Raw genomic sequence first — 60,948 nt, forward strand, 5'->3', positions numbered from 1 at the left:
AAAGATGTCAGACCGTTCTGATGAAATTAAGTAGTTACTTAAGCAATGTCAATCTATGAAATACATAGTCCAAATAGAGACAAACTATTCATCTGATCATATGCTTACCTCACATACCCCCTCCCAGTGCATGTCCCAGATGCGCACCCACACCTTCCCCCATCCCCATGATCCTACATACCTGACTGACAGCACCTGTCCTTGGATTTGACATGTTCTGTCCTCCCCACACTTGACTACTCCCACCTTATGAGCCTTGAAGAAACCTAGCCCACAATCCCACCACAGCCAACCTGAACCGACACATACTCCTCTCCCACCCTGGCTGAACTTGACTCATCATCCCCATCCTTTGCTGGTCACTCTGACCTGACACTCTCCTTCTTGTTCGCTGGTGAACCCCAGATCTGACCCAACCTGACCACTCCCCCCACTGAATCTGAGACTGATTCCTTTGCACCTTGCCCTCACACCAGTACTACCACTGCTAGACAAACAGACCCAACACCCTGTCTCCCATATGCCCACTCAGACCTATATTAAACTCCGAATCATCTATCTTGCTACTTCTACCCTGGTATCTAACTCATTTAGTATTCTACCCCCTTCTTACCGGACATCCTACCCACCTAGCATGCTACTCTCTGCCCATTTGGTACCCTATCCAACAGCCACCCTAATTATCTGGCACCCTACTCCTCCCCAGCTGGCACCCTAGCCAGTTTGCAGTCTACTAACTAGCACCTTACCCAAACCTGGCACACTATCTCCTCTGGCTGGCACCACTCCCAGTTTGTATCCCAGTTACTTGGCATCCTATTACCCCTATCCATCTGGCCTCTACCCTCCCAACATCCCAACACCACACTCTATTTATTATGGTTTGTCAAGGTGGCTGTCAGGACCTTTACATTTCAGAATCCAGAAGCTGACCTCATGAAAAGAGGATACGGTTTGTTTTCCACTGATAGTTCTGTGTCACAAGAGAACTGTCAGAATGAGTGTGTGTTACTGATAGACCCCTGAGTGCAATCTTCTCTCAGAAGTGTGGAGCTGCCTTATTTTGTAAAAAAAAAACTCTTTGGAATATCTGATCCATTCTATCCCAGCACCTTTCTAACCAAAACACAAAACAGGATTGATCAAAATATTCATGTTTCAAACTAAAATCCTTGCAAATATTACTCACTTTTTGTTAATTATTGGGATCCAAATGCTGTATGCAACACAGTTATACAGATAATCCCATGCCCAGGATGTAAGACAAGGTGAATACTGGGTCACACCAACTGCTGGAAGATCTGCCTTGCTCATCTTCTGGCTGCAGAAAAGTCCGAAAGGAATTTCACTTCTCAGTCTTCAATGTTTCTCAACTTCACCTTTTTCTGTTGTCTTGACTCATGAGTCCATAACAAACTTTATTAATTCCTTTTGTACAAGACATTTTTGGATCACTCTGTTCGTGTAAATAAACTTTTCAAATCAACATTTTTACTGATTTTACGTTGAGCTAAGTGGCATCCTTGCATGAATGTAAAGCTATATATTTTCTTTTGTACATTTTATTATGTACAGAAGTGAGAAAGAAATGTTTTAAAAGCCAAGGAATGTTGAAGGATTGCTGCACTTTTTAAAAGCAAGTCACCTGATATATGTAAGTGCTGTTTACACAGCTGTTAGCTTAAGCAATGGGCAGAGATTGGTCACAAATGAACTGGAGTCAAGGGGTGTGTACGATGGAGATTTGGCCAGTAACAAATAGCTTATTGGTCTCTCAAATGGTGGCCAATTTTCAATGACAAAGGCTCCAGTCCACCATCAATAATGTGGTTGGTTCCCAGGCAGCTAAACAGCTGGGTGATGTGAATGTTCAGGTCGGAAGCCATTGGACCTCTGGAATAGAAGTTACTATTTCTACTCTGCAATGAAACACATCTCAGACCTGAAGTGATGAACTTAGAGCATGGATCAGTACCTGGTGCTATGATGTTGTGGCCATAACAGAGACATGGGTTTCTCATGGGCAGGAATGGTTGCTGGATGTTCCAGGGTTTAGAACATTTAAAAAGAATAGGGAGGGGGGAAAAAGAGGAGGGGGTGTAGCACTACTAATCAGAGAGAGTATCACAGCTACAGAAGCTTCCATTGTCGAGGAAGATCTGCCTACTGAGTCAGTATGGGTGGAAATTAGGAACAGCAAGGGAGTAGTCACCTCGTTAGGGGTTTACTACAGGCCCCCCAATAGCAGCAGGGAGATTGTAGAAAGCATAGGTCGACAGATTTTGGAAAAGTGTGGACGCAGTAGGGTTGTTGTAATGGGTGACTTTAACTTTCCTAATATTGATTGGAACCTCCTTCGAGCAGAAGATTTGAATGGAGCTGTTTTTGTAAGGTGTGTTCAGGAGGGTTTCCTAACGCAGTACGTTGACAGGCCGACGAGGGGAGAGGCCATTCTAGACTTGGTGCTCGGAAACGAGCCGGGGCAGGTATCAGATCTTGTGGTGGGAGAGCATTTTGGTGATAGTGACCATAACACTCTCTCATTCTACATAGCTATGGAGAAGGAGAGGATTAGGCAGAATGGGAGGATATTTAATTGGGGAAGAGGAAACTATGATGCGATTAGACACGAGTTAGGAAGCATGGACTGGGAGCAGTTGTTCCATGGTAAGGGAACTATAGACATGTGGAGATGGTTTAAGGAACAGTTGTTGGGAGTGATGAGTAAATATGTCCCTCTGAGACAGGCAAGAAGGGGTAAGATAAAGGAACCTTGGATGACGAGAGCGGTGGAGCTTCTAGTGAAAAGGAAGAAGGTAGCTTACATAAGGTGGAGGAAGCTAGGGTCAAGTTCAGCTAGAGAGGATTACATGCAGGCAAGGAAGGAGCTCAAAAATGGTCTGAGGAGAGCCAGGAGGGGGCACGAGAAAGGCTTGGCAGAAGGAATCCGGGAAAACACAAAGGCATTTTACACTTACGTGAGGAATAAGAGAATGGTCAAAGAAAGAGTAGGGCCGATCAGGGATAGCATAGGGAACTTGTGTGTGGAGCCTGAGGAGGTAGGGGAAGCCCTAAATGAGTTTTTTGCTTCTGTCTTTACGAAAGAATCGAACTGTGTAGTGAATGAAACCTTTGAAGAGCAGGTGTGCATGCTGGAATGGATAGAGATAGAGGAAGCTGATGTACTGAAAATTTTGTCAAACATTAAGATTGACAAGTCGCCAGGCCCGGATCAGATTTGTCCTCGGCTGCTTTGGGAAGCGAGAAATGCAATTGCTTCGCCACTTGCGAAGATCTTTGCATCCTCGCTCTCCACTGGAGTCGTACCTGAGGACTGGAGAGAGGCAAATGTAATTCCTCTCTTCAAGAAAGGAAATAGGGAAATCCCCGGCAATTATAGACCGGTAAGTCTCACGTCTGTCGTCTGCAAGGTGTTAGAAAGGATTCTGAGGGATAAGATTTATGACCATCTGGAAGAGCATGGCTTGATCAAATACAGTCAACACGGCTTTGTGAGGGGTAGGTCATGCCTTACAAACCTTATCGAGTTTTTTGAGGATGTGACTAGTAAGGTTGATGAGGGTCGAGCTGTGGATGTGGTGTATATGGACTTCAGTAAGGCATTTGATAAGGTTCCCCATGGAAGGCTCATTCAGAAGGTCAGGAGGAATGGGATACAGGGGAACTTAGCTGCTTGGATACAGAATTGGCTGGCCAACAGAAGACAGCGTGTGGTAGTAGAAGGAAAATATTCTGCCTGGAAGTCAGTGGTGAGTGGGGTTCCACAGGGCTCTGTCCTTGGGCCTCTACTGTTTGTAATTTTTATTAATGACTTGGATGAGGGAATTGAAGGATGGGTCAGCAAGTTTGCAGACGACACAAAGGTCGGAGGTGTCGTTGACAGTGTAGAGGGCTGTTGTAGGCTGCAGCGGGACATTGACAGGATGCAGAGATGGGCTGAGAGGTGGCAGATGGAGTTCAACCTGGATAAATGCGAGGTGATGCATTTTGGAAGGTCGAATTTGAAAGCTGAGTACAGGATTAAGGATAGGATTCTTGGCAGCGTGGAGGAACAGAGGGATCTTGGTGTGCAGATACATAGATCCCTTAAAATGGCCACCCAAGTGGACAGGGTTGTTAAGAAAGCATATGGTGTTTTGGCTTTCATTAACAGGGGGATTGAGTTTAAGAGTCGTGAGATCTTGTTGCAGCTCTATAAAACTTTGGTTAGACCGCACTTGGAATACTGCGTCCAGTTCTGGGCGCCCTATTATAGGAAAGATGTGGATGCTTTGGAGAGGGTTCAGAGGAGGTTTACCAGGATGCTGCCTGGACTGGAGGGCTTATCTTATGAAGAGAGGTTGACTGAGCTCGGTCTCTTTTCATTGGAGAAAAGGAGGAGGAGAGGGGACCTAATTGAGGTATACAAGATAATGAGAGGCATAGATAGAGTCGATAGCCAGAGACTATTTCCCAGGGCAGAAATGGCTAGCACGAGGGGTCATAGTTTTAAGCTGGTTGGTGGAAAGTATAGAGGGGATGTCAGAGGCAGGTTCTTTACGCAGAGAGTTGTGAGAGCATGGAATGCGTTGCCAGCAGCAGTTGTGGAAGCAAGGTCATTGGGGTCATTTAAGAGACTGCTGGACATGCATATGGTCACAGAAATTTGAGGGTGCATCCATGAGGATCAATGGTCGGCACAACATTGTGGGCTGAAGGGCCTGTTCTGTGCTGTACTGTTCTATGTTCTAAAGCCAATTTACTCCCCATCATTGGTCACTCTAATAAGCCAGAGACCTTTATAAGTATGAGTCGGTCACCCTGTCCCTCCTGCAAACAAATGAAAGTGTCTGGAGAAGGAAGATTGAGAAGCAACATTCTGATCAGGAAAAAGGATTATCACAGCAAACTCTGTTAGCTGGAACCAGGGAACTGCCTTCCCTGTCTAACATCATTCCCTTGTTCAAAAAAGGGAATAGGGTTAACCCTGGAAATCAGAGGCCAGTTAGTCTTAAATCAGTGGTGGGCAAATTATTGGAAAGGGTTCTAAGAGGTAGCATTTATGATCATTTGGAAAGGCTCAGTTTGATTCATGATAGTCATATGGATTTATGAGGAGTAGATCATGCCTCACAAACCCTACTGAATTCTTGGAAGAGGTGTCCAAACACGTGGATGAAGGTAGAGCAGTGGATGTGGTATATATGAATTTAAGTAAGGCATTTGATAAGGTTCTCCATGGCAGGCTCATGCAGAAGGTAAGAAGGCATGGGATAGGGGGAAATGTGGCAGATTGGATTCGGAATTGGCTGACCCTTAGAAGACAAAGGGTGATAATGGATGGAAAATATTCAACATGGTGCTCAGTTACAAGTGGTGTAACACAAGGATCTGTTCTGGGTCCTCTTCCGTTTGTGATTTTTGTAAATGATTTGGATGAAGGAGTGGAAGGGTGGATTAGTAAGTTCGCAGATGCTACGAAGGTGGGTCATGCTGTGGACAGTGTGGAGGGCTGTTCTAGGTTACAAAGGGACATTAAAGTTCTAAGTTCCTTGAGTTCTGAGGAAGGGTCACCGGACCCGAAACATTAACTATGTTTTCTCCTCCACAAATGCTGCCAGGCCTGCTGAGCTTTTCCAGCAACTTTGTTTTTGTACCAAGGGACATTGATAGGATACAGAGCTGGGATCAGGAGTGGCAGATGGAATTTAACTCTGAAAAGTATGAGGTGATTCATTTTGGAAGGAAAAACTTGAAAGCAGAATACGGGGTTAATGGAAAGATTCTTGGCAGTGTGGATGAGCAGAGGGATCTTGGGGTTCATGTCCACAGTTCCATGAAAGCTGCCACCCAGGTGGATAGAGTTGTTAAGAAGGCATATGGTGTGTTAGCTTTCATTAATAGAGGGATTGAGTTCAAGAGCCGTGTAGTTATGCTCCAGCTATGCAAAAGCCTGGTTCGACCACATCTGGAGTATTGTGTCTAGTTCTGTTCACTTCATTACAGGAAAGATGTGGAAGCGTTGGAAAAGGTACAGAGGAGATTTACCAGGATGTTGCCTGGAATGGAGGGAAGGTCGTACCAGGAAATGTTGAGAGAGCTGTGGCTTTTCTGTTTAGAACGACAAAGGATGAGAGGTGACTTTTTAGAGGTGTACAAAATGATCAGAGGTATAGACTGAGTAGACCACCAGAGACTTTTTCCTAGGCTGGAGGTAACTATTACAAGGGGGCATAGTTTTAAAGTGAGTGGAGACAGATATTGGGGAGATGTCAGAGGCAGGTTCTTTACTCAGAGTGTAAGGGGTGTGAAATGCATTGCCGGAGAGGGTAGTGGAGTCAACCTCATTAGGGGCATTTAAGTGGCTATTTGATAGGCATTTGGATGATTGTATATGGTAGGGGTGGAGGTCAGATAGACCTTAGGATGCGGGTAAATGTTTGGCACAACATCATGGGCCAAAGGGCCTGTCCTATGTTCTACGTTCTATCCCTCCAAACATTGCATGCACTTTTTTTGTGCCATGTATATGTGTATGTAAAGGGAGAGTTTATAAAGGGTTTAGAGTTAAATTAGGGTTATATGTTAACCGTTCATAATTGTTTTTGCATAGCGATTCTGCTTATTTGTAATAAGTAGTGATTTGTGCTAAATACAGAAACCAGGTCGATACTTTCTGTCAGGTTGGGTTTAAAAGACAGAATTAATTGCTTCTTCAATGACCTTCCCTCCATTATAAGATCATATTTGCTGATGATTATGCAATGTTCAGCACCATTTGCAATTCCTCAGATATTGAAGGAGTCTATGTTCAAATGCAACAGGATCTGGACAATATCCAGGCTTAGGCTGACAAGTCGCAAGTGATAACCTTCAGGTATTGACCATCTCCAATAACAGATTATTGAACTATTGCGCCTTGACATTTAAATGGTATTACCATCATTGAATCTCCCATATGCACAAGCATCCACTCGCTCCACCATGGATGCTCAGTAGCAGAAACGTGAACTATCTACAAGATACACTGTAGAAATTCACGAAAGACCCTTAGACAGCACCTTTCAAACCTACAATCACTTCAATTGAGAAGGACAAAGGCAGCAGATGGAACACCGCGATCTCTATCCAAGTCACTCACCATCTTGACTTGGAAATATATTGCAATTTCTTCACTATGGCTGAGTAAAAATCCTGGAATTTCCTCCCTGAGGGCATTGTGAGTCTACCTACAGTATGCAGACTGCAACAGTTTAAGAAGGCAAGCTCACCACCACCTTCTCAAGAGCGATGAGATACGGGCAATAAATCCTGGCAGCATGTGGTGCCCATGTCCCAAAAATGTACAAAAAAGGCAGGTTGTCAGAATGATGGAGGACATTAAATACAGCACTGAAAGTGTAACAAACAGCTAAATACAGTTTGTTTACTGCTGGTCACAAAATAAGGCCAATGTGTGTCCAGTAGCTTGCTTTCTGAGTAATTCCTTTGGTTTAGTTTTCATCATGTGTGTACCTTTATCAGTCATACTTCAGCATTTTCTTTCAGTAGCAACACTGTCCTGTCTCATGCTCAGTCTGTTATGATGGACCTGAACCTATTGATACTGAGGCCAATTGAGAGATGGTGTGCATCTGTTAATGTGGGCGTGGCATTGCTACCCATGTTGCGATTAAGATACAGTAAATTACCCAGTTGAGATGACTTCACACTGCCTGCTATAACAGTGCTCCTTCTGCTACACTCTACCAGTGGTATTGTGTTTACATATTATTATCAGCTCTAGATACATCGTCTTCATTAAATGCAGGAGACCGCTCCCTGCTATGTTTCAGTAGGTCTCCAGACACTCATGTGTGTTCCTATTGAAGAACTAAATCCAGCTGCTTCCTGTTGCTTTTGTTTACTTTCTTAATGGCATTCTCAATATTTTTAGTTTCATTTAATTGCCTACTCATTGCTCCTGTTTCAGGCATTTCTCTTGGAGTTTGAACGTTGGACTGTCCAACAAATTTCTAATTTTCCTCACATATACATTTCATGTTAATAAGCCTTTTGGTTCAGTCCTTTAGCAGGGGAGCTGCTTCTGTTGTGGGAATAACAGACAACTGAGGCAGTGACACATTGTAAACTGGAAGTTAACTTGATTCCCAATGCTTTTATCTGTGCTGTCAGGGTCAAAATCTTTACTCTGTTATTTGGAATCTCAGATAAATTAGGCAGCACAAAAATGAATGCACAAGTAATTGGCAATCTGAAAACATTTGCAAGAATGTCTCAAGCAGCAAAATGTTAACTGAATCATTAACCAAACGCTTGTTACCACAAGTTGTGGGCTGTTGCTTTCTTCGTTAGCCCCCCAAAGATTTCAGTCTCCTCAAGGACTGCGTGGTGGTAACTCTTAACTGATACTGACTTGAACAGATGCTGTTATGGCGAGAAAATTGGTGAGATGGGCTCAAATATATTCTCCCCACCACCTCTTGTTACTTCCTTCACCACTTGCTGCAAACCCAGACCAGCAGTCATATCCTTTAGGATTGAACCAACTTAGTAATATTGCTGCTGAGCCATTCTTCATGATAGACATTGAAGCCCCCTATCTACAGCCCTTGCCACACCCTCTTCTTTGAAGTGGTGTTCAACATGGAGGAGTACTGATTCATCAGAAGAGGAGAGAATCTTAGGGGAGGGAGCAGTATGCTTCCTTTACTGTGCTTGATTCCCCATAAGACTTCATTAGGCCTGGAGTCAATGTTGAGGACTCTCAGAAAATATCCCTATTGACTGTCAGTGGGACCAGACATTCCTGGGATGGGTGATGGTGGTGCCTGGGACATCGCCTGTAAGATATGATTCTGTGAGGATGATGATGTCAGGCTGTTGTTTGATTAGTCTGTGAGTCAGCTCTCCCAATTTTGGCATGAGCCACTGAGATATTGGTGTCAAAGATTTAGCGGGGTTGACAGAGCTGTTCTGTCAATGTCTTTTCTAGTTCCCAACTTCTGCCAATTTTCACTCACTCATCACTTCTGTGTCCATACTGGGTCTCAGTCCACAATGGCTTAATTTTAAAACTCCTATCTCCATGCTAAGATTCTGCATGTCCTCAGTCTTCCTTATCTTCCATACACCCCTCTCCTAAACACACACTTCTCACATCCAAACGTCACATCCTCCTGGAACTCTGTAATCCTCTAATTCAGGCCTTGTAGATGCCCCAGTTTCTTTGACCAACAGTGGCAGCTGAACCTTTAGCCCATATGGACAATAAGCTCTGGAATTCACTCAGTAAAGAATTCTAACTTTCTATGTTTCACCTCGTTCAAATTTACTGCTTTAATTAAGCTTTAGTCATAAATTTTAATGTCTTCTTTGGTACAATGCCAATTTTAACTGTTTATACTCTTGCAAAATGCTTTGTACTGGTTTTTCTAAGTTAAAGGCACTTGATAAATTACAACAGTTGTTGTGAAATGAAATTCAGCAATCATAACTTGAGCCCATTATGAATATTGTTAAATGATTCTTCTGGTGGAAAAGGGTAATAAATCAACAGGTTGAGGGTGATGCAGGCACAGGTAATTATTATTCTGGTTGTAAATGCTAAATAAAATGCCAGATAGTTCAACAAAAGCAAACTTCCAACGGACTGCTGACTTGTAAAGTTTGCCATATGCTGCACCTCATTGGGGTAGTGTACTCCAAATCAAGCTATTCCCACAGTTGCTGGAAGAGTTGAAGTTGTTAAAAGTGTGCCCCATTTAGCGCAGTGATAATGCCACACAGTATGATTTGGGATATTCTCAATGTGAAGGCAGGACATCGTCTCCACAAGCATTTTGCTGCAGTCATTCTTACGGTCATGGACAGGTGCATTTGCAGTCAGTGGATCGGTAAAGGTAATGTCAAGTATGTTTTTCAGTCTTGTTCATTTCCTCACCATCTGCCTCTTGTTACATTGAACCTGGAATGAGTGGATTGTTAGGTGAGGATGGGCTGGTCAGGCTGAGCTTGTTTCTATTGGGCTATAGAAAAGTGAAGGGTGGCATGATTGTGGGTAGGTCCAGAAAGAGTAGAATTGGGAGTTGCAGTTTTAGGACAGAGATTAGGAGAATATTTTATTCTCACAGAGGTTGTGCAACTTTGAAACACTGCATCAGAAGACATGTGGATGAGAATTCATTGAGTATTTTTCAAGTAGAGGTAGATGGATCTAAGGTTTTAGCAATGATTTATAGCTCAGGTTGTGGGTGAGGTTGTTGATTTGCTCACTGAGCTGGCTTGTTTTCATTCAGACCTTCCAACAGCATGCTTGGTGACATCATCAGTGAGGCCTCTGATGAAACAATGTTGTTTGACTCTGTTTAGAATTGATACTGTCCAGCCCGTTATGGTGAGTACTGTCATTTCAAGTTTTTTATCTGTATGGGTTTGTATATGGGGTCCAGTTCTGTATGTTTGTTGATTGCATTATTGGTGGAGAACCATGCCTCTTGGAATTCCCATGCATGTCTGTGTTTAGCTTGGGCTACCAGAGTTATGTTTTCCCAGTTAAACTGATGACCTTCATTGTTCGGGTGTATTGTGATTAAGGACAGTTCGTTGTATCATTTTGTTGCTTCCTGATGTTCATGTATTCTAATGGTTAGTTTTTTTCCTGTCTGTCTGATGTAACGCTTGTGGCTATCTTTGCATTGTATTTTGTAAACTATGTTGGTTCTGCATTTTGTGGGAATGGGGTCTTTAATGCTTGTGAGTGTTTGTCGTAGATTATGCTACCATAATTCCATTAAGTGATCTTAGGAGTCTCGTTGTCAGTTCTGATATGTTCTTGATGTAGGACAGTGTGACCAGTATGTTAGGGTGACTGTGTCCTCTTGTTGTCTACTTAGAAGGCATCTGCGGGATGAATTTGCCGAGATATACAGAGTTGAGTGTATGACTAACGGGGAGTTCCAAACCTCAGTATACAGAAAGCAACCTACACTGACCAAATCCTCAACTTCCACTGCAACCACCCCAACATCCACAAACAAAGCTGTATTAGAATACTATTTATAAAGGCCAATTTTGATGGTATTAGGCAAGAACTTTCAAAAGTTGATTGGGAGCAGATATTTGCAAGGACAGCTGGAAAATGGGAAGCCTTCAAAAGTGAGATAACGTGAGTCACGAGACAGTATATTCCTATTAGGTTGAAGGGCAAGGCTGGTAGGTGTAGGGAAAGGTGGATGACTAGAGATATTGAAGTTTTGGTCAAGAAAAGGAAGGAAGCATATGTCAGATATAGACAGCAAAGTTTACGTGAATCCCAAGAAATGTACAAAGGCAGTAGGACTATACTTTAGAGGGTGATCAGGAGGGCAAAAAGGGGACATTAGACAGCTTTGGCAAATAGGGTTAAAGAGAATCCAAAGGGATTGTACAAACACATTAGAGTCAAAAGGGTAACCTGGGAGAGAATAGGGCGCCTTAAAGATCAAGGCCACCTATGCGTGGAACCACAGGAGATGGGGGAGATACTAAATGAGTATTTTGCATCAATGTATACTGTGGAGCAGGCTATGGAATTATATAGGACATGGGGAAATAATTAGCGACATCTTTAAAAATGTCCACATTACAGAGGAAGGGGTGCTGGATGGCTTAACACGCATAAAAGTGGATAAATTCCCGGGACCTGATTGGGTGTACACTAGAAATCTGTGGGAATCTAGGCAAGTAATTGCTGGACTCCTTGCTGAGATATTTGTATCATTAGTTGCCACTGGTGAGGTGGCGGAAGACTGCAGGTGTGGAGCTGGAGAAACACAGTCAGGTCAGGCAGCATCAGAAGAGCAGGAAAGTCGACATTTGGATTTAACCTCATCATCAGGCCTGTGTTCCTCCACTCCACACTGTTTTAACTCAGACTGCAGCATCTACAATACTTGCTGTCTCCGAGTGGAGTCCTGATGAAGGATGTAAACCTGAAACATTGACATTCCTGCTCCTCTGATGCTACCTTACCTGTTGTGCTCCTCCAGCTCCACATGTATTGACTCTGACTCCAGCAACTGCAGTTCTTGCTATTTCCAAGTCCAAATCAATGTTTGAAAATTTAAAAGCACCCTATTATTCTTAAAGATAACTGAGATCTCCTGACAAATTTGTTTCTCTATTTCCCACTAACTATTGCGGGTTCTATAGTACAATTGCAATAAGGTGATCACCCCTTTTGTATTTCTCAGTTCCACTCAAATAATGTACCTGGACGTTTTCCCAGGAATATCCTCCCTGAGTACAGCCATAGTGTTATCTCTCGTCAAAAATGCCACTCTCCCTCCTCTCTTGGCCTCCTTTCTATCCTTCCTACAACATCCATACCCTGGAAGCTGACAGTCCTGTCCATCCCTGAGTCACATCTCTATAATTGAAATGACATCCCAGTCCCATGTCCCCAACCATGCCCTGAGTTCATCTGCCTTACATGTTGGGCTTCTTGCATTGAAATAAATGCAGTTTAATTTATCAGTCCTACCTCATTTTCTGCTTTGTTCCTGCTCGAACTGACTGTTGGACTTGCTTCTTTTCCAACTGCACCATTCTCAGACTGACCCTCTTTCCTCACTATTTCACTGAGTCCCACACTCCACCCTTACTAGTTTAAATTATTCTGAGTATCTCTAGCAAATGTCCTTGCCAGTATATTAGGCCCCTCCCAATTTAGGTGCAATCAGTCCTTCTCATAGAAGTCACTTCTACCTTAGAAGAGATTCCAATGATCCAAAAATGTGAATCCTTCTCCCATGCACCAGCTCCTCTGCCACACATTCATCTGCTCTATCCTTCTATTCTTACCCTCACTAGCTTGTGGCACCAGGAATAATCCAGATATTACTACCCTTAAGGGCATACTTTTTACATTCCTGCCTAACTTACTATATTCTCTTCTCAGTCTCATTCTTTTGTTTTCCTATGTCATTAGTCCTAATGTGTGTAATGACCTCCTGCTGGCCACTCTTCCCTTTAAGAATATTCTGCGCCCTCTCTGAGATATTTTTGATCATGGCACCATTCTGATGTCTCGCTGTTGGCTACAGAAATGTCTGTCTGTGCCTCTGACTAGAGAGTTCCCTATCACAATTGATCGCCTGGAACTTGACATGCCCCTTGTTACATTAGAGACAGTCTCGATGCCAGAAACCTGGCTGTCAGTGCTACATTCCCCTGAAAGTCCATCACACCCTACATTTTCCAAAACAGCATACTTGTTTAAGAGGAGAATCACCACAGGAGGATCCTGCATGACCTGCCTTCCTCTCCTACCTTTCCTTGAGGGAACCCACCCATGTGACTGTATCTTCCCTGCCTACAACTGCCATCCATCACATCCCCAGTTCCTGGAAATGATCGCCTCGAACTGCCAGTCCAACCGATCCATGAAGTCCTATTGGATTCGCAACCAAGCACGCTTCCTGCAGACATAAATGTTAGTAACATGGAAACTCTTCCTAATCCCCCACATTTGACAGTTTTTATCGGGATCAAAGGGAGTATGGAACTCGGAACACAAACAGATCAACTATAATTTTGTTGAATGGCAGAACACACTTGAGGGGTTGAATGGTCTACTTCTGCTACTAGCACTTATGTTTGTTTGAAAGAAGGCTCTGCCTGTCCTGCTCCTCACCAGACAGCATCCACACCTCAAAAGGGGCCAGGCATTCTCCTCACGGGCTGTACTGATTGGATCTCTCAATGCCGAAACTGGTTGTAATGGGATGAAGGTCCCTGGAGGTGACTTTTTATCAGTCTGCCAAGGCAATCATTTCTGTTGTCCTGCCATGGCCACGCCTGCATGGAAATTCTTCCTCTTATCGGGAAAGCAACTTAGGCCGGAAGTTCACCCCATAGTTCCACAATAGTCCCTCCTTGCTCCCAGAATGCTGTGCTGTGTTGACCCCCATCATGTCAGTTGTTTGTGGTGAAATGGCAAAGGTTTGATCCCGGCAATGATGCTGTTTGAAATTCATACATGTGTATTGCTGAAAGAATGAAGGAAAATGTGATCTAAAATGTATATTGGAGTGTTGAGGTTACAGCAGTTTCTAAAACCTTACTAGTGAAGCAGATTGAAAAATTGGTAATGAATTAAAGAGTTGATATCTACAAGAGCCACACATGCGGAGCATCTATGGGCTTGCTACATGTTAGAGCAGTGCCCTTTTTGTCTACTCTTCCACACCTTGTCACTGGCACGCAGAATGATCTTTTCAATGGCTACAATTACAGTGTTTTACCAATGTGCGGATGAGTTTTAGCAGGCATTTGGCCTCCTTCCTAAGTGGTGTAACATTTTCTAAAACTGTAATTCAAAGATCACGCAAGCAGAAACATGAGCAGCAATTGTATCGAATGCTGTCAGCATCGGGCTAAACCTCATCTATGATGAAAGAAAACTAACAAGATAAGGGACATAAGTTCACAGTCACATCCTTGTTCCTGAAACCAGGAACTAGTGTCCCAAACAACAAAAAAACAAAGTAATCCATATGCAAAACATCTTATGTAAAAAAAGAATTTCCCTATTGTCCTTACAGTGCAAATTTTAATTACAAAGAGAAGTTATCTGAGTAAACAATGAAGCAATAGTGGAAGAGATAATGGGAACTGCAGATGCTGGAGAATCTGAGATAACAAAGTGTGGAGCTGGATGAACACAGCAGGCCAAGCAGCATCTTAGGAGCATAAAAGCTGATGTTTCGGGTCTAGATCCTTCTAGGCCCGAAACGTCAGCTTTTGTGCTCCTAAGATGCTGCCTGGCCTGCTGTGTTCATCCAGCTCCACACTTTGTTATCTATAATGGTGGAAGAGGTTGGTCAACAGACTGCTCTTAATTTTTTACCGTAGCATTGCTATTTCTCTCTGTCCCATTCTTTGAAAACAATGCCAATTGAAAGCTTTGAAATTACTTACAAAAATCAGAGGAATCCATTCACCTCATGAGAATCTAAATGTCACAGGCATATAAGCACGTGAGCTCCTCCATTGGAAGAGTGGACAACTTCATGCAATGCCAGATCTAGTGGTTTGCTAAATAGATGAAGGAGCAGGGAACGGGAATGAAGGAGTTCAATGATGCATTCTGCATGATTGTCTGGTCCATTGCATTGAAACCACTTGGACACCTGCAAGCCCAGTCAACAGCAAAGGTTCATTTCCTGCGAGTGGTAATGCAGACTTGCAGAAAGAGCATGAAAACACAGAAGCAAGCATGGTACCACCACCCAAGAGATCCCATCTTCTGAAACCAAATGCCCCAACCAAGACATATGACAAAGCTTGTGTTCCACGGCCAAGACTGTATCTGCACAAGTACAGCTGGCACAGCCTGTTGTGGTGCCACGCAAGCAGAGAAGTCCAAGGAAGAACATCAAGAGCAGCTCACCCTCTCTCATTATCAGCTCCAGCCATACGGGGAACATAACTTGCAAGCAAACTTGAAAGAAGCATGTAATGCATACACAAACCATATGAAGCTGTACACACAAACATGTTCGTGAGTAGAAGCTCTGCCTTTGATGAATGCCTTGACTTTAATAGTCATATAGTCACAGTAGATCGTACTTTAGACCCATGGGAATCTGGCCAATGAGAAAAGTCCTGACTGGCCACAATTACTCAGAAGGTGATGATGCCAGATGCCCTCGGGAAAAGTAAATCTGTTATCTGAGAAACATAGCTAGGATGTGTTGATTGCAAGGTCCAACAATGTAGTCACCATCTACATAAATAAGTGAAGATGTCAGTCATGCTCCTGTTCCAAGATACTCAGGAAACTGATCCCTTGGTTCTGATATGCTGGATTCTGAGAGTATTGTCTTCTGGCCCCTCCAGTTCCATGGTCAGCACTATCTGACTGCCCCAATGACTGGGGCTGCTGCTACTCCCAACTTCTTCTGTCCCAATTCTAAATAATTGGGTCTCTTTATTAGAGGCAGGCCTTTTTCCTATTGTGACAAAGTTTTGAGTATTAACAATTATCACGGTCCCTTATTAAAAACTAGAAGATTATGGTTTTGGCAGTGGGTTTGGTGAGTTGGAAAAGAGGAACATGTAATGGTGTTCAAAGGCAACCCACTACATTCCCTCTAATTTGGAGTCTGGAGTTTGATGTAGGCCAGACCAGGTAAGAATGGCAGATTTCCTTCCATAAAGGACTTCAGCAAATCAGATGGGTCCTGATGATTTAGATTGCTCATATTCCTTTTAGAATATGTTAAATGAATCGTTTTACTATATCTTCTTAACATGGGTCAGATGCCAAAGCATAGTGTGTCTAAGGAATATCCTTTTGTGTTTTGCCTTGCAAAGACAGAGGAACCAGCGTAACAGCTGGTTTTAATTTACCTCAATCCTGTATTATCGTTGAATGCTCCGGTTTCTTCCCACTGTCCAAAGATGTGCAGGCTAGGTTGATTGGCCGTGCTAAATTGCCTGTTGTGTTCAGGGATGTGTAGATTAGGCGGGTTATAGGGGATGTGTGGACTTGTTGGGCCGAAGGCTCTATTTCCACACTGTAGGAATTCTATGATTCTATGAATTGGTAAGAGTTGTCATGGTCACTATTACTGCAACTAGCTTTATATTGAAGATTTATCAACTAAATTTAAATCCCATAAGAAATAAAAATAAAAGCTGGAGGCAATATGGATGGCTGAATTTGACCAGAAATTAATTTTGAGGCATCAGTTTTGACGAGCTTTGTGGTGAGTTTCTCTCCACAAGGCCAAGAAGTTTTATCACACTATCTCCCTAAACTTGACTCATAACCTATGCATCACAGCCCAGAGGTGCCTGCTTATCGTATCTCTCTCTCACCACTGGCAGAACCACTGGTCATTGCTGGGACATTCCAGGATTCCTGGTGTGTGTATGTGTGTGTGTGTGTGTGTGTGTGTGTGTGTGTGTGTGTGTGTGTGTGTGTGTGTGCGCGCGCACACATGCGCACATGAGAGAGAGAAAGAGAGAGAAAATGGTAACTGAGGTGAAGGGAACAAGCCGTGAGCTGGTCATCAGGTGACAGCACTGACTTTCATGTCAACAATGGTCTCTGATTAGTTTCTATCCAGTGGTGGGAGAGTAGACATTGTGACGAGGCATGATTAACTAATAATGAAATCTTAATGCATGCAAATAGATAAATACAATCATATTTTTCTCTTGAACACTTAATTGCAAAATGGGACTTTTTGCTGTCGATGTTTGGAAACTGTTTACTGCTGATCTCACATGATTCTATCAACTTTCGTACCAATGCTCATGTCATTTAGTGGCTCAGAAAATTCAGCCCAAACCTTTCAACTTCTTAAATGTTCAGTTGGAGGAAACTTTAATTCTTCCATAATGGATGTGTTGAAGGAGAAGATGGAGATAAAAAGTTTTCATTTAGATTGCTAAGAATATTTGCTATGCAGCAGTAATGTTTTGGAACTGTGAAAAGTTGATAGAATCATGTGAGATCAGCAGTAAACAGATTTCAAATATTGAGAGCTGGTGGAGGAGAGTTCAATGCTCAATAGCATCAATTGCTGGGGAAAGGTCAAAGAGGGAGAATGTATCACATACACTTTGATCTGGCCAACACAGTCTTAGCAGAATAGTCAGCAACTGGGCAGAAGAAATCAAAAAAAGTTTCAGGGGAATAGGCACGGGTCAGCCAATAAAAGCTGAAAGAACTGCAGATGCTGTAAATCAGGAACAAAAACACAAGTTACTGGAAAAGCTCAGCAGGTCTGGCAGCATCTGTGAAAAAAGATCCTATGCTTTACTCCCTATGCCATCTGCCCTACCCCGCCCTTATTTTCTGCATGTAAACCGACACTTCCCCAGCTATCACCAGTTCTGAGGAAGGGTCACTGGATCCGATATGTTAACTCTGATTTTTTTCTTCACAGATGCTGCCAGACTTGCTGGGCTTTTCCAGCAACTTCTGTTTTTGTACAGGCCAGCTTATGATGATGTTTACCATCTTGTAATATCAAACCAGAGGTCAAGCTATTGCAAAACTACTTACCAAATTTAAACCAAATATGTATGATGACAGAATTGGTGACACATAGGCATGATTGTTAAAAATAGAATAGTTTATTCAGAACATTTAAGGAGCCCCCATGAAACCTATAGGATTAATTGCTACTACAGATGTTATGGCACCAGTTAGGTAGAATTTCCTGAGTGGACTGCTGCTTTGTTCCAGTAACTGAAGCTGCATAAAAAGTTTCTGAAAAATTACCAGCAGACGTTTGGAATTTTGGTGTGACATTGTTTTGATCGCATGTGAGACTTGAATTCAGCTAGAGCACCAGCAATGTAAGAAGCTGACATTGCCTTGTACCCTGGGGAGGGAAAGCAGCCGGAAAAACAATGGCTTGGCAAACAAATTAAAGCAGAATGTTAGGTTTAGAACAGTTCTAGGTCTTGGAGATGCAAGAGACACTCCCCTATATCCAATCACATCAAAATCTGTTTCATCTATGTAGGGAAAATAAGCTTAAAGTTTATTTGTCATTATGAAGAAGAGATTAATCCTTGCATTTCATTTCACTAATTCCTCTGTTAGTGTTCCCTTTACTTTCAAACATTGTTACAGCCTGCATTTGTACTGATATGTGGAAATGCTGACAAAGACATAAAACACAGCGAAATTCTTTAATTACCTTGTAAAGCAGAATAGAAACATTCTATTTGTAAATTCGTAGTCATTTCAAAGGCTGCTAAATTCTTAGAATATGCCCCTGGAAATAACAGCATATCATATTATGAAGAATGGAATCTTGGCAGTATAATTCCAATTGAGCAGTTGTACCATGCAATCGTATGGGGCAGAAATTCCACCTGCCACTTTATCCATCACATGTTCCAGTGACCAATGTTCGCCGCAAATGAGCACAGCCAGTGTTTTCAATCTGCAGTACCTTCTCCTTCCCTTTGCATCACTGTGCACACAAAATATTTGACACAGAGTAAGAAATGCCTGGTACCTTCCAGACTGCTGTACAAACGTACACATACACATAGCTTAGTGGGAACATTGTCCGTGAATGATCCATATCAGAAAGCCAGAGGCGTCCAATGTAACCTTAGGAGTATCAGAGCACATCATATTGCTGTAAAAGGGAAAGCAGCAACTAATTAGGCTGAAGGTATAAGAAATTCATAGGTAAAAGCAGACAAAAAGCAAAATTTAAAGCAAAAATACTGCCGATGAGGAAAACCTGAAAGTTAGAGGTTCTCCTCCATCTGCCAGATATTTATAGGTCCTGAACTAATTTTCAAAGTGCAGACAATGGACAACACCTTTATGTAAGTGCGATGGAGTCTCTTTTTCTGGCTTAATTGGCATATGGAAAGTTGCTTCATATCCATTCACCCAACCTATCCTCCAACTTACAAAAGGAAGTGATCAGCTGAACTGGATACGAATTTAACCTTGCTTTGGGAATTCTACAGAAACCCAGCTGATTTGGTCCAAGCCTGAAAATTTGGTACCAGCATCAAAATTTGCATCTGAATTCGGCCTTATTCAAATAGCTGAGTATTTGGCCTCATCTTCATTTTTGAGGAAAATATGGGAAAAGTATCGAACTATAGTAGAGAAAGTATAGCTTCTTCTATGTGCTAGGAGTATTAATTTTTGGTGCATAGGTCTTCACTGTCCGCTAAGGTAGCATTTATGCCAATGATGGCAAGATGGGGGGAAAGGAATTGCATGGATAGATACAAATGGAACCAAAGAGAGAAAGAGAGAGCGAGAGAGAGAGACTAAACAAGATTGGCAGATATAGGGATTATTGATGGTGAGCCAAGGAAGTAGAGAAGCTAGGTAAGTGAGAATGGGAGCTATAAGTAGTTTAAAATGGGTTGGCTGTGCTGAAAACAAGCCATTTCACGACAGGACAGGGCTGTGGGAACAGATAATAGACATGGATGGAGGAGCTCTTGCTCTGAAATTGTTAAATTTAATGTTGAATCCTGAAGGTTGTGAGGCACATAAGCAGAGAATAAGGTGGTATTCCTCCAGCTTACGTTGAGCTTCACTGGAACAATGCAGGACACCCGAGACAGAAATGTTGGCATAGGAACACAGTGGTATGTTGAAATGGAACTGGAAGCTTAGGGTCATTTTTATAGAAAGAACGTGGTTGTTTCCCCAAAGATGTCAGCCAGACTGTCTTTCATCTCCCGACTATGGAGGAAATGGTATTATGGGCAGGGAATTCAGTAAATGTAGATTGAAGGAAGTGCGGGTAAGCTGCTGCTTCACCTGGCCTTGGATATTGAGGATGGTGGAGGTAAACAGGCAGGTGACATCTTCTGTGATTATGTGGGGAGATTCAGTCAGAGTGTTCAGAGCAGAGGGCGAGTGGACTAGTAAACCGAGGAGGGAACAATCCCTGTTGAACGGTGACAAAGGAAGAGGGGTGCCTGCTGGTGGCATCCCATTGGAGATGGCAGCCCACATTCAGAAGATCTTGAGACTGGTAGAGGGTAAAGTGTGGACAGGGGTCACTACCATTGTGGTGGGATGGAAGTGAAGTGGTGAGGATGCTGATGAGCTGCCTTCTTTAACCGCTGCAATAATTTGGTTTAAGTAGAATGTCTTTCAGGAAGAAGTTCAAGTATCTTGAGTTAATGACAGTGAAGGAACAACTTCACTGTTATTTATTTCCAAATCAGGATGTTGAGGGACTTGGAGATGATCAGCTACATCACTCTCAGTAGTCATCTTCAAGAGGAAAGCTAGAAATAGGGATTATTGGGTTGGTGGCATGGGGATGATAGTGAATGCCAAATTCCTGTCAGATAAATTCCAAAACAGAGATGCTGGGAAGCTGAACAATGCTCTTTTTTTGTGTTAGTTTTTTTCTTGCTCTACAGGAACCAAGCCTGTTTGTGTTGCAGTTTCACTCTGACATATTTACCTTCTCATATTTTGCTTTGTTAGCTCTTCTGTTTTGTGTGAAAGTTTTCCTCTTGGGTGGATGAATTCTCACCCAACCATTTCACACATTTTATGGCACACCTCTGAGGCAGATAGGGCTTGAACTCAGATGTAGGGATACTACCAGTGTGCAACCCTAAAGACCACTAAATTATTTAATGACCGAACACAGCAGAGAGCTGGAAATGAATCTGGAACCTGTTTAATAATGAGAAGTGCATTAATTTCCCCACTGAGCCATCAGACCCCTTAAAATTAATTTTAATTGACCTCTTCAGACATGTTGTGACCTCCATGGAAAGTTGTGCTTGAACCCCATGCTTCTGCACCAGAGGTGGAATCACTATCATATTATGCCAAAATTTCCCTTTAGAAAGGGGTGTTGGCTGTGACAATTTGCACAGAAGCAATAAATCCCTATTCCCTGACAAGGGATTGAACCCAGGCTATGATGATAAGATTACCAAAGCCTAACCACTAGGTCACCAGGGAGGCTAGGATGCAAGTAGTAAAAGTTTGTATTGATGGAGAATATTCTGTGTAGCTTGTAATTGGCCCTAATTGGACACAAACTCAAGAAATACTCATTGCCAATGAGGCAGTACAAATCAATGATTCTTGACTGAACAGGGAAGCAGTGTTTGCTGTTAAGCATCATTTGTTGGGTTCTATATTCCAGTGTATTTGTAACAGTGATTGAGATTTTCAGATATTGAGATACATTTTCCTTCTACTTTAAAGAAGTCATATTTGACTCAAAGCATTAACTCTGTTTGTCTCTTCACCAATGCTCCCGACCATGATTTTTGTAATATCTAAACATCTAATATGTATCTTGCATTTTATTTTGGTAAAGTATAAGGTGGGCTGGTAGATACAACCAGAATAGTCCCACTTTGACAAATGTAGGGAGATTACGTATGAGAGGCTTCCTTGTGCTTCCGGTTACTTACCAGATGAAAACAACATAATTCTTTATGCTCAGCTACCATTTCACCCTCTTCAGGAACTGCTGCAACAGCAGAACTTGTTTTCCCTTGGAGGCCATTGGTGTTCACTACCTCCTGGTAAGATTGCTGCAGGAAACCTTTCATGAATATCCATTGATTCAGACCTTTTCAGACCTGCATTAGGAAAATTAAGATCAACCAATTCAGGAACATTTTTATACAAATTTAAATCCAAGAAATGATCTAATTATCTGAGATTAGTTAGCCTCAATGTTTGTCATCCCCTCAGAATTTCACAGGATCAACTGTGCTTTAGAAGTTTAGAAGAATGAAATTTCTTCTCATTACTATAATTAGAAAGACACACTTGTTGAGAATGGTAAAAGCAATGGCCATAATTGATGAGGAGTCAGCAGTGGAAGCACATGTCTTGTGTAGGGTGATGTTCTACAGTTCAGCAACGTATATGCTTTTTCCTCATTAATGTGGCTGTTACTTTATTTAAAAGGGAGCTATCTTAGAGCCCAACCAGAAAAACATCTGTTTGTTTAATTTATCGCTCACCCAGTATCTAATGCTTCTTTTTGTACAGCTGAGTCTGCTTTAAGAAGCTAAATGTTCTTTCTTGAAGTTTAACTAGAACGTGAAGAAACTATTTACCTGACCTTGTACTGATCATGGTAACTGTTGCAAAGATGCATACGCACAATGGGATTGATAAAAGTGACCTTCGTCATTGTGATGAAAAGGATGTAGAAATTAGACTCCATCTAAATCAAGGCGCAATATAGTGCTGTGTATACCATACAATCTAAAGACGCAGACATGGTTGTTCTTCCTTGTTTACTGCCAGTCACCGGCAGTCCTAACAGAAGGTCCCTGCTTGTGACGGGACTGGAAGTTAGGTACCTGTGACACCAAAGACCCAAAGCGTGTCAGGGAGAGGAGGAACCAACGAGAGAAATGGCATTAGCTAGTAAGAGACATATTTGCAACTCCTCTTGATTCTGTAATCAGGTAAGCATCTCTTTTAAAAACTTACCATGTTACAGGGGTCTTTAATGAGTTTGTTTGACCGTATGTGACTCTGCTAACCCTGAGTGCATTTTGGTGTCAGCCAATTTTACAACGTATATCCTGAAAGAGGCATTTTGGCAAATTCTTGGGATCTAGTTTTAGATATCTGGCCTCTAAGGTATAACATGTTATCATGATGAATGTTGGAAAAGATCTATTCAATGGTTCATTCCAGTATGTAATTTATGCTCAACATTACTGAACAATTTAAGAAAATAATGATTTAAAGAAGAATATTTAATGGGAACCAGACTTTTTTTTTCTTTATTCTTTCATGTCTTCTCTGATAAGTCTCATGTTTTCTTCCCATCCCTAATTTTTGATGACAGGTCACTGAACTGAAATATGAAATTTGTTTTTCTGAATATGCTGAATATTTTAAATATTTTCTATTTTTATTCCAGATACACAGCATGTACATACAGTTCCGAAATAAATAGGGAGAGAGGGGGAGGCGGAGCGAAGATGGAAGAGGAGAAGATAGGTGGAGAGGAGAATATAGGTGGGGAGGTAGGGAGGGGATAGGTCAGTCCGGGAAGGACCGTCAGGTCAAGGAGCCGGGATGAGGTTAGTAGGTGGGAAATGGAGGTGCGGCTTGAGGTGGGAGGAGGGTATAGGTGAGAGGAAGAACAGGTTAGGGAGGTGGGGACAAGCTGGGCTGGTTTGGTGATGCAGTGGGTGGAGGGGACAAGCTGGGCTGGTTTTGGGATGCAGTGGGGGAGGGGGAGATTTTAAAGCTTGTGAAATCCACATTGATACCATTGGGCTGCAGCGTTCCCAAGCGGAATATGAGTTGCTGTTCCTGCAACCTTCGGGTGGCATCATTGTGGCACTGCAGGAGGCCTATGATGGACATGTCGTCTAAGGAATGGGAGGGGGAGTTAAAATGGTTCGCGACTGGGAGGTGCAGTTGTTTATTGCCAACCGATCGGAGGTGGCTACCTCTACATTGGGGAAACCAAGCGGAGGCTTGGGGACCGCTTTGGAGAACACCTCCGCTCGGTTCGCAATAAACAACTGCACCTCCCAGTCGCGAACCATTTTAACTCCTCCTCTCATTCCTTAGATGACATGTCCATCATGGGCCTCCTGCAGTGCCACAATGATGCCACCAGAAGGTTGCAGGAACAGCAACTCATATTTTGCATGGGAACGCTGCAGCCCAATGGTATCTATGTGGACTTCACAAGCTTTAAAATCTCCCCATCCCCCACTGAACCCCAAAACCAGCCCAGCTCGTCCCCTCCCCACACTGCATCACCAAACCGGCGCAGCTCGTCCCCGCCTCCCTAACCTGTTCTTCCTCTCACCTATCCCCTCCTCCCACCTCAAGCCGCACCTCCATTTCCCACCTACCAACCTCATCCCGCCTCCTTGACTTGTCCGTCCTCCCCGGACTGACCTATTCCCTCCCCACCTCCCCACCTATACTCTCCTCTCCACCTATCTTCTCCTCTATCCATCTTCAGTCCACCTCCCCCTCTCTCCCTATTTATTTCAGTTCCCTCTCCCCATCCCCCTCTCTGATGAAGGGTCTAGGCCCGAAACATCAGCTTTTGTGCTCCTAAGATGCTGCTTAGCCTGCTGTGTTCATCCAACTACACACTTTGTTATCTTGGATTCTCCAGCATCTGCAGTTCCCATTATCTCTGATGTACATACAGTGTTGTGTTTCTGCGATAAAACTTGCTTCTTTGAAAAGTGTGCAATATATCTGGCCTCTAAGGTATAACATGTTATCATGATGAATGTTGGAAAAGATCTACTCAATGGTTCATTCCGGTATGTAATTTATGCTCAACATTACCGAACAATTTAATAAAATAATGATTTAAAGAAGAATATTTAATGGGAACCAGACTTTTTTTTTCTTTATTCTTTCATGTCTTTTCTGATAAGTCTCATATTTTCTTCCCATCCCTAATTTTGCTTGAACTGAATGGAATACTACACCACTTCAGCAGGCAGTTAAGAGTCAGCTACATTGGTATAAACATAGAAACATAGGAGAAAGGAGCAGGAGGAGGCCATTCAGACCTTTGCATCTGCTCCACCATTCTTCACAATCATGGCTAATCATTCAACTCAACAGCCTAATCCTGCTTTCTCCCCATAACCTTTGATCCTATTCGTTCCATGCACTATAACCAGTTGCCTCTTGAATACATTCAATGTTTTGGCATCAACTACTTTCTGTGCAAATAGTTTCTGCAAAATTGCACAAAATATTCCAGGTATGGTCTCACCAAGGTCCTGTCCAACTGCAACAACACATCCCTGTTCCTGTACTCAAAACCTCTGGCAATGCAACCCAATATACCATTTGGCTGCTTTACTACTTGCTGCTCCTGCACGCTTACCTTTAGTGACTGGTGCACAAGGACACCCAGGTCCCACTGCACACTCCCCTCTCCCAATTTACTGCCATTCAGTTAGTAATCTACTTCTTGTTTTTGCTTCCGAAGTGAATAATCTCACATTTACCCAAATCACACTGCATCTGCCATTGATTTATTCACTCACCCAACCTGTTAAGATCATGCTAAAGGATCTCTGTACCCTCGTCACAGTTCACCCTCCTTCTCCGCATGGTATCATCTGCAAATTTGGAGATGTTACATTTTGTTCCATCATCCAAATCATTAATATATATTGCGAATAGCTGGTGTCCTAGCACAGATGCCTGTGGCACCCCACTAGTTACAGCCTGCCAATTTGAAAATAACCCGTTTGTTCGTTATTCTTTATTTCCTCTCTGCCAACCATTTTCCTATCCATCTTAATGCACTGCCCCCAATCCCATGCACTTTAAACTTACACATTAATGTTTCATGTGCGACTTTGTCAAACACTTTCTGGCTCCCCTTGTCAACGTTACGAGTTACATCTTCATAGAATTTCAACAGATTTGTCAAGCATGATTTCTACTTCATAAATCCATACCGGGATGGGTCTGAAGTCACAAAAAGAACCAGACCAAGTAAGAACAGTAGATTTCCTTCTCAGTGAGGGATCAATGAATGAGATGAGTTTTTACAAGATTGATGATAGTTTCATGGTCACTATTTCTGATACCAGCTTTCAATTCCAGATTATTTGAATTTAAATTCCAACCACTGATAATGTGGATTTTAACCTATATATCTCCAAAATATTAACTGAGACTGCTGGTTGACTAGTCCAATAACAGTATCACTGCATCACTATCTCCATGTATGCAATTACGGTTGTGCTACCGGGAACCAGAACTCAGGAATGTCAATGTTGTGTGTTGTTTAACCTTGGAATTGTTACTGTTGTGTACTATCTGAATGTGGAAGTATCAGTTCTGTACTATGTATTATTTGATTTTGCATTATCTGAGCTAAGAACTATTCGTGCAGAGCATTCTCTTTACTTGAACATAGACAGGTTTCTCCAGGATTGTCTATGTTTGTTTTAGGACAACAGATTGCCTTCTTCAAAGAACATTAATGAGCCAGATTGAACTCATGTCTCCAGACTTTATGAAGGAGGTGCTTTTTTTCAGGATGCTCTGAAAAGAGTAGGGGTAAAGACTTAAAGTTTAACAAAGAGGATTAACATGGCAGCCATGGAGGCACAGTATAAGGAGATGGTAGATCCTGTTGGATAGTTTCCTGAGCAGAAATTGGCAGAATGCCTCTTTGTCAGAATTTAGAAACAAGCGTTGAGAACACAGCTTGAATGGTGGTGATAAAGACCTTACTTGCCAGATCTTTCCTACATGCTCAGGGTCTCATCACCTCCATACTTTGGCCTCAAGGTGGCTGTGTTAGGTAAAATACTAATGTCCATCTGCCGAGCTAAATGTGCCTTTGCATTTATAATCAGACTGAGTAGAACATGATCTATTAGGACAGGTTGAAGTTTCTTACAAAATCTGGAATATTCAAGTAAAATATTTTGCCATTTACAAATTTTATGAATAAAGATTTTTAGAAGAAAACATGTCTAAAGACTGTAGAATAAAGGTTTATATTGTAAATCTATACATTTGAATTTGTGTGTACAAATGCATTAGCGCACTAATGACTAATGTTGTAAATTAGTAGACTTGCATTAATGATCTAGTGACATGAGTCCAAATCCCACCAAAGAATTAACAGCTTGGATTGTGAATAGTGAATTTTTGAAATTACCAGATTGTTGTAAAAATTGATCTGGCTCATTCATACTCTTTAAAGTGGGCAATCTGTTGTTCTAAAACAAACAGAGAATCCTCGAGAAATTCAGAAGTCTGGCAGCATCGCTGGAGAAAGAAACAGAGTTAACATTTTAAGACGGTATGACTACTTCTGACTGGACTCAATGTTAACTCTGTTTCACTCTCTACAGATGCTGCTAGACCTGCTGAGTTCCACCAATGTTCTCTCTGTTGGTCTTGGATTTCTATCATCCACAGTATTTTGCTTTTAATCTGTTGTTTTAATCTGGACTAATATGTAAGTGGGTCCAGATCCATAGCAATATGTTTGGTTTTTAATGATTCTCTGAAATAGCCCAGCAAGTTATTCATTACATTCAAAATGGTGGCACACAACCATCTTCTCAAAGTCAATTAGGAATGTCTAATGATGGCTAGCCTACCTTATTACATCCAAATGTCATGAATAAATTAATAAAAAATATTCACTAATAATATTGTGAACTTCTGTGATACCATCATCAGTTCGCTCTAAAAGTACGAATATAGGAACCAAAAGTTAACTTTAATGTCAGGAGGTCATGAGATAACATCTTTACTCTTGAAAGAAAATTAAAGGGAATTCATTTTACTGAAGTGTCAAAGAATTTAAATGATGTTCAGTAAACCTGGAGCATTTCTTCAGTATATATCTTGATGATAGGGACTGGGAACATAAGTGTAAAATAATGAAAATGAATATAAGACTACTGGCTTTCTATCTCAAGGACCAGAATACAAGGGGGTAAGTTTTATTTCAGAGATAGAAATGCATATTTTAAATGATACCCGGAATCTCTCTGACAGTCACCTACCTCATTAAACATTGATTTGGGCCTTTGGTGGTCAACCCTTTGGTCAGTGAAACTGCAAGGTCTTCTTCAGAGCACAAGTCAAAACTTACTGAGGCCGTGTGCTGTCAAAAATCAGGAAACCTAAGCTTGCCCTGCCCTTTTGGGCCCAAAAGAGTGCACATTTGACACTAGTTTGGCACAGGAGTCACCCAAGGTAAAAACACAGTTAGGCATCAATTTGAATTTGGACTCCACTTCAGGTGTTTTGTCATTTTATTACTCACATTAGGCTTCAACTTTTCCAATGTAGCCACAAGGCAATGAAGCTATCTGCACATAACTAGGAACTTGGTTCATGAATGCCAGGGTATGTCCACATGCTAATGGCCCTGATAATCCTTCACTGTATGTCTGGGGGCTTACCATCCTCTGAGTTCCTCAGAAGCTTTAGACTGGGGTCATAAATGATCTGGTTTCTATGTGCTTCCATGAGAAGATATAGCTGAGCACCTGCCAATGGAAAGGCCGTATACTGACAGAGAGGAACATTCACATTTGGTTCACTTTTTCAAATAGCAGCTAGCCAACTGAAATCCAGTCCAGCACACAAACAGCAGGAAGCATTATATTTCTTTTCATCCAATTCTGGACACAGCACATCGACATTGAGTAATGTGTTCAGTTCAGGGTGCAACAGCTAAGGAAAAATATAATGACCTTGATGGGAGTTCAGTGGGGATTTACAAGGATTTACTAGAATGATAGGTAAACTCAAAGGGTTAAATTATTTCTTGGGTTTTTTTTATAAGCAATTACATAAGCTAGTGTTTCATTCCCTGGAATTTAGAACATGCTGGGGAGATTTGATCAAAATTTTCAAGATATTAAGGGGAAGTGATATGCAGAAACAATGTACTGGTTGGAGAATCTAAGACATGGGGAATAGCTAAAAAATTAAAGGTGGGTCACTTAACAGTGAGGTCACATGAAAAATGCAGTTGTTGTGAGATAATCTGTAAATTTTAAAACAAAGTTTGATACATTACAATAGTTAAAAGTAATAAAGGTCATGGAGTAAAGGCAAACTCAAGTCACTGTCAACTATAGACAATGGAACAGTCCTAAGGGCTAACTGGTCCGATCTTCCTGTGGTGGGAAGAATTTATTCACATGAAGGGATCAGTAAATGGAGGAGAATTCCAGGTATAATACTATAGAATGATCACATTCACAGAAAGAGGCCATTCCATGTGCTCTGTCTGTGTTGGCCCTCTGCAAAAGCAATTCACTTTCTGTGTTTTCTGAAGAAGGGTCTAGGCCCGAAACATCACCTTTCCTGCTCCTCTGATGCTGCTTGGCCTGCTGTGTTCATCCAGCTCTAAACTTTGTCATCTCACTTTCTGTGAACTCCTGTTGCCATTTTAGTGGCAACAAAATTCCTGAAGCCATTCTTAAGCCACTTCAAATGATGCGATTCCTCTAAATGAATAAGCAAAAGGAGGCCAAATGCAACATATTGTATTATGACATGTGATACTTCACTGCATTGTGACCTCGGCTTTTTTTTTATCTGCCCCATATCAGCCTGCGTCCAAAATGAATGCAGACATTGGGAATGCTGAAAAAACTCTTCAGGTCAGCATTTTTGAGAGAGGAACAGAGTTAGCATTTCGAGTTTCGTAAAGTTTCTTCTAATTCAGATTTCCAGCAACTACAATATTTTTGCCTTTATTATGTATGTCTAAAATGAATGCTTTGGAATATTTAGACATCCTTTTCTTTAGTGTATAAAAATGTGATCCAACTGGGATTAGATTTTGTACAAGCATGAGATTTAGATAGACTGCGACCTGGGCTCTGGGGCTCCCTCTGTCGGTGACCAGGACAAGTCAGAGCAAAGTCTGGTTGGAAATCCCCGCTGGAAAGTCCCGGCGTGGTTTCCCTTTTCATCTCGTTCAGTTTCTGTCTTCTGACTTTCGCCAAGGGAGGGGAGATAGAGAGAGAAAAAAAGTGTCTGCAAACCGAACTCATTGTAATGCGAGTGTAGCCCAGAGCCTGCAGTAGCTTTGCAGTTTAAGACGAGAGAAGAAGGGGGTTCCGCACACTAAGGCCAGAGCGAGACTGGTTTGAAAACCCATATAACAGGTACATGTTGTTTCTGACTTGCAAGTAGCAGGTGTTTTCTGTGTGCTCTGTTTGCAGCATGCTTGATTTTTTGTTTAAATGTGACTTGCCTAGTTGCTTCATTCATCAGGAGCTGGCTGTTTTTGAGTGGACCAAACATTAATGTGAACTCACTGACTTTGTCTATCTCCCTCAGGGGCTGCTGTGGAAGATGGCAGCTGAAGGCAGTTTGTTGCCTCAGTTTCTCTTCGCCAGTAACTTGACTAAGACGGTGAGGCTCAGGGAGAGGATCGCCAATGACTTAGTCAGACCGGACTGCACCAATGGTTTGATACACCATTTCAGGAGCCTTCACAGATACACGGTGGAGCTGTTCCGATTGAGTCATTTCAACCTTCGTTTCAGGACTAAAATCCAAGACGCTCTGTTTGACAAGGCCCAAGAGGCTGCCCTTCAGCAAAACAGGAACCTTAACTGGTGCAGAGAGGTCAAGAAACTTGTGCCTCTGAAGACAAACGGTAAGATTTACAACTCATTTTTCTACAATTTTGAAAGTGGTGTCGTGTCTTTAATCTGCACTGCCTGTAAAAGAACTAGCATTCTGAAGAGGATATATAGTGATTGCCCAGTAGATTAATGGTTGGAAGATTATGTGCTTTCTAATACTTAATTTCAGTCCTTCACATCAACAAAATATCTGGATGCAGAATAAGGATTTAATCAGCCCTCATCGTCTATGAATATAGGATTGAAAAAGATAGTCACAGACTTCTAAATCATTAAAATGTAATATCAGCTTAGTGGATATCACACTGCATCTATACACAATGTTTATGTATCTATATTTGATGCTTAAATTAATTGAAGTTGTAGTAGAGTCTGTTTCCACATAGTGGAGTTAGCTGAATGACAATTAATTGATGTTTAATTTTTTCATTCAAAGTCAAATATTTAATTCTTCCAAATAAGGAAATTTTCTGTGTAAGTAATATCTTAATATCCAAAGAAAAGAACAGGTGGATTACTTCAGGAGCCAAGTACTGAATGATCTATTCATCTTAGTACAGTGATCCTCCATTGTAATCAGGTTTGATTTGATTTTAAATGAAACCTTGTATATAATTGTAAATTTCATTGCTTTACTTTGTAAGTAGTATTTCAAGACTATATGATGTGAATGTATGTATTTTGCATTGAATGTGTGCAAATAAAATGCCTAGGATTTTTTGAAAATGTGTTTCAGCTGGTGTTAGCTGTTAAATAGTTGTACATTCACCCAAAAAGATTTGAAATTTGGGCGGTTTCTCAGGTATGAAAGCTTGCAGAAATTGTACAAGGTAGTTTGCAATATTAGTGAAAATCACTACAGCAGCTGAATCCTAAATGTATTGTTCCTTAACTGTGGACAGATAATAGTGTTTCATACTGCTCACGAACAATACATTTTTTTGAAAGCAATTTTGAAATAATTCTGAAACTTGCTGTTGCTCTTTCATGCAGTTTCATTTTCAGTTTAAGAAGTAAAAGATTCATTATGAAAGTCTAAGCATTGAAGCCAAAAAAATCCTTCATGAACATTTATAGAATTGTGTCTCCACTGTGGGGAACAATATCAATTGTGAATTCATGTTTGTTTTTTCCATGAGTTATTTGCCAATAGAGAATGTACAGACTACATTCAGAAATTTAGGTATTTTCAGTGATTCAGTGCTGACGTGTCTGGGGATATGAAAATATTGTAAATGGGGAAGAGTGTAGGTGTCTGTTAAAATTAAAACTTCCCCTAAAAGTCCCAACAGCAATTGGTTGAATCAAATTTTACTTGTGTAATGTATAAACATTCCAAGTACCCAACTCCCCAACCACACCCACTTGGAAATTCCACTTCACAAAATAGGGCTCAGACAGCTACACATTACAAAAGAGAAATGGCGACTAGCTGGCTGACTGACTGTATGCTGTGTTAGTCAAATTGCTACTCATTTGGAAATTCCATAGATTGCACAGGGAATTTTATACGGCCCATTCTTAAAGTCTGAACATTGAACTCTGTGCATTCCGTGATGATTAATTTTAGTGCCCTTTTCAATGTGTACCATGCCTTAAATAGGTTAGATCTGGTTATAACACCCGCCTCAGTTTTATTTTCCCTTTCTTTTTCTTCCTCCATTTTCAGCTCCGCCCCACAAAAAAATTACAAATGAACTATAAATTTCTGTTGCAAATAGGTCCACGTGTTACTCGTTCTTCCACCATATTCAGTTTGACTGCTATAATATGTATTATGAGGACAATCTTAAAAATCATCATGTAATAGTAAAATACTGTGCATACTGCTATTCTGAAACAAACCTGGAAAACACTGGAGAAACTCGGCAGGCCTAGAAGGATTTGTTAGAGGAAAAGAGCGTTAATGTTTTGCATATAAAATGCCCCTTCCTAAAATCACTGTGGCAGTGTAAATGCGTTGGAAAACAGTTGATCAAGGATACAAATGTTACTATAATTTTATTTTTTTAATTCTTGTGGTAAACAATAACAAGCTTTATTCTTTTGTAAGGATAATTTCAATAAATTAATGAACTTAAGCTTCGTGCTTTTAAACTCCTGTATTGAAATTTGAAAATGTGATAGTAACCTTGGAATATTCACTAAATCTGGGCAGTATAAAACACCATTCTATTTCAGATGAACTCAACTCCTTATAGTTATAATTTTGTCCAAAACGAATTGGTTAAAAAATGAATAAGCTTCCCTTGTCTACTATGAGAAAACAAAATACTGCTTGAAGTCTGAAATAAAAGCAGTAAATGCTGGAAGTACTTGGGTCAGGCAGTAACAATGGAGAGAGAAACCAAGTTAACAATTCAAGTTTACATCAAAACAGAGATAGTAGGAACTGCAGATGCTGGAGAATCTGAGATAACAAGGTATAGAGCTGGATGAACACAGCAGGCCGAGCAGGAAAGCTGATGTTTTGGGTCTGATTTCTGAAGAAGGGTCCAGACCCAAAATGTCAGCTTTCCTGCTCCTCTGATGCTGCTTGGCCTGCTGTGTTCATCCAGCTCTACACCTTGTTATCTTACATCAAACAGTTCTAGCGAAGTTTAAGGGTCTGATTTATATGGGACAAAATGTTCCAGGTCCCAGAGTAGGATCAGGAAAATAGTGGGGAACAACACTGGGAATGCTTCCTGACACATATCCACCGAGAGACAAATTTTTGCAGGGTGGAAAGGAATCGCTGTGCACTGTAATGCCCATCAGCTTAATGTAAACTGTTTTCATGAGGCATTCCAGAAACATTGGAGCTGAAGGCTCCATCCCTCAAAGAAGTGGCCACTGAAAGCAAAAGCTCCTAGCAAGTGCTGGTGGCTATTCCAATTTGGCCTTGATGTCAAGACCCCAGTGGTGTGAGGAGAATCCTACCTGTTAATTCTGTTTCTGTCTTGCTCTCTGCACAGATTATATATATATATGCTGCATGCTTCCAGTATTTTCTATTCTGTATGGTGTTTTCAAAGCCGTCTTTCCAAAAGAAGGGATTAATGTTCATTATAGCTGCTTTTTTTAAAAAAAAGTGCTATCTGTAGAAATTAAAAGGCTGCTTGAATGTTTGGCCATGTCAGGAGGAATCTCAAAATGCACTTCTGTATTACTTTTGAAACACAATCACAGTTGTTTAGTAAGTAAAACGTCTAATTTGCATACCAGTTACCACAAATGTTGACCAGACAGTTGCAGTTACTCCCTGCTCCTCTTCAAATTATACATTTGAACTTTTTAAATATTTCTTCTGAAAGCACCTTTAAGTATGCAACATACTTTCAATACCAGTATTAGGTTTATTTTTATGCTCAAATGTGCAGTGAAATCTCATTCCCAAAGATCTGATTCTGGAAAAAATGTTACTAAATAGACCAAAACAGCTCTGAACTTGTTTATGTAGTTAAGTGTTAGTGAAATATCCAAGTGCTGTAACTTGTCTATCCTAAATTTAGCAAAGTTGTAAACGATGGGCAGTCATGTAGTTTACTTAATCTAACTCTGACATTAAATTCTGCTTTCTAATTTGATGCCCCAATGGAGAATAGATTGCTATGAATTATATTCACTGTTGGTCTGAACGGGTTTTACAGTTTGGTCCTTTTATCTGCATGTAAATATCCGAGACAAACATTTCCCTTTGAACACAACCAAGCTGTGTTTTGGCCAGTTTCATCTTGCAATAGCTTTTGTTCCTGTTCATGTTGTTTTCATACCTTCACACTTTGGAAAGCAGTGTGATGTTGTGAAATGAATCATAACTGGTTGTGCATGTGAACATTTCTGCCATGGCAATAAATATCTTTGTATTAGCTCATAGAATGCTTAGTGACAGGTAGCATTTTATGAATACCTACAGCCTTAATGATGTTTGATTTGCGAAGCAAAGTGAAAGACTTTTGAGGAATCGAGAATAAGCCTTACATCACATAATAGCCAGTGGATCTCCTTTTTTTGGCTGGGTGTGACACTAAAGAATATGGGAAGGTGCCCAGGCTTGCTTTTTTACCCGAAGTGTTGATGTTATAATACACCTCTGATGAGGTGGAACCTTTAACTAATGCTTGCTGGCTCAGGGATGGGGGCACTCCACTGTACCCTGATAACCCTCCCCTGTACCTCAGACACTTTGTTTTTCTTATTTGTTCACAGGATGTGGTACCACTGGCAAGGCCAGTATTTATTGCTCATCCTTAAGTGTCCTGAGAGCAGTTAAGAGTCGACCCCATTGCTGTTGGTCTGGAGTCACATGCAAACCAGACCAGGTAAGGATGGCCGATCTCCTTCCTAGAAGGATATGAGTGGAGTTTTCCTGATTATTGACAATGGTTTCATCGTGGTCATCATTAGACTCTTAATTCCGGATTGTTAATTAAATCCACCATCTGCATTGTGAGATTTGAATCCAGATCCCCATATCATTATCGGAGTCTCTAGATTAATTGTCGAACAATTATACCACTGGGCCATTGCCTCCTGCATCCCCTGTACCTCAAGAAGACAATGCCCGTCATGTGTAAGGCCTTGTGCATAAACTGTTGTCTTTAACTCCTATTGTTTTTAGCAAGAAGATGTAAATTGTATTTGTATAGTTAATGTTTTGCATTAATCCACAGTTTTTATGAAAAATCATTTTATGTTATGCTTTTCAACTCTGCATGTGGGCCTTAGTTGCTTTCTTTACTGTTTGCACTTCCACTCCAAAAAATTCACCAGTTCTAGTGTGAGATAATAGTCCTGTCATTCTGCCGAAAGGATCAAAGGTTTGGCTCATTAATGGAATGAATAACAAACCTGAAGTGTGCCTCAAATTTTCAGGCAGACCAAAGGGCAGTGAGATTTGGGATCCCAGTTGCTTTACTTTCAAAATATGGATTTGTCATCTCCCTTTCCAGCACCAAAATGAATGGCCTGCAGCTTGCAAGCACTGCAATTATTACTGGGTTACTGGAGTCTGACTGATAAGGTAGTGAGTGAGTGAGTTCTTGGAAATAGCTCCATTTTAAGTGATATTTGTATTCTATGAACAAATGTTGTTGTGTTCTCCAGTGAATTCTGGTAAATTACTTACAGTTTATATGTCATATTGTTATAGCAATGAAGTGTATTTTGAGTTTGTGCATTGGTGAACTAAAAATGTTCTGACCTTGTTAACACAATCAACAGCAGACTAGTTTTGAATGGTTTCTCTGACATAAATAAACTTTTTGTCCTGAACCTAGAGGCCATGCAAATTTTTTTAAAAAGTTTATAATCAATTAACATATTAACTTGGAGACAAACAATGACTTTTTTTTAAAAACCTAAGGGATACTGCTTTCTATTCTGAATGCAAAACTTCGATTAACTTTGTTTCTTTCCCGTTTCTATTTCTCCCAGGTGATGGAAACTGTTTGTTGCATGCCACATCCCAATTTATGTGGGGAGTTCAGGACATTGACCCTATCCTTCGGAGAACACTATGGGAAGCTCTAAAAGAAACAGACACCAGAAATTTCAAATTACGGTGGCAGAATGAATGTGTCCGATCACAAGAATTTGAAGCCACAGGCCTCCAGTATGACACCAAGGTAAATAAGGAATTTTCAGTGTTTACTACAAAATCATCTAGCTCAGTGATAACACGGTGTAGAGCTGGATGAACACAGCAGGCCAAGCAGCATCAGAGGAGCAGGAAAACTGACGTTTCGGGCCTAGACCCTTCTTCAGAAAAATATAGCTCAGTGGTAATTTGTTTGGTGGCAATTCCTTTGGAAAAAAGTTTAATTTAATTACACTGAGCACTGATTTTTGGTGACGAGACTGTGTATTTAAATTTTATGTGGTGATTTTGCTTTGTGTAATATGTTATTTCTGACAGCAACCCTTTTTTTTCCTGCAGAACTGGGATGAAGAATGGGAGAAAGTGGTGAAAATGTCATTTGTAGGTTCACATCTAGGCCAGCCTGGGCTACCTTTCGATTCACTAGAGGAAATCCACATCTTTGTTCTTGCCAATATCCTTAAAAGACCAATAATTGTTATTGCTGGTGAGTGTTTGACCAAAGTATGGTACTGGACTTGGGGGCATGAATGGAAAGTTTGAAAGGAAGCTAATCCTTCACTGGGTATTAATGTTTGTTTCATACATGGAGGATATAATTGAATGGAGACTTGGGTGGATGATTGTATTTACACAGCGGTCTGTTGTTCACTTTCATCAGAGTAAATGGACATCTGAAAGAGGTGTGAAGTGCCAACACTTTCTATTAAATGGTATTTAGGTGTATACTTATTGTTTATGTTGGCAATAGATCTAGGAATTTCATGTTTCTATTGCAATTTAAAACAAATTCATTTATTGGACTTTGCATATTTTTTTAAAGTCCTTTCTACATTGGTGGCAATGGTCTCCTTTAGAAAATTGACTCAGCTCCTCTGGTAATAATCCTAAAGTTAGCCAAGTGGAGACCAGGTTCAACATCACCCAGAATACCAGTTATTGGTTAGTATTAGGTTAAGAAGGGTCTATTTTGTGATCAGATGAAGACAAGATTGGGATTGATGTGAAATTCTGTACGATGAGTAACTCATGAAAGAAGCGGGCAAGTCACTGAAGGGCTGCTGATCCCATGAAATCTTGTATCAGGAAGACTGCTTGCCTCCAGGAAAGAAAAAATGAGAGTAGCAGTAATAGTGGTTAATGAATCCTAGCTCGTGTTCAGGATTCATTCATACTGCAGTGTCTGTAAAATCATTATATCGTCATCTATTCTAATGTGACTTGCAACACAACCAGTCAGTGAGGTTAGAAGTTGACGTTTTGAACAGAAATGTAATTTGTGTTGTATCCAAACTAACACATTTGCAGAGGCAGTCGGGGGTTTGCTATGTGTATTTCACCTTTTAGAAATTTCAATTAAAATCTCACTTTCAAAGCACAAAATGTTTTCTACAGAGTGAAATGCTTCTTTTAGAATGCTGTTTTTAACAAGCAATAATTCCTTTCAACAGACAGGGTGCTGAGAAGCTTTGGTACCAACTCGAGCTTGGCTCCCTTGCATTTCGGAGGAATTTACCTGCCGCTGCATTGGCCACCACAAGAATGCTATAAATATCCCATAGTATTGGGCTATGACGTGCAACATTTTTCTCCACTTGTTACCATCAATGACAGGAGCCCAGGTATCTAAACGTTATTTTCTGTTAAACAATCTATTTTTTACTTCTTAATTCACTCGCGGAATGTGAGCATTCCTGGCTGGGCCAGCATTTACTCCCTTTTGGATACAAAGTGTTTGCTAGGCCATTTCAGTTAAGAGTCAACTACATTGTTGAAAGTATGGACTGATATTCAGATCAGAGCCGGTGAGAACAGAAATTTCTTCCCCTAAAAGACGTTGGTGAACAAACAACAATTGACAGTGATTTCATGGCCATTGTTCAACTTTTCATTCCAGATTTTTGTTTATTGAATTCAAGTGCCATCATCTGCCATGTTGGAATTTAAACTCAGGACCCGAGGACATCACCTGGGTCTCTGGATTGCTAGCCTGGTGACAACACCACTCTGCCATTGCTTCATGCTTTGTTTAGCAAATTGTCCATTTCTTATTATTTGTAGCCACATGTAAAAAGTTTTAAGATCTGTAAATGGTGGGAAGTTAAACATAGAAAGTCTTGGAATTACACACCAACCCATGGGTTGATCAGGCCATTCTTTATTGTCTTGTTGGTATAGCCCCATTTTGGTCTTTTGATTTTCTCTCCCATCTTTTTCGGTCTCAACCTCTCCCCAGTGTTTCTCCTCTGAAGGAGAAAGGAGCAAACAGTAGGTTGTGACCATTAGCTAGGGCCAGTGTGAATAGCAGGAAGGGAGAACATTTGTAGAAGGTGACTGTGAGGTACGAGTAGAAGAGAACAGTAAAATCATGGTGACTAGTGGCTGTTGAGATGGTGATGTGAAGTGCATGGAGATTGGGGAAGGGGAGTGGTGCAGAGAGAGAGACAGACAGACAGAGAAACCAGTGGAGCTGCAAGGTGTGTTGACCAGAAGAATGCTGTGCAGGAAAATGTTATGACAGTCTGTATGTGGGTTATGGCACCTGAATGTGTGTAACTGAGCTTATCCCAAATTTCTGACCCCAATCAGGAACCTGACAGATTTCAGGACCAAGATGTCTATCACCTGACTCCATCATTTTAAAACCAAAGTTATGTATAGAATTTCATGATTGTAAGACAGATAATGGTGATCTAGCGATTTTCTTTTTTTTGTAAGAATCCCAAAGAGTTTTGCTATTTCCTGTTTTTTAAAGTAACTTCTTCCTTGCTAACAGCATTGCAGAGTACGCAATTGATACTTAGCTGGTCCATCCTGTATTATTTAAATCCATTATTGTGGCTAATCCATTACTCATTTGTTGCTTCCACAGAGTATAATTCTGAGCTGTAGTTTCCACAGGTTTGCACACAACATGAATCTTTGTTCCACAGGAAGGTGCTGAGAACAATTGTTTAATGTCAACTGTTCTGCTCAAACAGAAATTCGTGCTGTTCCATTGGTTCACAATGAAAGAAGACGATTTGAAGAGTTCACAGTGCACTTTCTAATACCGAAAGAGGAGGAAAATAAAGCCAAACTGCTAGAGGAGTACTTCAATCTTATTGAAATACCCGTCCAGGGTCTGGAGTTTGGTACCACTCATTTAATTAAAGCTGCGAGGTAAAGTAGCTCACTTATTGATTAGTTGCACCCTGCTTACTGTCAGTGCCATTTGTTGGTTAGAAACATACTTCATTTTTGCTTGTGACTGCATTGTGTAAAGCAAAACTGCACATTTGCCAACCACGTCCAGTCAGGCAATACAAATGGAACATCTAGGGAGTCTTAAATCACTGCTGTGGTGTCTAATACAATGGTTAATTTCTTGAAATTAATGCACAGCTACTTCCATCTTATGAGTTAATTCTAACTATCAAAAATAAAATTTCTCTTAACTCTTCACTCAGACTTAAATGTTGTGCATCAGGCTCTTGTGTACATTGTTCATTATTGTAGAGCAAACATCAGTTGAATATTGAAGCTTTTTCCATCACTGCTTCACGAAGGAAATGTTTGTTTTGCCAATTTTTTGGTGGAAAGTCAGCAGATTTACAGGAGTTAATGGCATGTTACTCTAGGAACACAACTGTTGTTTTCCAGCTGGCTCCATGGTGGAGACATGAAGAAATTCATTTCTGTAAGATAGTGTTTTTTTTAAATATGCAGTTATCAAGGCCTGGATTTTAAACCTGCATTAATTTTGTGGTTTCAGGTTGGATGAAGGCAACCTTCCAGAAGACTTGAATTTAGTGGAAGATTACTACCAGCTGGTGAATCATGAATACAAGAGATGGCAGCAGAATCCAGCTGAGAGCAATAGGCCTGCTCGTAACCAGATCCGAATGAATAATGCTGCCTATCTTGGGTCTCTCATTGAAGAAAAATGTGCCACGTACGGATGCCTTTTCTACTGTTCTGTAGAGACAAAACCGTATTGCCATGAGTGTTTTGAGCAGGCAAAGAGCACGAAGATGGACAGCAACATGAAAAATCGTGAGCAGCAGCAGAAAAAGAAAGGGTGCTGCCCTCCTCGGACTGAGCTGGTTATCACTGCGACCACACCTACAGAACCAGAACGATCATCTCGACCACGTTCGGCACCGCCAACAGCTCCTAGTCTTTCTCTCTTCAGTGAAACAAATGCCATGAAATGCAAGGTTCCCAATTGCCCTTTCACATTAAATGTGCAGCACAATGGACTATGCGAGCGGTGCTTTAAGACCAGGAGAGCTGTGCCAGGCAACACGATGGATAATAGAACTGCTGAGGTGAGAATGCCTTGTCACAGAGAGTCCAGCTCAGAGAGAGTGGGTTCAACCTGGGACAATACCAGGACTAAACAAGGTGCTGGTAACCTGTTGCATCAGGAGCACAGTCAGTGTGACAGATGTCACCAGGACACTCTGCAAACAATTAACGGATTGTGTAATATGTGCTTGTTGAGGACATTTCAAGGAAATACTTCATCTTCCCATGAGGACTCTAGCTCTTTCCGTTCGGGCCATGAGAGGTCACATTCAGACCCAAGCCAGATTATAAGGAATATGGGTCACCTCTCAATGCCTGATCAATATCAGGCCTCTCATGTATGGACTTCCACTGCTGGGCCACATGTTCCTCAAAACACCCAGAAGGGCCGAGCCACCTACATCCCTGAGGAACTGAAAGAAGGTTTCCAACCATGTAAGAATTCTGGGTGCCACTATTTTGGAACAAAAGAGCATGAGGGTTATTGCACCATCTGCTTTATTGAATATAGAAGAAACCTGGGTAAGTTGTGTACTCTTCAAGCAAAGTGATTCATGCCCTTTCTGCAAGAATGCAATTGTTGACAACGTCACAAGCTGACTGGAAACAAAATAGATTACCTTGATCAGTTCAGTCCTGTGATGGCTCTGTGAAAAACCTTCTCTCTAGTTTGAAAATTAGTCATTGCCATTATTGTCATGGCTTTTAAAAAAAAGCGTTTTGTCTTAAGTAAACTCCATTCCAATTAGACTGCCTGAAAGAGCTGGGCCCAGGTAAAATGTCTACCTTCAGTTGTACTTTTCTGCCATTTGCCACAGTGACTCAGTCATTGGCACTGTTGCTTCACAACACCACAGACCAGGTCCGATTCCATCCTCTGGTGTCTATGTGGAGTTTGCACACAATCTCCCTCTGTCTGCCTGAGTTTGCTCTGGATGCTCCAGTTTTCTCCTACGGTCCAAAAATGTGCAAGTTAGGTGGATTGGCCATGCTAAATTGTCTATAGTGTCCAGAGATTTGCAGGCTGGGTGGCTTAGCCATGGGAAATGCAGGGTTACAGAGATAGGGTAGGGGGATGTGAGTCTGGATGGGATGCTGTTTGGATGGTTAGTGTGACTCAATGGGCTGAATGGCCTGCTTCCACTACAGATTTCACAGCTGAAATTTTGATTTCTCCTGAAATTTTTAGTTCATTCAAATATCTTCAGAACAAGCTCCAAAAATATGCAAAAACCCCTCACTTTTTGATTCCTCAATATGAATGTAATTTTTGTGTTCAGTGAGTCTATCTGATGTCAGTAACACATGGACGTATGTAGTAATAAATGTCACAGACTCCAATAATCTTGTGACAGGAAAATCTTAAACGTTTTCTTGGTAAAGAAATCTTTAATGTTAGTCATTTTGTTTTTGTATTTTTCTGTGTGTGAGAGGGTGGGGCTTGGGGTTGGGAGGAGGGTGAGGGATGGTGGTGTGTGGGACGGAAAGAGAGGGCTGAGAGCACTATTTTCTGCTTTTTGGTTCAGTGTGTCTTCAAGCTAAAGGCTCTTTATCAGATTTTGGTTTTAAGAAGTGTACTTCAATGTAAAAAAAAATGTTTATGATAATAATGCAGGGATTAATTGTATTATATTTGATTTATGTGTAACCCTCTATTATCCAGTGAAAGATGTCGATCCATGGGTGTCAGTTCTGATACTGTATACTACAAAACATTGTTTTAAACACATTTCAGGAAAGAAAGGCAAAACAAAAATGAGTGAAGGGTGACAGTCTGGGGGCCATCGTTATTCAGAATTGACATGATTCTAATTTTTTTCATAATCAAATGTTGTACAGCACAGCATTTCTTGTGGCTATTTTTTAAAACAGGAGTCGAAACTGCATTTAATCATTTTCTCTTTTGCTTTTGAAAGATGAAACCGTTAATCAGAACAGAATACAAAGGAACATGCAACCTTCTCACCGGCCACCTCCAGCTGATCACCGATTCCAGAACATGGCTAGTTGTCGGGGTCAAGACTGCAACACATTTGGAAATAGTCATTTTGAAGGATATTGCCAAAAATGCTTCATAGATACACAGTATCAGAGATACAATGAAGCAACAGGATCTAGAGGCCATTCCAGCTCTGTGAGTAGCTTGAGATGTATACACTTAGAACCAGTTTTAAAAAACACTTTAATTAACATGTACCCTCCTAACTCTCATAATTATGCTTTTCTATATATTTTCTCTGTGTTACTCATTAGGTCTCCCCACAAAACCCCTCACAGCCAAAAGAAAACAGATTGAAATCTACTTATATGTCTGTCTCAATGTTAGCATAGTTAATGGCCCACCAGTTACATAGCTGAATATATAACTTGCTGTTTGGCAAACAGCGTCAATAGTCCACTTCTAATCAGCTTTCACAACACAGAATTTGTTAACTCCTAAGAATTTGGTGACTATCAAGAGAGAATAATACTTCACACTTCTGTGCTATCTAAAGGTCAAAGAATGTGACCAAAGTTCTGAAGATTTTTTTGAGTAGATTATAATCAATATGGTTTTACTTTGTAGCATAACTATAGTAAAGAACAGCTGAAATATTAGTGAAAATGGGTCAGAGAACTGAAATGAAATGCTATATGACTCTAAATGTTATTGTAAGCACATTCATGACATTTCACCATTTCACTTTTCAATTCTGAAATACTAGTCAGAACTTAGCTTTTGAGTTTCCTAGAAATAGAAGGATTTGGAAAGGCGACACATTCTGTAATTGAATCTTCGCCACCATATAAAGCCTTTGTCTTATGTCCTCTGTGACGTCAGTGCAAAAATGTTATCACTTGCGAGTTTTGAGAAGAGTTATCACTTTTTAGGAAAAGGAAATGAATCCCCGTACAACCAATGGAAAATGTATACCTCATATCACAAAAGAAAGGACAGACGGATTCTACTTGCCTGTGCTTTCAGTGCAAAGATTTAATGAGAGACAGAGAAAATGTAGAAAATGAGTAAGATTTGTTTGTGCATGTATTGCAGACTTCAAGGTGAAATGATTTGTTTCTTTAACTTGCACCTTTCATAGAATGCGTCACAACATCGACCTTCCGACCACAGTGAGTTGAGGAGCCAGAGGACTAAATGTGCAAGAAATTATTGTAACAACTATGTAACATCCAGTGACAGTGAACTTTGTTTAGAATGTCGGCGTAACAATCGTGGCACCATCCGGGATCCTCTCCTAAGTCACCCACCAAAGCAGCGTTGCCACGCTACTGGCTGTGACCATTTTGGCAATAATAAATGCAACGGGTATTGCAATGAATGCTATGCTTTCATTACCACTTATGGAAGAAAATAGATTTCAGTCCAAATAGTAAAAGCGGAGGATTTTCTGCACAAGGATAAATTGTTTTTGGTACCACTCTGAAAGCGTGAGCATTCAGTCTCAGATGGATATTCCAGTGCAGAAAATAAGGCTTTGTAAATATTTTCTATATGTTTGATTTGTAAATTTATTTATTACATTCATAATTTGTTTTTATATTAACCTTTACTGTTTGGTAAACTGTAAAACAAGCTATAATTTCACTATTTTATGGTAACTGTAATACATGTCTTGAATATAACTCTAATAATTGTGTTAGGGAAAAATAACCCTAAAATAAATTATTTTCAAAATCTGTATGTATAAGCAAATTTATTTTATAGCTTCAGCTGGTGTGTCTATAATATAGATTTTCTTATACAAGAATAAAAACTGATATTACTACAGATGATCCCAAAAGTTTACAACACTTAAACTGCACTAATCTCTTTTCTCAGTTTATTTCCATAGAGTGCCAATTTGAGTATGTTTATGGAAAGACTAAATCTTGTGGCCTAATTTTGAAAGTGTCATGATGCATTTGTATAAGAGGATTTCCTTATTTGTATTGTCTGAATATCTTGGCATAAGTTAGGCATAAAATCAGAAATGTACAGTTCTTGTAAAATAGGAAATGCTTCTTTGTAGTTCCTTGTTCATCAAGCACTAAAGAATAATGTGAAGAGTTACAGGAAGAAAAATAATAGTGGAGGTTTAACTAGTTCAAAGTTTTGTATTAGCTATTTTATACCCATACTTCTATATTTTTACTTGATAGTAGTCTGAGTAATTGGCATAAATGTATTTTAAAACATGCAGAGTTTATGAAGAGAAGTTTTATGGCCTGTTGAGTTAAGTGTGCCACAATATCCGTTGTCTCACATTTTCTGTGCCAAAATGTAGCCTGACTTTCAGGTCATAGCTGCATTAATATTTCTATCAAATGGGTGATAGAAAGTACTTTTTTATTGAAAAAGTAAATTGCAGTTGTAGCCGTAGCCCTAAAGAGTGCAACACATTCAGTGAGATAAGTCTCCAATTCCTACTTTTTTATTCTTCACTGTAGAGAACAGGGAATAGAGGAGAGGGGAATTGAACCCCTGCTCCATTAGTGTATTTGCTGATACTTCAATTTTATCTCTGCTGCTAGTCTTAACCCACTTTAAACAAGCATTTGTTTTCCAAGCTAAACTATGATGCAAATAGCTTCTTTCTTCTTCCAACTCTCAATCCCGTTCTTATTGCAAGGTAGTTCACAGCACAATGATTCCCCCATAATTCAGCACTAAATTGACTATTTTGCTAAGAAATGAGAAAAGAGCGTTGCTATGCTAAGTGAACCAAATGATTCTTGGTTTAATTGATCCACTTTTTGAAAGTCAGGCTAAGGGACATTGCAGAGTGGAGTGTTGTAATTTTTAATTAAAAATTTAACTTGCTCTTCATTCTTAGGTATAGATCAGGGTCAGGCAATTTAGCAATTGAGGCAATTGCGACTACTCCATCATTTAATATGGTTCTGGATAATCCCATCTCGCCCTCAACTCCACTTTCCTCTCCACTCCGTAACCCTCCAACAAATTATCAATTAAAAGCCCAACTCTCTCTCTTGCTTAAATTTACTCAATGGTTCAGCATCTGCTGCTCTCTGGAGTAGTGAATTCTTCATTCACAACTGTTTGAGATAAATAATTTCTCTGCGTTTCTGTTTTAAACCTGCTATCCCTTATTCTAAAACTGTGACCTGGAAATGACTAATATTGATGTATATTGAGGCTGAAAGCTGTTTGTCTCCCAAAACATGTGGCCAACCAGTCAGCAATGCAGATTGGTGACTGCAGGATGCCCACATTCTGTCTGCAAAAAAGATTCTGAGCTTCCTGTTGCCTGCCACTTGAACACACCAGTGTTCCCTGGTCAACATCTCTGTTTTGGGCTTGCTGTAGAAATCCAGTGAAGCTTAGCTCAAGCTAGAAGAGCAGCATTTTATTTTCCACTCTGGGAGCCTGCAATCTTCAGGACTCCACATTGAGTTCAATAATTTTAAGGCCTGAGCAACTTTTTCCCCCTGTCCTTACCCCAGCCCTCTCACCAGGTATTATCATCATTTGCACTGTTAACATAGCCAACCAGTGCAGCCATTGATTGTCCCAGGCTGACCGTTACCCATTCCTTTTTCTGCTGAACTGTTGTTCTCTCTCGGTTACATCTCTACATTTTGTTTATATATACCCATCTTTTTCCTAGCTACAATCAGTCCTGAAGACAGGACACTGGACCTGAAACATTAACTCTGCTTTCTCTCCATTAATGTTGCCAAACTTTCTGAGATTTTCCAACAATTTCTGTCCGTTTTTCTGATTTTTGTTAGCATCCACAGCTTTTTTGCATTGACTCTATGCTGTAATTGATGTGTATCTAATGTCATTAAAAACTGGAAAAATGTGTTCTGTTCCACAATAAACACACCACCCTAAATATTGACATTCATCAAGATGTATGTTGTTTGGCATGAGTAATATAGAGAACACCATCTCAATAAAATTAATGTTAATCAAAGTTTGCAGTTCAGACTTTTAACTGCCAGAAAGTTCATGCCTCTTTTATTTTTGAAAAGGCAGATAATTCAGGGAATTAGTTATTTCCTACTCAGGATAGAAAAAACAAGAAATTGAAAATACATGAGAGAATATCATAAGAATTGAATGGCTAAACATATTAGGATATTCAACAGAAACAACTTCACTCAAAGTGCGGTAAGAATGTGAAATGGGAAACAGGATATATACCATATCTTCCTGCCTGCCTTTATCAGAGTGCACGTTATCTTCAACATAAACTGTCAAAGAAAATGAGAGACTATGAAACCAAGTTGTAATACAGACTGTATGGACGACAGTGATTTAAGAAAGCAGATTATTGCTACCTCAACAACGTTGTGGGAGGGTCCTGTTGTACAATAACATTAGTCTGAATATCCAGCAGTTTTAGTTACAAACTAAGAGGAAAAGATTGGTTTTCATTTCCCTGTGTAAATGTTTGATATATTTAAATACCTGTAGGTTGAGTAAGCCGACTTAAAATGTGAATGATGCAGCATTCAATAAAATCATGCAACTACCGTTTTAAAGGAGCTGTTAAGGTGAACGTAGACAAATTTAATGGAAAGCCACACAAGCAGATTAAGGAGAAAGAATAGATTGTTATATCGATAGGGTTAGTTACAGGCTTATGCACAGCATAGACCTGTTGGCCTGACTGAAATCTTCCTGTGCCTTAAGCTTTATCTCTATAATATTTCTAAAATGACAAATTAAGGAGGAAAATATTTTTCTCAATTGAAACAATTCAAAACAGCATTGGTTGATTTTTGGCATGTTTAACCTTGAGATTTAAGGTGCATTTTAAAATGCTCAGTCGGGCAGTAATTGAAGAGGTGTTACCATATGTTTAGTTTTATGAATATTATTTAGCATTTAGTTTATTATAGATGGTATTCTCATTTTTGAAATGTTTTTATAACTGTATTTGAAATTGACTGTGCAAGTTAGCTCAATTTATGAACATCTTCCAATTAAAACTACAAATAAAGAGACATGCCTTCCATTGTGCTCAGTTGTAGGTGACATTTTCTGAATTTGTTCCATTAAATCTGATGTTTGTAATGTCCAAGGTACCCAGACAAGGTGCATCAATAACAAGCATCATTAGAAATTGCCTACACTTTACAAAAGCTGTCTACTTAATCACACTTGCACTCTTTCCCAAAGTCCCACAGTCTTTTGCCTCTTGAAAGCAACTCACTTTTAAAAGATACTGCTGACACTCTTTTCATCACCCTTCCAAGCAATGAATTCAGATGATATTTCTGTGTTTAAAAATATTCTCCACAAGTCACCTACTCTCTTTGTCAATTTATCTTAAATCTGTGTTCTCTGTTTGTTGACTCACTTTTCAGCAGAAATAGCCTCTCATTTATCCTACTAAATTCCTCAACATTTTGAACACGTCAATCTTCTTTCATCTTTACTATTCTCCATGTAATTCCCTGGTATTATTCTAATAAATCTCCTTTCTGCATGCTGCGAATACCTTCCATTTCCATTAAGGTTTTTTTTGTTCAGTTTTGGACTATGAGTGTCAAGCCTAGTGTTTACTCACCAAAATTAAATGTCCTTTATAAGATATCAGTGTCTTTTTAACCTGATGCAATCCATGTCAATGAAGATACTCTGCTGCCAGGCAGAGATTTCAAAGAATTTGACCTAATGATCAAAAAACAGTGTTTTCCTTCCAAATCAAAATCTTGGGAAACTTGGAAGCTGGACGAAGCAGATATTGAAGCACATCCTGGGAGATAGCGATTGCAAGGTTTGTGGGGAAGTCCTGGTGCTTTGTTTTTTGTGTTGATTTGTTCATGTTCACAGTAAATTTGTATATACAGTTGACTATTTCTAAGCAATTTTCAGACAGTTTATTGAGTTTGTGAAGGAAGATCCATTTTGAAATGATGCAATATTTAATTAGGCACTTTACCAATAAAGAAGCCAGTCTGTAGAAAAGAAGGACAGGGTTTTGGAGTAGTGAAGAATGCGTTCCTGATATTTTGTTGTCTTTCATAGCAAACAGTCTTTGTTCTTTCCTCGAGATGGTATAAAGGAACTCCTGGTTTTCTCCCGGGTAGGTGGTGGTTTGTTCCCCTGGAACCTCTTTCTCTCCCTCTCCCTGAGCCTTGCTAATATTCCTTATTTTGGGGGCCAGCAATCCATGCTGTGTCAATCACCAGTCTTAACCCTCTCAGTCAATGATGATGAGCAATTACTCATGACTCCAGGATGACTGTTGTCCCCCTTGCCTGCTTTTATTGGAGGGTTAGTTTACTGTTCTTTCTAAGAACAAAAAGGTTTTATTTTCCCCCCAAAAATACATTGATAGTAGGGCAAAGATAAGATGCTAGCTCAACAGGGTATTGTGACCTCTATGATTCCTGCAATTCTTCCCATTGTTTTTAAACACTAGAAATTTGGAGTGATAATTACTGCTATAATAGCAGTTAAATTACATTTCATGCTACGCAGTAAATACCAGGGCAATTCAGTTTTAAACCCCAAATTCCAGTAAGAGTGACATACTGTAGCTATGTTGTTCCAGTAGTGAATGGAGTGACAATTTAAGATAGTGAATGAGGTGCTGATCAAATTAGTTACTGTATCTTGACTGATGTTACACCTCTTGAATGCTGTTGAACCTGTATTCATTTAGGCAAGTGGAGACTATTCCATTCACTTTTAGCTTATCCCTTGTAGATAGATCATCATCATTGATCATCACAGCATCCCTCTGGTGTGGAAGCAGGCCCATCGGCCCAAACAGTTCACACCGACCCTTGCAGCATCCCACCCAGACCCTTACCCCTATAACCCACTTAAGCTACACATCTCTGAACTTAATTTTAGCAATGCTAATCCACCTAACCTGCCCATTTTTGGACTGTGGGAGAAAACCAGAGCGCCCAGAGGAAACCCACGTGGACACGAGACAGTAGATAGGCTTTGGATGGACACAAAAAGGAAGTGACTTGCTTACCACAATTTTCCCAATTCTTGACTTACTGTTGTAGCTGCAATTTTTTATGTGCTGGTGCAGTTGAGTTTCAACCGTAATGCACAGTTTGTTTATGGTGATGCTGTTTCATGCCAAGGGTAATGGCGTTAGATTCACTGTTGTTGGAGATGGTCTTTATCTTGCACTTCTGTGTTGCAAATATTCATTTCCACCAATCAACACAAGCCAGAATATTATATAAATCTTATTACATGCAGCCACAGGCTACCTCATTACCTGAGGAGTTGTGAATCGAATTGAATGCTTTACAATCATCAGTGAGCACTGCCACTTCTGGACGTACAATGGAGGGGAGGTCATTTCTGAAACAACTGAAGGTAGTTGGGGCCATGGCACTAATATGAGGAAATCTTACAGTCAAATCCTGGGCCCAAAATGATTGCGCTCCATCAGTTGCAATCTCTCCTCCTGCATGAATCCAGCCAGCTTTCTCCCCGGGTGCCATTGTCTTCGCCTTTACTTGGACATCTTGATGCAACACTCAGCCAAATTTCAAGGGCAGTTTTTCTCATTTAGCCTCAGGAATTGAGTCCATTTGTCCATGTTTGGACAATGCCTGCAACCAAGTTTGTAGTAAGGTCTTGAGCTGGGTTGATCTGGCAGAATCCAAACTGAGCATCAGCGAACATGTTGTTGGAGAGTGAGGCCATTTGATGACTCCATTCGCTACCTTTCTGATGATTGTGAATCAACTGATAAACTTGGATAATTTACTGCATTGCCAATTAGACGCCTATCATAACTGTACCCGAACAACTCGACCAGGTGTACGATGTATAGATTTTGAGTACTATTGCCAGATTCTTGTCAGACTGCTTTGTATTTTCTGTATCTAATATGCTTGGCCACTTCTTGATATTATGTGTTGAGAATTACTTAGCCTCAGTTTAGTTTCTGTGATGGTAAGGACCTTAAGAGGATGCTAAGATGAATCATTCATGTGAAACCCCTGACTGAAGATGGTTGCAAACATGGGTGTCCTTATAGATCAATCGCTGAAAGTAAGCATGAAGGTGCAGCAAGCAGTGAAGGAAGCAAATGGTTTCTTGTCTTTCACTATTAGAGGATTCAAGCTCAGGAGCAGGGATGTTTTGCTGCAATTGTACAGGGCTTTGGGGAGACCACAATTGGAATGTTGTGAACATTTTGATCTCCTTATCTGAGGAGGAATATTCTGGCGATGAAGCAAGACTGATTCCTGGGATGGCAGGTCTGAGTGATGAAGAGGGATTGCATCAGATAGGACTATATTCATCAGAGTTTAGAAGAATGGGGGTACATCTCATAGAAGCACATAAAATTCCAACAGAACTAAACAGAGTAAATGCAGTGAGGATAATCCTGAAGATCAGGCAGTCCAGAGCCAGGGGTCACAATTTAAGGATATGAAGTAGGCCTTTCAGAGTTGAGATTTTTGAATTTTTTTCACCTAGAAAGTGATGAACTGTGGAATTTTCTGCGGTTAGGCCTGGGGTAATTGTGAGCATTATTTTTATTATATTAGTGGGTTGTTGATTATAGTTGTGCATGTGAAACTTTTGCAATAATTTATGCATCATTGCTTGAGTGAGTTTTGGAAGTAAAACTCTTGTTTTCCGAAGCAACCTGACTGAATTATTTACGATAACAAAGCGAGGAGTTGGATGAACACAGCAGGCCAAGCAGCATCTCAGCAGCACAAAAGCTGACGTTTCAGGCCTAGACCCTTCATCAGAGAGGGGGATGGGGGGAGGGAACTGGAATAAATAGGGAGAGAGGGGGAGGCGGACCGAAGATGGAGAGAAAAGAAGATAGGTGGAGAGGGTGTAGGTGGGGAGGTAGGGAGGGGATAGGTCAGTCCAGGGAAGATGGACAGGTCAAGGAGGCAGGATGAGGTGGTAGGTAGGAAATGGAGGTGCGGCTTGAGGTGGGTGGAAGGGATGGGTGAGAGGAAGAACAGGTTAGGGAGGCAGAGACAGGTTGGACTGGTTTTGTGATGCAGTGGGGAGAGGGGAAGAACTGGGCTGGTTTTGGGATGCAGTGGGGGGAGGGGAGATTTTGAAGCTTGTGAAGACCACACTGATACCATTGGGCTGCAGGGTACCCAAGTGGAATACGAGTTGCTGTTCCTGCAACCTTCGGGTGGCATCATTGTGGCACTGCAGGAGGCCCAGGACGGACATGTCGTCTGAGGAATGGGAGGGGGAGTTGAAATGGCTCGCAACTGGGAGGTGCAGTTGTTCGTTGTGAACCGAGCGGAGGTGTTCTGCAAAGTGGTCTCGAAGCCTCCGCTTGGTTTCCCCAATGTAGAGGAAGCCACACCGGGTGCAATGGATACAATATACCACATTGGCAGATGTGCAGGTGAACATCTGTTTGATATGGAAGGTCATCTTGGGGCCTGGGATGGGGGTGAGGGAGGAGGTGTGGGGTCAAGTGTAGCACTTCCTGCGGTTGCAGGGGAAGGTGCCGGGTGTGGTGGGGTTGGAGGGGAGTGTGGACCGGACAAGGGAGTCACAGAGAGAGTGGTCTCTCCGGAAGGCAGACAAGGGTGGAGATGGAAAAATGGTTTGGGTGGTGGGGTCAGATTGTAGATGGCGGAAGTGTCGGAGGATGATACGTTGTATCCGGAGGTTGGTGGGGTGGTATGTGAGAACGAGGGGGATCCTCTGGGGGCAGTTGTGGCGGGGGTGGGGTGTGAGGGATGTGTTGCGGGAAACGTGGGAGACGCGGTCAAGGGCGTTCTCGACCACTGTGGGGGGAACGTTGCGGTCCTTGAAGAACGTGGACATCTGGGATGTGCGGGAGTGGAATGCCTCATTCTGGGAGCAGCTGTGGCGGAGGTGGAGGAATTGGGAATAGGGGATGGAATTTTTGCAGGAGGGTGGGTGGGAGGAGGTGTATTCTAGATAGCTGTGGGAGTCAGTGGGCTTGAAATGGACATCAGTTTCTAGCTGGTTACCTGAGGTGGAGACTGAGAGGTCCAGGAAGGTGAGGGATGTGTTGGAGATGGCCCAGGTGAACTTGAGGTTGGGTTGGAAGGTGTTGGTGAAGTGGATGAACTGTTCGAGCTCCTCTGGGGAGCAAGAGGCGGCAGTCATAAATGTACCGGAGGAAGAGGTGGGGTTTGGGGCCTGTGTAGGTGCGGAAGAGGGACTGTTTTGCGTAACCTGCAAAGAGGCAGACATAGCTTGGGTCCATGCAGGTACCCATGGCCACCCCCTTTGTCTGTAGAAAGTGGGAGGAATCGAAAGAGAAGTTGTTGAGGGTGAGGACGAGTTCGGCTAGGCGGATGAGGGTGTCGGGGGAGGGGGATTGGTCGGGCCCATGGGACAGGAAGAAGCAGAGGGCCTTGAGGCCATCTGCATGAGGAATGCAGGTGTACAGGGACTGGAAGTCCATTGTGAAAATGAGGTGTTGGGGGCCAGGCAATTGGAAGTCCTGGAGGAGGTGGAGGGCGTGGGTGGTGTCACGGACAAGTTATACACAGTGAATAATTTGTTCACTCAAGTGGAAAAATTAATCCAACTTTTAAATTCAAAGACTATTGTAATCAACTTGGCAGTTAAGGGAAGAATCAGTTCACCTCCTTTGTTACGATCCTAACATTAGCATGATAATAGAATCACTAGATGAAGGCCAGACAATTTGCAATGGCAGTGAGATTTACATATGACCAAGCCCTACTAGCCGAACAACAAATGATGTACAAATCTGTATTTCATCTGTGTGGTATGTGGGAAATTTTAGATGCTTTTGGAAATCTGGATGACCACACCTGCAGGAACTGCTACGAGTTTGAGCTCCAGGCTTTGGAGTTTCAACTTCAGTCAGAAGCATCAATACAGGCATAAGGGTGAGAGTTATATGGAGAGCGTGCTTTTGAATGTGAATTGAGAATGGTGTGTCACGTCCTTAATTCCAGGTCAAGGATGTCACTGGCAGATAAATTGAATGAAGGTAAGGCTGAAGAGTTGTTGTACAAGAACGAGTTTCAGATTCGTAGAATCTCTGCTGTATGGAAACAGGCCCTTCGGCCCAACCAGTCCACACTGAACCTCAAAGCATCACACCCAGACCCACCCCGCTAAAACCCACCTAATCTACACATCCCTGAACACTACAGGCAATTTAGCATGGCCAATCCACCTAGCCTGCACATCTTTGGACTGTGGGAGGAAACCAGAGCACCCAGAGGAAACCCACGCAGACACGGGGAGAATGTGGAAACTCCACACAGACAGTTGCCTGAGTCTGGAATCGAACCCAGGTCACAGGTGCTGTGAGGCAGCAATACTAACCACTGAGCCACCGTGCCGCCAGTGATTCTTGGACCACTGGGTCAATTTCCAGGGAGGGTGGAACCTGTACAAGTCTGACAGGTTGCACTTGAACCACAATGTGATCAACCGAACCTCAAAGCATCCCACCCAGACTCACCCTGCTATAACCCACCCAACAGTGCTGGAAAGGTAATAAAATGTGAGGCTGGATGAACACAGCAGGCCAAGCAGCATCTCAGGAGCACAAAAGCTGACGTTTTGGGCCTAGACCCTTCATCAGAGAGGGGGATGGGGAGAGGGACCTGGAATAAATAGGGAGAGAGGGGGAGGCGGACCGAAGATGGAGAGTAAAGAAGATAGGGGGAGAGGAGAGTATAGGTGGGGAACAGTCCCTCTTCCACACCTACACAGGCCCCAAACCCCACCTCTTCCTCCGTTACATTGATGACTGTATCGGTGCCGCCTCTTGCTCCCCAGAGGAGCTCGAACAGTTCATCCACTTCACCAACACCTTCCACCCCAACCTTCAGTTCACCTGGGCCATCTCCAGCACATCCCTCACCTTCCTGGACCTCTCAGTCTCCATCTCAGATAACCAGCTAGAAACGGATGTCCATTTCAAGCCCACCGACACGCACAGCTACCTAGAATACACCTCCTCCCACCCACCCTCCTGCAAAAATTCCATCCCCTATTCCCAATTCTTCCGCCTCCGCCGCACCTGCTCCCAGGATGAGGCATTCCACTCCCGCACATCCCAGATGTCCACGTTCTTCAAGGACCGCAACTTTCCCCCTGTAGTGGTTGAGAACGCCCTTGACCGCGTCTCCCGCATTTCCTGCAACACATCCCTCACACCCCGCCCCCGCCACAACTGCCCCCAGAGGATTCCCCTTGTTCTCACACACCACCCCACCAACCTCTGGATACAACGCATCATCCTCCAACACTTCCGCCATCTACAATCCGACCCCACCACCCAAGCCATTTTTCCATCCCCACCCTTGTCTGCCTTCTGGAGAGACCACTCTCTCCGTGACTCCCTTGTTCGCTCCACACTCCCCTCCAACCCCACCACACCCGGCACCTTCCCCTGCACCCGCAGGAAGTGCTACACTTGCCCCCACACCTCCTCCCTCACCCCCATCCCAGGCCCCAAGAAAAACTCCCCACCTATACTCTCCTCTCCACCTATCTTCTTTCCTCTCCATCTTCGGTCCACCTCCCCCTCTCTCCCTATTTATTCCAGAACCGTCTACCCATCCCCCTCTCTGATGAAGGGTCACGGCCCAAAATGTCAGCTTTTGTCCTCCTGAGATGCTGCTTGGCCTGCTGTGTTCATCCAGCTCCACACTTTATTATCTTGGATTCTCCAGCATCTGCAGTTCCCATTATCTCTAATGCTGGAGAGGTGCAGCTCAATTGCCAGCACTGCTTGTGGTTGGACAATTAAGGGATGCAGAATGGAGTCACAAAACATGTGATGTGTAGAAAAATGTAGAGGCTAGGCAGACTGTCAAATTAAAATACAAGCGAGTTTAAGAAGATTGGATGGGATTTATGTTAATACATGGAGTCTTGCCAGTAAGAGTTAAGCATGTTGTTTAACACATGAACATGTGATAATTTACTATCCCTTGAGGAAAGGACAAGACTGGCATCTCAATATTGCAGATTATATTATCTTTAGGCAAGAATTGGGAGGGGGTGAGGGGAGTATAAAGAAGAGCTGGTGTTACAATATTGATTAAGGAGTTAGTTACTGCAGGAAGAGGGGATGATATCATCAAGGTGTCTTGTATTGAAAGGGAAAGTATTGGAAGCAATTCTGAGGGACAGAATTCATCTCTATTTGGAAGGGCAAAGATTGCTCAAAGAAAATCTGCATGGCGCTGTCAGAGGGCAATCACGTCTGACAGGTTTGACTGAGCTTTTAGAGGAGATGACAACATTACCACAGTGGCTACAGGAGCAGGCCAGAAGTTAGGAATACTGCGGCAAGTAACTCACCTCCTGAATCCCTAAAGCCTGCCTGCAATCTGCAAGGCACAAATCAGGAGTGTGATGGAATACTCTCCACTGCCTGGATGACCGCAGCTCCAACAACACTCAAGAAGCTTAACACTACCCAGGACAAAGCAGCCCGCTTGACTGACGCTACATCCACAAACATTCACTCCCTCCACCACTGATGCTCATTAGCAGCAGTGTGTACTATCTACAATAAGCACTGCAAAAATTCATCAAAGATCCTTAGACAGCACCTTTCAAATACCTGGCCACTTCCATCTAGAAGGACAAGGGCATCAGATGTATGAGAACACCACCACCTCCAAGTTCCCCTCCAAGTCACTCGCCCTCCTGACTTGGAAATATATTACCATTCCATCACTTTTGCTGGGTCAAAATCCTGGAATTCTCTCCCTAATAGCAATGTGGGTCAACCCACAGCAGGAAGACAGCAGTGTTTCAAGAAGGCAGCTCACCACCACGTTCTCAAAGGCAATTAGAGATGGGCAAAAAATGCTGGCCAGGCAGCAACACCTACATCCCACATCTGAATAGAAAAATAAGTGACTAGATGTGTGGATGAGGGTAGTGTAGTGGAGTTGGATTACATGGACTTTGATGTGACTTCTGACAAGATTTCACATAGAAGGCTGGTCAAAAAAGTAAGAGTCCATTGGATCCAAGGCAATTTGATGATCTGGATTCAAAACTGGCTTAGTTTTCAGGAAGCAGAATGTGACAAGTGAAGATTGTTTTGTGAATGGAAGCCTGTGTCAGGGTTTGGTGCTGGGTTTCTTGCTGCTTATAGTTTACAGTAATGATCTAGACCTGACGCAGAAGGTTTGATCAGTAAACTCACAAATGACATGAAGATTATTGGTATGAGAAGGAAAATGGAGACAGGGTACTCAGATGGGCTTAAGAATGTCAAATGAAAATAAATCCTGAGAATTGTGAGGTAATGCTCTTGTGAGGGCTAACAAGACATGGACAGACCGTAGAATCAGAAGGACCTTGCTGTGTATGTATATAGATTCTTAAAGTTAACAGGACACCTGGCTAAGATGGTTCGGAATGCACATGAGATACATGCCTTTACTCATTAGAGCATTGAATACAAGAGTCAAAAGTTATGGTACAGCTGTAAATAATATTAGTTAGGCCACAGCTAGAATGTGGTGTACAGTTCTGGTCCCCTCACTACGGAGGAATGTGATAGATCTAGAGAGAGTACAGAGTAGATTCATGAGCTTGTTGCCTTGGCTGGAATCTATTAACTATTAAGAGAAACTAGATAGGGTGGGATTGTTTTCCTGAGAGTAGGGATGGCTGAGGGGATCTTGATTGACATGTACAAAGTAATGAGAGTCATAGATGAGGTATAAAAAAAAATCACCTTGGTAGATGAATCAATAACCTGGGGCATGGATTTAAGACGAAGGACAGGAGGCCACTTAAGAAAGGACTTTTTCAACCCAGAGGAAGATGGTATCTGAAACTCACTGCCTGAAGGTGTGGTAGAATTGGGAATCACACAACATTCAAGAAATACTTAGGTTAGCACTTGAAGCACCACGGCAACCAAAGCTGTGAGCCAAGTGTTGGAAAATGGGCCTAGATTAGACAGGTGCTAGATAACTGGCACAGATCTGATGGATCAAAGGGCATCTCTCCATGTTAGGAAACTTTATGACTGTAGATAGAAAACGAAATGGTGGAAGATTATTAAATGAAAGTTAATGTAAAACATACAACAGTTATGATGATTGCAGGAAATAGCAGTGGAAAGGTAGAGGTCATGATAAAGAATTACTCACTTGAACTGATCTGTGAAGTACTTTCTCAAAAAATGGTTACTGCAGTAAAGAAATTATAGCAAGAATAGCAATTGCAGTACAGTCCCCAAAACTAAACTAGTCAGCATTGGACTAGGTCAAGATCCTAAGAAAAATATCATCAAGCCTGTTGTTTGGTTTATCTAGTTGTACAGATTAAAACATAGACTATCAGGAGAGTAGACATCTAAAGCACAGCAAATTATGCAATATGATTCTGGAGAAAGATAAAATGAGTTAGAACATAGAACATAGAACAGTACAGCACAGAACAGGCCCTTCAGCCCACAATGTTGTGCCGACCATTGATCCTCATGTATGCACCCTCAAATTTCTGTGACCATATACATGTCCAGCAGTCTCTTAAATGACCCCAATGACCTTGCTTCCACAACTGCTGCTGGCAACGCATTCCATGCTCTCACAACTCTCTGCGTAAAGAACCTGCCTCTGACATCCCCTCTATACTTTCCACCAACCAGCTTAAAACTATGACCCCTCGTGCTAGCCATTTTTGCCCTGGGAAAAGTTAGTTGGAAAAATGAGCAATGAAGTAATTCTCAGGATTGTGGCCCTTGGTTGCATACCATATTAACAGCATGTCTGGTTTGATGAATCGTGCCACTGGAACAGGACATATCTGGGACTGCGTAAGAAAGATTCTGGGAGATTGGCTGAAAGATATATTTCTGCAATATCGACTATGACAGGCTATTTGACTAGTCCATGGAACAGCTTTCACAAGTTTGTCACAAGTCACCAAATATTACTGACGGAAACTTTACAGAGCCAAATTAGGCCTTTGTTATACAAAAGTCCAGCCCTAGGCTAAGGGTGGGTATTATATTCAGTGTTAACTGTAATCATACAAGCACAATTTTATTGAATTTCTCCTTAACTTAGTGAATGACTGAGATTTAGAATCACAGAATCCCTCCAGTATGGAAGGAGGCCATTTGGCCATCCAATCCACACTGACCCTCTGAAGAGTGTCCATCCAAACCAATCCCTCTACACCTGCATTTCCCATGCCTAATCCACTGGCCTCAATAGAATCGCCATTCCACCTAACTGCACATCTTTGGGGTGTGGGACAAAACCAGAGCACTCAGCAGAAACTCATGCAGACACAGAAGAATGTGTAAACTCTGCGCAGATAGTCCCTCAAGGCTGGAATTGAACTCAGGTCCCTAGTGCTGTGAGGTAGCAGAGCTATCCATTGAGCCACTGTGCTATCCAAGTTAGCTAGACAAATGTACACCTTATGAATGCTTGCACAGATCAATGTGTTTGGTAATCATTAAAATGCCAAAACTATATAATGACATTCAGCACCCCACTTGCTTCAAGCTGAATCATTTGAAAGGAAAATCTGTGTCACAGGCAGATGGGCCGAGGAACAAGTCTTGGTGGGGGTGAGCTATTGTGTGCACATGAAAGGAAATGTGTCATTTACCATTCAGCTTCTAAAAAAGGAAACAAAAAATGATTTTGACTGCATCTGGAGGAGATTTCTGTTTTTGATTTCAAGAATAATGATTGAAGGTGGGAAATACTTTGCACATAGGCTTTGTAACAAAGGTCCTGTGGAGTGAAATCTTCCAGAGCTGGGCTTGCTAAAAACTGTGTTCAGATTTCTGCACAGATATACAACCCACCTATATAACTGTAGCAGAACGAAGTACATTGTTACAGTTCAAGACATTCTCCGCTTCCTCTGTTATCTTTTACTAGAAGAATGCGGGTTCAAATCATAGTCCTAAGACCACAAATGAGCACAAAAAGCAGCTTGTTTTTTTTATTTCAAAATATACATTATTCGTTTAAAATATACATACACACGACCTGTAGTAACACAGTTTGGCTCTGTACAACATCATATCAAGGTAACAAACAAACATTGGAGTTTGGCTCGATCCAAACGAAACAAAGGCATCTCTTACTTGAACCTCTCTCCCTATTTATTCCAGAACCCTCACCCCATCCCCCTCTCTAATGAAGGGTCTAGGCCCGAAACGTCAGCTTTTGTGCTCCTGAGATGCTGCTGGGCCAGCTGTGTTCATCCAGCTTCACATTTTATTACTTGAACCTATATATTTACATGCACTTGATTCACCAGGAGGGTCCAATAACCAAACGGGCCCCCATTTAACTTCAGCTGGCAGACCTCAGAGAGTGACCTTTCCCCAAAACACATGGCAGCAGCTGCCCCAAGATTTAGTACATCCCTCAACACATAGTCCTGCACTTTGGAATGTGCCTGTCTGCAACACACAGTTGAGCTCAATTTCTTGCTCTGGAAGGCCAAGCAGCTTGACACTCCAGTGCCTTTATTAAAGAGTGCTGGACTGTCAAAGGTGCAAATATTTAAATGTGGCTGGTGTAAATGATCCCATGAGACTATTTTAAGTAGAGCAGGGCTCCTCTCCTAGTCTCCCGGCCAACATTGGTCCCTCAGTTAACACTTGAACAAACAGGTGACTTGACCAGCCTTAGAAACATGCTTTGTAAAACCTTGCTGTATGCAAATTAGCTGCTGCAATTTTCTGCCCCTTCAACAGTGACTACATCTAGTTGAAGTACCTATTAGCTCTTCTTTTGTGCCAGGTTTGACTCCAGTTTTCCTGGGGTTTCATTATGCTATACTCAGTCACATGTCAAGGGCAGTCACTCTCACCTGATTTATCAAGTTCACTTCTTTTGTCAACTTTTGGAAAAACAGCTACAAAGAGTTTGTGACTTGAATGACTTTGCTGGAAACTCAGTGTCTGTGTCAGTCCTAACTGAAAGAAGTTAATGTAGTATGGTTAAGAAAAGTAGAAGTGTTTTTCTCTATCATGCAAATATTTCATCTTTAGTTGGGAATTCTCATAAGTTGACAGTTTAAGAATGTGTTAATATTTTCAAATTTGTGGTGCAATCTTTTATTTGTCTTTACTATTTGTTTTTGGTCACAGGTTTTTCATTTGTTATTTCTTGCACTCTTGCTGTCAGACTGCTTCTGTCTGATCATATTGTTTTATTGTAATGCCAAGTGTTTGTGACTAGAGCGCATTTATTTTGGAATCTCAGTTTTGGTATGGGTTTCACTGACTTTTTAAAGGTTATCTCTTTTAGTTATTGATTTGAGGGAGATAGTCATAATACAGGGGATTTCAAAGTATGTGATTGAATTCAATTATATTTTCCTGCTAACTTTAAAAATTTGAGAAATAGCTTCAACGTGGTACTAAGAAACAGTAGATCACTTGTTAGTGAAACATGAGGACCAGTAGCAAAAATATACCTTGCATTCTCTTAAGTTATGCAAGATTGAAGGGTGACTAGAGCAATGTAGT

The 60,948-nt window shown here is 41.5% G+C and overlaps 1 protein-coding gene across 2 annotated transcripts; it reads left to right on the top strand.

Moving 5' to 3' along the window:
- Positions 1–29,908: 29,908 nt before the first annotated feature.
- tnfaip3 (tumor necrosis factor, alpha-induced protein 3) lies at positions 29,909–47,309 on the top strand. 2 transcript variants are annotated; one of them, XR_007247493.1, is made up of 9 exons: positions 29,909–30,159; positions 30,335–30,656; positions 36,064–36,254; positions 36,566–36,713; positions 37,678–37,848; positions 39,208–39,388; positions 39,981–40,536; positions 42,433–42,650; positions 43,597–43,703. XR_007247493.1 is itself a non-coding variant. In XM_048530332.2 (9 exons), the coding sequence occupies exons 2-9, from the start codon at positions 30,350–30,352 to the stop codon at positions 43,870–43,872; spliced, it is 2,550 nt and encodes an 849-aa protein (XP_048386289.1). In that variant the 5' UTR covers positions 29,909–30,159; positions 30,335–30,349; the 3' UTR covers positions 43,873–47,309. The 2 variants fall into 2 exon arrangements, 1 of the variants encoding a protein (XP_048386289.1); XM_048530332.2 differs by having other exon boundaries at positions 39,981–41,038; positions 43,597–47,309.
- The last annotated feature ends 13,639 nt before the right edge of the window (positions 47,310–60,948 follow it).

This window comes from Stegostoma tigrinum, chromosome 4, assembly GCF_030684315.1.
Source record: "Stegostoma tigrinum isolate sSteTig4 chromosome 4, sSteTig4.hap1, whole genome shotgun sequence".
Taxonomy (NCBI): Eukaryota; Metazoa; Chordata; class Chondrichthyes; order Orectolobiformes; family Stegostomatidae; genus Stegostoma; species Stegostoma tigrinum.

Bases quoted from the DNA above. Each gene is read 5' to 3' on its own strand.
- tnfaip3 (XM_048530332.2), top strand. From the start codon at position 30,350: ATGGCAGCTGAAGGCAGTTTGTTGCCTCAGTTTCTCTTCGCCAGTAAC. The intron at 39,389-39,980 runs GTAAAGTAGCTC...TTGTGGTTTCAG, and splicing joins CATTTAATTAAAGCTGCGAG to GTTGGATGAAGGCAACCTTC. The intron at 41,039-42,432 runs GTAAGTTGTGTA...TGCTTTTGAAAG, and splicing joins TGAATATAGAAGAAACCTGG to ATGAAACCGTTAATCAGAAC.